Source organism: Lactuca serriola, chromosome 9, assembly GCF_051521515.1.
Source record: "Lactuca serriola cultivar US96UC23 chromosome 9, Lser_US96UC23_V15, whole genome shotgun sequence".
Taxonomy (NCBI): domain Eukaryota; kingdom Viridiplantae; phylum Streptophyta; class Magnoliopsida; order Asterales; family Asteraceae; genus Lactuca; species Lactuca serriola.
Window position 1 is genome coordinate 71,693,325 of NC_136416.1, and position 72,089 is coordinate 71,765,413.

General features: G+C 34.1%; 6 protein-coding genes across 6 annotated transcripts; 4 read left to right on the top strand and 2 right to left on the bottom strand.

Annotated features, from left to right (window-relative positions):
• Positions 1–3,780: 3,780 nt before the first annotated feature.
• Positions 3,781–5,036, top strand: LOC145075207 (ATP-dependent Clp protease ATP-binding subunit). Its single transcript, XM_079021508.1, has 2 exons — positions 3,781–4,339; positions 4,649–5,036. Exons 1-2 carry the CDS (start codon positions 3,908–3,910, stop codon positions 4,919–4,921), a joined length of 705 nt encoding a protein of 234 aa, XP_078877634.1. The 5' UTR covers positions 3,781–3,907; the 3' UTR covers positions 4,922–5,036.
• A 787-nt stretch (positions 5,037–5,823) lies between these two features.
• Positions 5,824–12,111, bottom strand: ABCB28 (non-intrinsic ABC protein 8). The gene is made up of 16 exons (XM_079021507.1): positions 11,652–12,111; positions 11,225–11,412; positions 11,125–11,148; positions 10,924–11,025; positions 10,528–10,618; positions 10,219–10,319; positions 10,028–10,078; positions 9,798–9,926; positions 9,642–9,704; positions 9,262–9,544; positions 8,024–8,172; positions 7,134–7,223; positions 6,897–7,031; positions 6,377–6,433; positions 6,250–6,306; positions 5,824–6,169 (listed from the first exon to the last, which is right to left on the bottom strand). Exons 1-16 carry the CDS (start codon positions 12,037–12,039, stop codon positions 5,933–5,935), a joined length of 2,145 nt encoding a protein of 714 aa, XP_078877633.1. The 5' UTR covers positions 12,040–12,111; the 3' UTR covers positions 5,824–5,932.
• Positions 12,112–31,606: 19,495 nt separating this feature from the next.
• LOC145075819 (uncharacterized) lies at positions 31,607–32,086 on the top strand. The gene is made up of 2 exons (XM_079021920.1): positions 31,607–31,892; positions 31,956–32,086. Exons 1-2 carry the CDS (start codon positions 31,607–31,609, stop codon positions 32,084–32,086), a joined length of 417 nt encoding a protein of 138 aa, XP_078878046.1.
• Positions 32,087–41,895: 9,809 nt separating this feature from the next.
• On the top strand, positions 41,896–44,504 carry LOC145072384 (uncharacterized). Its single transcript, XM_079018798.1, has 5 exons — positions 41,896–42,349; positions 42,927–43,188; positions 43,279–43,475; positions 43,614–43,801; positions 43,905–44,504. The coding sequence occupies exons 1-5, from the start codon at positions 42,252–42,254 to the stop codon at positions 44,189–44,191; spliced, it is 1,032 nt and encodes a 343-aa protein (XP_078874924.1). The 5' UTR covers positions 41,896–42,251; the 3' UTR covers positions 44,192–44,504.
• A 2,686-nt stretch (positions 44,505–47,190) lies between these two features.
• LOC145072385 (dehydration-responsive element-binding protein 1E-like) lies at positions 47,191–48,183 on the bottom strand. Its single transcript, XM_079018799.1, has one exon. It carries the CDS (start codon positions 48,114–48,116, stop codon positions 47,421–47,423), a length of 696 nt encoding a protein of 231 aa, XP_078874925.1. The 5' UTR covers positions 48,117–48,183; the 3' UTR covers positions 47,191–47,420.
• Positions 48,184–59,133: 10,950 nt separating this feature from the next.
• LOC145076687 (uncharacterized) lies at positions 59,134–66,021 on the top strand. Its single transcript, XM_079022498.1, has 4 exons — positions 59,134–64,899; positions 64,970–65,105; positions 65,175–65,422; positions 65,490–66,021. Exons 1-3 carry the CDS (start codon positions 64,209–64,211, stop codon positions 65,215–65,217), a joined length of 870 nt encoding a protein of 289 aa, XP_078878624.1. The 5' UTR covers positions 59,134–64,208; the 3' UTR covers positions 65,218–65,422; positions 65,490–66,021.
• Positions 66,022–72,089: the final 6,068 nt, after the last annotated feature.

Here is a 72,089-nt window from a genome sequence, read left to right on the forward strand (position 1 = left end):
CTCATTATTTAAAGATCACTTAAGCCCCAAAAACGTGGTGAATTGGTTCTCTAGGGTTTCGACATGTTTTGGGCAGCCTCCTTCTCTTCTCCTCTTCATCCTCTTGCTCTTGGTGTTTGTGAACCATTAGAGGAGTGACATTTGTGACTCTAAGCTTTCTAAAGTCAATACAAGAAGGATTTGAGATTGTTATTACTACATAACAATCAAGGTATGATCTAAAACCTAATTCATATGTTATATTGATTATCATATACTAGATCTAGGGTTTATAGTCTTGGATGAATTGCATGTACAATAGAGAAACCTAGATCCAAGCATTAGGGTTTGTATGAGCACATAGGATGTTCTTATAGCTAAAACCCATCAGTTGTAAACACCCTAATTTCTTGTAGTAGAATCAAAGTCTTCAAATGTTGTAACACTTTTCTTTCCATGGTTGATTTAATGTTTCCATGATTTCAAAATGGTCATTGGTGGATTAAAAAGAGTTTTAAGTTTATTCTACTTTTAAAGTTTTTATTGTCATTTTTAATGTTTTTGAAAAAAATGATTTTGAATAAAACCCAATACCTCCTACTCAAATTATGAGATGTGTTAAAGTATTTTTTTTATATGTTCTATATGGTAAATAGTCTAGGTCCCTATTGTAACTACATGTATTATATATATGGTGAGTGATATGCAATACAATCCTAACAAGGATATTTCTACAGTTATGGTTCCTACTTCGTAGCAGAGATCGATATTTTGTGAATAAAGGGGTGAGCTTGGAGTCGATTATATGTATGCAATACCCACGTGGAAACAATCAAACAACTAGTCATTTATTCATTAAATGTTATCTCGCTTCTACAACGTAGTTCCCTATTGGTCGTTGGTGGGATCTTTATGTTCCTTCCATTGGTTGAATTAGAGAATGACTTTCCAAGTAGATTCTATTAGATTGACTTCGCACAACGTTCTTGTCTGGAAGCAGTGTCTTTGATGGCTTTATAGGTCCTTTGGAGCTTTTAGAATTCACTTATGTTTGGTATCATAAAACAAATGATATTATTTTTGATAGAATAGTTTTGCATACTTTCTTTTGGCTTGTTCATGATAATTCAAAGCTTAACTCAAGTGGGTTTATTGGTTACAAAACCTCATGTAAGCTATTATCTCCTTGTATTGATCGTTCAATAAAAATAACTGCCACCAGCCCATTAGATAAGAATACGTTAAGGCCAACGTTATAAATTGAACAAATTGTTTGGAAAATATCTTGTCTTAAACAGAAAAGTATAATATTCTTTTTATGATGATTACAAATGGAAAAATATAATTCCACAACATTGGAAAGGAGTCTCCCGATCCGTTCATCAGGTATATATGGTCCAAAGCCTGAGTCGTCCTGATTCGGTTTGAATTTTTATGACTTTTTTTTTTGTGATTTCTTGTTCAAATAAGTTCAACTGTTATATGGTCATTTATGTCATTTTTTATTGTTTGTAACCATTTTGCTTCTATATCTTGTGTATAAATAAGATGAGTTATTTTGGTTTCAGCACATCTCTAACAAATGCTTTAATCTCTTATTGAAAAGTTTATGTCATAAAATTAGTATAATTACGGTAACCCCATGGCCTAACTAGATAGATTCTTTTTAACATTGTAACATGGTTTACTCAAGGGCGAAGCCAAAAAAAATTTAGGGTGGTCCTCATATATATATATATATATATATATATATATATATATATATATATATATATATATATATATATATATATATATATATATATATATATATAAAAGATAAAAACTAATTAATGAAAAATGAAAGAAGAATATAAGTAACAGAGGAAAAAATAGCATGTATCCATAAATATTATATCTTATCTTGAAAAGCAAAAAAAAATGAAAATGTTGAGGGTGGGCCTAGGTCTACCCTGGTCCTAGGGTGGCCTCGCCCTTGGGTTTACTGATATGCAAGAAGAGCAAATTCAAAAAACTTTACAACTTAACGGATTTTTGGTTAATATAACAGTCTTCGTCAACAACAACAACAACAACAATTATTCCACTAATATACATGAAAGCAACAAATGCAGGTATATTCCACCAATATAATATACATGAAGCACTAAATGTAAGTAAAGAACAATTTCAAGATGTGAACATAAATTACAATTCATTGTCAAATATGAGAATCTCCAATGTAAACCATTTTTGTATTTGCAAAAAGTAATGTTGTAAAAAACGTTTTACCTTAGCTAGTCGGTGGACTGAGGTTAAACGGTTAATAGGGGGAATAATTAGTGCGGACCAGAAATTACTAATTCATTGAAATTTTAAAAAATTAAATATGTACATACCACTAATATCATAACAAAAAGGTTTAATATAATTAATACAACACTAATTATTTCTCAGATAGTATCTATTAAGATAAAACATTTTCAAAGTGTTAAAATTTCTTTGTTTGCTATTGTTTCGCTCATTTTGTAGGCAAAGATTAATTGATAGACACATTTTAGTCGATCGGGTAGCATCTAGAGACTAATTGGAGATTAATCGGACCTAATCAGAATTTTTACAACACTAACAAAAAGAAAAAAAAATACAATACTTGCTTTTTAAGTACTTTAAAGATTACAATTTAAAGATGAGAACACTATCTGCAATTTCACATGATCACATGAAGAATTTGTGTAGGTAAACAAAATTTTAAGTTGTTAATTATATTGAAATTTAGGTATTACATAAATCTTTATAAAAACAACTAAAAATAAACAAAAGGATTATTATATAATTACATATATAAAATAAATGAATATCCTTTCTTAATTAGGAGTCTTGGTTTATAAACCAAGAGTTAGGGTGGTTGTTGTGTAGTCTATGCATTTATCGCAGTCAAAATTTCAATTGCGGTCACATGCCGTTATTTGAGATCGCGGTTATCGCTGTGGCATAACGGTGATATAGCGGTTTTTTAATATTACGTATAATTTATAATTTTATATTATATTTATATGGGATTTATATATTTGAGTATTATAGTAAATCGGAAACTAGGTAGTGTCAAAGTGTTGAATAGAGTTTAATCTCATTCCACGGGTTCAATATCGTACTAGTATGTCGTGGTTGATTTGATGAGTTAAGTCTCATTTCGTACCTTCATAGGTGTGGATCGATTTACAAAAAACATTAATGGAGTCTGACCATGGCAATTCAAGTTGTCGTGAGTATAGAAAGAGAGTTGTCGGTAAACATAGTTGCTTTGAATACTTTTAATTAGGTTAGTTGTTCAGGCTTTTTAAAATGAAAGTGTACTGAGATCATTAAAACTAGTTTTTCATTGACAAAGTAACCAAATGGCCCAAAATGTGAACGAAAATATAGTAGCGCATGTAGCAACGCTATAAGGGATATGAAAATAGCAGTAAATAGCGGTAAATAGTGCCGCAAATAGCGGTACCGCAAAACGAAAATGCTAAACTGAAAATAGCAGTTCTTGACATCCACAAAACACTATAGCCATAGCGCGCAATTGAAAGCTTAGTGTGTAATTTATGGAAACTTGAGGGTTGTATTAAAGTTTATGTCAAGGTGAGGGAACATTTTACCATTTTTGTAAAGTTCAAGGGAACATTTCACCATTTTTGGAAAAAACTTATTATCTCACGTATCAACTATAGCTATATGGACATTATATTTGAATCTATCTAGGGGAGGTAAGTGCAATTTTCCAAAAGTATATTGAAGATGCTTGTGATAAGGTTCTTTTGGCAATAGACAGAAAAAGATAAGGGCACTTCACAACCACAAAATTTCCCACATGAACTTCCGAAAATGAGTTAAACACTTAAACTAGTTTTCTCTTGGCTTTCTACACAATTTCAAGTTCGAAAACCACCCTCTAATAATGGCTTTCCAAATTCACTCTTCACACCCTCAAATCCTATTCAAAATCCCATCATTTTCCCAAATCCCAACAAAGCTTCTACCTATAACTATGTCATCCATCTCCATATCAACTCTAATCCCAGAACAAACCCCAAAACCAGATGTATACAATGTCAAATTCAAGAGTTTAGAAGCTTGCAAACTTGGTATATCAAGATACCCGGATTTTGAATATAATGCTCAAGGAGGAAAGGGTAGTGGGGTGGGAAAAAAGATGGTGGGAGTTGACTTTAATGGCGAAACATCGGTTGACTTTGATGTAAAAAGTCTTTACATTCCGCCATTAACAAGTTTAACTACCAAGTTTCTTGGCTTGCCTTTGCCACCTTTCTTGAAAATTGAAATCGTTCCTGAGATCTTTAGAGGGATCATCAACATAGAATCTGGCAAGGTGATTTAAGTTTTACTAGATTTTTTGTTGTTTTGTTTTGGCTTTTTTTTAAATAAAAAAAAAAAGACATTAATTTTACCTTGAAAGTGATTTTTAAGTTTTTAGTAAATACGTAACATTTTTGGTCCATAAGTATATACATGTCTTGAATATCATTTTTTTGCATGAAAACCAACCACTATTTCAAAAAAATTAAGCCAATTACATCATTTAGTTTTGATCCCTTTTCAGGAAAATTAAAACATTATAAAGCGCCATTTTCAATTATTTATGTTGTTACGAAAACTAAAATGATGTTTATTTATATAGGTTGATCTTAAGTTCAAGGCAAAATTCTGGTTTTCAATTGGAAGTATTTATAAAGCTCCACCATTGTTGGTGGAGACATTATTAACCTCTGAAGAATCAAAAGGAAGTTTAAGGAGTGGAAATGGAGATCGACTTGATGAACAAGGGAAATGCAAGCTAGTTGGAGTTGCAACTGTTGAACAGATTGATGATTTTTTAATGAATTCTTTTCTTGATCTTCCTACCGAATGTCTTGCTATCTTAAATGCAACTATCATCTTCTCTGAGGATTAAGAACTCAAACAACACCATAAGGAATATAGGAAATTATTATAGGTTTTTTTTATAGGTTCACAACATGAATAGTAAATCACAATCTTGGTTGATTATATAAAGTTTTCTTTTTATACATTTATGCATCTAAATGGGTAAAGATCGTATCACCTACTTTGCCTTATTTTCAACTTGTGATTCTACAAATTTTGTGAATGAAATCGATGCCAGAGCTAAAAGATCTTCCAAAAAGGCACAAGAAACCTATAATAATTAGAAGCTAAAGACAATAAACAAGAATTTGTGGTGATTACAACAAATTCTTTGTATGAGGTTCCACTTCATATCATTATTTTTTGTACCATTAAACATAATGTCATCAAATTTGATGTAATATTATGAAAAGTACATAAAAGTCATAGGTTTAATCACTAATAATTTATTTATTTCATTAGAGCTATCTTATTTGGAAAATAAAAATCATTCCGTCCATTATGACCCTCTATTTGTCTGTTCAACCGGTTGCCATTTTTTTCATTAAACTCACCAAATTGTAACACGTTTTCAAATTTAACTAATGTATAACATTTTTTGTAGTTTTTTCATTTCGTTTGTTAAAGACACTTTCTTTTGTTAGAAAACAAGTGTTAAAGTAAGTGTTTTCTTGCATTTTTTTAGTTTTTTGTTTTTCTAAGAATAGTTGATTTGTTCTGATAGTAACAATTTTTTGTAATGTGGCTGCTTCAACCTTTAATACCATGTCGCATTGAGTTTTGGTGTAATTAACCACAAACATTTGGAAAAATATATTAAAGTGGTATTATTTAATTGACTAGTTATATTTTAAATATAATACTAATTAGTAATTGCAAAATGTAATTCATAAAGTTATTATAATAAATATATTTTTCGTGTAAAAAAAATGGTAAAATGTTTGGCGATAAAACACCACTATAACTTTTTCATAGTCCAATATAATAATCCGAATTTTTTCAAATAAAAAAAAAATTCACTTACATGTATTATTTTTTTTCACTCAAATGCAAGCCTTTGTGAGCAAACAAGAGAAGCATAATCGCCCTTTTTAGCCAATAACTCGGAATGAGTCCCCAACTCTGCAATTTTGCCTTGAGAACAAAGGGCAATTTGGTCCGCATTTTGTACTGTGCTTAATCTATGAGCAATCACTAATGTTGTTCTTCCTTTCATTAATTGGTTGAGGGCATCTTGGACTAATCGCTCACTCACTGTATCCAAAGCACTTGTTGCCTAAAATGAAATAAATAAATAAACATAATATAGCAATGTAAATTTTTTTAAAAAAATACGAAATATTTAAGTAGCAATACCTCATCGAGTATCAATATAGGAGCGTTTTTCAGGAGTGCCCTTGCAATAGCAACTCTCTGTAAGTAATTGTAAAGGTTCAGCAAAAAGGGTAAATTTGTCATTTTTCATTTAAACGTATTTTTTTACCTGTCTTTGACCCCCGCTTAGCAATCCTCCTCTTTCACCAACCAGGGTATCATATCCCTTTGATTAAATAAAATTATTTAAAAAAAATAAATAAATAAAAGATAAATAGGACTAAGGGGTTGTTTCTTGTTTACTTAATCCAGACAGAATGACTCACTGGGTTAAGGGTAAAATGGTCTTTTGGAATGTAAGGGTAAAATGGTCGGTTAAATTTAGTATTTTTTGCAACGTAAGGGTAAAATAGTCATTTAGTTAAAATTGATGAATATAGTTAAAATGATCTTTTGGAATGTAAGGGTAAAATGGTCATTTAGTTAAAATTGATGAATATGGTTAAATTTATTTTTTGCAACGTAAGAGTAAAATAGTCATTTAGTTAAAATTGATGAATAATAGTCAGATTTATTTTTTGGAACGTAAGGGTAAAACAGTCATTTAGATAAAACTGATGAATATAGTTAAAATTGTTTTTAGGAATGTAAGGGTAAAATGGTAATTATTAGTGAGGAGAAAGAGAAACCTCTGGGAGTGAGATAATGAAATCATGAGCATTGGCGGCTTTGGCGGCTGCGATGACATCATCTCTTGACACGTTTTCATCCGGAAGGCCATACGCGATGTTTTCTCCAACAGAAACCGAGAAAAGAACAGGTTCCTGTAACCAATTGTGTTTTTTATTAAAACTAAAAATAAAAGATTGAAGAAATAAATTTGGTTAGATAAATGATTGTGAATTATTACAAATTGAAGAGCATACTTGATTGACTATCGAGACTACACGGGCCCATTCACTTTTATCAAATGTTCTTAAATCTTCTCCTCCAACTGATATCCTGCCTTGAGTTGGCTGCAAAAATAACAGATTTTTTCATTAATTTATAATAATACGTATTAAAATCATAGAGCCATTGTTTTTTTAAACTTGACTTTTTTTGTAGTGATTTTTTTTAATGTTTTGAAAAAACTGTTTTTCTCGGTTACCTGGTTTCGAAATTAGGACTAATATAATAAACCAATAAAAAGCAACTGGTTTATGAATAATATAGTTTTGGGTTTTAGAGTTTGGCCACAATACTTTCATATGTTGGCGGGTTTGGTCCTTGTGTAGAAAATATTACAAAAGTTGTCCTTATAACTTATATAAACAGTCCCTGTGGAGTTTTTTTACAAAAATGGTCCATGTGGTTGAATAGAAAACAAATTACAAAACTTTCGTATGTTGTCACGTTTGGTCCCTTTACAGAAAACAAATTACAAAACTGTCCCTGTAATTTACAGAAAGGTACCTCTGCAGAATTCCTTTTTACAGCAAACAATCCATGTGTTTTAAAAATTTAGAAAAATAGTCCCTGCCTAATTAAAATATTTAACCTGCCTTTACAGTTTCCACTTAATTTTGTTTTAAATGAAAGTTTAGGTCATCTTGTATTATTTTTTTTTTTGGTAAATTACTTGTTTTTGTTAAATTTTATTAGTAAGTTCATAAAAGAAAACACAACATACGTTAAAAAAACAAAAAAAAAAACATAGTTCTTTTTTCAAAATAGGGAAAATGGTTTTTTTTTATCGAACAGAAATTACTTAAGTGATTAAACCAATAAAATAATAAAAATACATTGTGTTTTTCTGTAAATATAATAAACTTACCTCATAAAACCTTGCCAATAGCTGTACAATAGTACTCTTTCCAGCACCACTGGACCCCACTAAAGCAGTAACACTTCCACATTTTAAAGTCAAATCAAGGCCATTAAGTACTTCCACATCAGGCCTCAATGGATAAGAAAAATGCACATCTGAACATTACAACAAAAAAGAAAAAACTAATTATAGAAAGAATAAAAAAAATTTACAAGAAATAGCAATATTCTTTACTACTTTTACCAATATAGTCAATGTACTTTATTTTCTACCACAACGTAATTACACTTTTTTACCATTATTTACATTTTGTACCCATAATAGCAACATAATTACACTTTTTACTCGTATTTACATTTGGTAAGTAAGTTGCTATTATGGGTTACATATTGCTTGTGTTGGTTAAAAATGTAGACAAAATTACAGAAATGGTCCCTGTGGTTTGCATTTTTTAAGGAAACAAGTCCGAACCTTGAAAAAATTGGATAGATGGTCCTTTTGAGCATCTTTTGTTGTGGTTTTGGTCCCTCTAAAAACTGAAATGACTATTATACCCTTTTATACTTGTTTTTATATTTTAATAATTAAAAAGTAAGAAAGGGCAAGTTAGTCATTTCCGTTTTGGGAGGGACTAAAATGACAATGAAAGATGCTCAAAAGGACCATCTATTCAATTTTTTCAAGGTTTGGACTTGTTTCCTGAAAAAATGCAAACCACGGGGACTATTTTTGCAGTTTTGTCTAAAAAGTATAAGCATGTTGACATTAAAGATATAAAATATGCTGCCTATATTGGTAAAAAGGTAAAATATGTTGCTATTGTAAATAATTTTATTTACAGAAAGGGTTAATCTCAAAAAAAAAAATTATATTTTGTGCTTTTTCCAGATTAAACCTCAAACTTATTTTTTGCCTGAAAAAAACCTTGCATTTTTTCATTTTTCCCGATTTGGCCCTTTTAGTCATTTTTTGCCAAAAAGAATTGTAAAATGTGAGGGTTTTTCGAGAAAAACTAAAAAAGTTTAGGGTTTATTTGGAAGCATTTAGAAGTTTGAAGGTTTTTTTTTTGGAAAAAAATACAAAGTTAAGAGCTTTTTCCGAAAAAATAGAAAAAACAAGTTCTTTTTCTGGCAAAAAATAAATATGAGGTTTAATCCGGAAAAAACACAAAATATAAGTTTTTTTTTTTTTGAGATTTTAACCCTTACAGAAAAAACTGGCTTAAATTATGTGTTTTTTCATACCTTCAAGACAAATATCACCAGATTGTGCAAGAACACGAACACTGTTTCCTGATGTTAAGGATGACATGTACCTTGTGTTTTGAGATCCCCTTTTATCATTTTGGTCATTTAACAAAAACATATTTAAATTATTATTTATTCCCTCTTTTTCTTGTATGATGTCTTTTTGTAAACCATAAGCTAAGGCTTGATCGATTTCTGAGCTAGATAAGATAGAGTTGATTCTTTCTGTAGCTGCAAAAGCTCCCCTTAAATCCCCAATTGTGTTCACAAGTCCTTGAACCTAATAATAGCAACCTACTTTTAACTACCAGTGGGGCCCACAACCACAATTAAATAGGAAGGAAAGAAAGTATGAGTCTTGTTATAGTTATACTCACAGCAAATGTTAATGTGAAAGTGTATCCAATGAAAGAAGCCACAGTTCCCACTGACATCTCACCCTTGAAAAAGAAAGAATTTGGTATTTAAATTTAAAAAAAATAAATAAATAATAATAAATGAAGTTGTTTATTTGATATATAATAGCAACATACCGCTTTCACTTTGTTTCCTCCAAGAATATACAAAGCCATTAAAGATACATACACTGCAACTCTAGTTATTGATTCATTGATAGATTTAAACACTCCAAGCTTGATGCCACTGCTTTGATAAGAAAGAACCTACAATATAATAAAGATCAAGAGAAGGGTATTTACGTCTTTTGCACCAACAAGAGAACAAGATCAAGACATTAAATGGGGCCCACGTATCTAATTCTAACCTGGTTGCCAAACATTGACATTTGACGTTTTTCTCCTCCGAATGACCTTACCTACATGCACCAAAAAATAATGTTAATTTGAGATTGAGATTGAAGTTTACCTTTTTGGGTCTTAATGATATATGACAATTAGTAAACTTTATGTCATAGAGGGGTAAAATTGTAAAAAGGAATATGAGTTGAGAACTCACAGTACGGATGGCAGAAAAGGTTTCAGTGATACAATCGGCTATTGAAGCTTGAGTCAACCCATAGGCTTTAAATACTTTCACAGTTGATCGTTTGTATACAGCTGGATACATATACATACACATGTATATATTAGTCAACAAGTAAAGATATGAAGAAAGGTTAAAACCTTAACAAGTTCTAGAAATTAAGGGTGGATTAGGGTTCTTACAACTTAATATGAAATCTTCATCACAATTCCATCATGAGCAAAAAAAAACATAAAATTCTTATTGAAAGTTTAGGTAAAGAAGAGTCTAAAAATAACTTACCAACTAAAGTAGATACTGCAAGCATAAGTACACCCAAAATTGGTGCAAGTTGAGGGGCAAGAACAAACAGTAAGCACATTGTCCCAACAACCTGAGAAGATGATGATAGTTATACAAAGTAATGAGAACATATTATCAAGATTCTTTTATAAAGTATAGCATACATGACACAACATTCTCAATTGATGTGCATAATCAATGTGAAATCTTTTACCTTTTTCTAAAACGTGTGCGATTTCCACCAGGTGTAATGGATTTATTAATTGTTACTCATAAATAAAAGCTTGTTTTGTACTTTTGTTTTCCTTTTTTCTATAAGAAGTCTCACTTTTCTCATTGAGAAAGAAGGATAGAAATAAGCATAAGCTCACTTTTGTTTAGTGTAGAGTAGCTTGCCTCAGTTAGTGCCCTGAAACCTCGATCTCTTGAAATGTTCTCACTCACAATGTTCTTAAAAGAACCCAAATCAGATGTCAATAAAGCAGTGAGTTCGCCAACCTATCAAGAACAAAGGACAGATATTGTGACAAACAAATTCATCAAATTGTATTTCATAATGATAGTAGTCACTGTGTAAAAAATGAGTTTCATTCATACCTTGTATCTGTCAAAGAATTCCACCTACAGAAATGAGATGAAAGTATTAAACCTTGGAAAGTATAACAATCACAGTAAAGATATAAGCAAATGATATTACCTTGTGAATCAAAACGCTGCCAAATATTTGAGCTCTTAAGCTAGACATAACCTTCTCCCAAATCGTGTTCATATTCACAACAAATATAACTGTGAAAATCGGTTCCAATGTATATAGAACTCCAACCTTGCTAAGAAGCTGCCATAAAGGCTCCGATCTTGCCCCTATTAGTACCTCAAAAAACCTCCCTACAAGTAGAGCCCAATTAATGATCATTCACAGTAACTAATGTTACTATTTCAAATCACACAAATCACTTATTTCGTTAATTAAACAAAGCTAGCTTCAATCGTGCTGTAAATTAAAGCTTCGTTGATTCTAAAAAATGAATTGTATTTCTGGAACAGAACGAATATTACAGTGCCAGTGCATTTGATTTATGATTGATGGACTAATATTAAGAAATTAAGTTGCAGTAGTTACTTGCCGGATAAAATCGGCATTGAAAGAGTGCAAGTGGTACAGCATACGAGGCTAACGATCGAAGCTGCAACTCTAAGCTTATGGCGGGACAGAAGCCTCAACAACAAGCCCAAACTTATGGCATTAAACCGTTGTACCGGTTCGGGACTGGAATCGGATTCCTCTACCTTCGGATCCTCGGCGGCGACGATTGCATCCGAGGCCGGACCTGTTATGTAACCTGCGGCGGTGATAAGGCTGGATTTATTGCGAGTGGAAGTTAGACGAAGTTGTTGCTGACGGAGTGGCGGCAACGAAGAGGTAGGTCGGCGTTGTCCACGGAGGAAAAGGAGTTGCCGACGGTGGTTGTGAAGTGGGGGGTGGAGAGGGAGGAGGAGGGAGAGAGATGTCATTGTTGTGTGGTGCGTAGAAAGGAAGAACTCTATTGCTTCAATTCTTTTCCATTTACATGTGTTTTTGTAATATCACATTATCGCATGAGTCATGACAATAACCATTTATGATACGACAATAGTCATGCCATCTTTTCAATGTTGAGGGTTTGAGACGACTATAATTTATTATTTTGACCCAAAAAATGAAAAATAATGAAATAGGAGTTGTGAGTTGTGACTCAACAAAAAAATAGTTAGCAAAAAAAACAATAAGAAAATATATTATGTTTCTTTTGGATATTTCTATCTAATATTTGTTATATTTTTGGTCTTTAGAATATCAATATTCATTTGGATAAATTTTAGGATTTTGATTGAAATCATTTTTCAAAATCTATGATTTCGACCCTTATGTATGGTACTGATAATATTGGAAAAGAAAAAAAAGAATAATTTCTTTCTTCTTTCTGTACGGGGTATCATGAAATTTGATTTAAGATAATCTAAGAAAGTCAATTTAGAAGTCAGGTCACTTCTAAATTCAAAACACAGAATAATACCTTGTTGTTTTGTGTTCTTTATGAGATACTAAGAATCAGAAGTATGATTTTCGAGTGTATAAGTGATTAATCTGATTTTGGAACACTTATTATCTTTATATAGATGTAAGAAATTAGTTATAAGATGGTTAATGGAGGTTACATGCATTTTGGCACCAAAAAGGGTTAGTCATAAAACACAACTACCTTATGACATCATCATGATGTCACACCTTATTTCAGTTGTAAATACATTGTTCAAATCCTTCCTGATATATAAATCTGTTTAGGTACAGCTAGGGGCTCTGTCCCTTAGAACCCCGTATCCAGGGGATTTGCTCAAAGACCCCCGTATTTCTGATTTCACATTTATCACCCTAAGTGTGCACCTGCACCTCTATACTCGGTGAGTAAATAGAGTTCATCATATCTCAATATTATTAATAACTACACTAAAATATGTTGATAACAATAAAATCACCAACAATATTTATATCTAACTAGGTGTTTGTTCGTCGCATGTTGCATGCAATGGCAACAATATATTTTATGAATGATGAGTTGTATGTGTAAAACATATATGGTGTACATGTAGCAAATATACAAAATGTTACATAGAACAAATTTATAAAAAAAAAAATAAAAAAAATAAAAGTTACATAGAACATACATACATACAACAGAGACACTTACCTTACTTATTTACATGAATCATGTCTTTCGTTTACATCTAAATTTTTTGTAAAAACTAACTTCTTCTTGAACCTCACATATGGTTCCCATAAGTGGTCATTTCATTTCTTGTTTGTTTGTCTCATATGTATGGGGAAAGAATTGTAACTGTTTATTGTATGTGCTATTCGTAATATCGACTGTTTAATAGACCAACATACCATACGTTAATATGCACGAAAAAAAAAAAAAGAATAGGACCTAAAGTTACTTTTATCTGCATTTTATTATTGTCTATTATCAAAATTTATATAACATTATCTAAATACTTAAATTTAATAAAGTCATTATTTATGATTTTAATCAAAGGTAATATGATAAATAATTTATATAAATGAATGACATTATCCATCGTTTTCAAAATCTTTTGATATAAAATTAAAGTAAAATGGTAAAGAAAATGTTATAATATTTAAATGTGAAAAGGGCAGTTGGGCAAGTAAAAAAAGTTGGTCCATAGTGAAACATATCCAACCAAAAAGAGGAATATAGACCCACAAATTGACTTCATCAATTAAGATTATTAAAAAGCGTATATAGACCCACAAATTAACATCATCAATTAAGATTACTAATATTATTAAAAATCGTATATCAAAATGAATTCGAAGAGGCTAGAACTCCCGGCAGCCCTGATGATAGGACAAAAGAAGTCGGAGGCGAAAACGGGTGGGATAGCCTCTAATTTGTCTCATAAACGGTACTTATCGAGTATGAAGAAGAAAACGAATTTAAAAAAAAAAAAAAAAAAACAAAATCAAAACGGCAAATAACATTAAAACACTACATTTAGCAAGGAGCTAGATGTGAAAAAATGTTGCAAGGTTTATAATTACATTTTACATCAAGAAAAAAAAAAAGAGAACAATTTTAGTGTCCCAAAAATAGACAAAATTGCAAGAATGGTCCCTGTGGTATATCCAAAATTGCCACTTTGGGCCAAATAGGTTTTGACTAGCGTTCTTGGTCCAAAGGTTTTCATTTTGTTGCAAGTTTGATCCAATTTGTTTAAAAAGTATTTAAAATGACAGATTTGCCCTTTGGTACTTTCTTTTTCTATTTTTTATTTATTTAAATGTTTTTCTGATTAAAAAAGAAAAATACAAAAGACTCTCTCTCTCTCTCTCTCTCTCTCTCTCTCTCTCTCTCTCTCTCTCTCTCTCTCTCTCTCTCTCTCTCAGACTAATTTTCACATAGAAAAAAAATACCACCACAACCACCACCGGCCAGAGTTATAAACGTCACCATGACCACCGATCAGTACCACCACCGCCTTTAGTCACACCGTCGATCTAGGTTACATCTCGCGACCACCGCCAAAGAATCAGAAATGCGTCGTCATCTTCCTCAACAAACACATTTCACGTCACCTTCTCAGGCGACCATCTTCTTCAGCAAACCCATCTTCCTCAATAAACCCCTCGATTCCCACGACGATCTGATGGTGTTGCAGATCTATAAAGAGGGAGGCCATGAGGCGACGACAATTTCAAGATGAATAGAGCATAAGGACGACGATACTGAGGAAGATGGCCACACCATTGTTCGACAAAAGTGAGCTTACCGGATCTGAAGTTCGACGAATAGATGAAACGTCGGGGATGGGGAGAAACGAAGGTGGCGGCCATCCCCATCAATTTCCAGTCGCAAAACGCCCCATATGAAAACCCTAGCCGCCGCCATCACAAACCCTAAGCTGTTATAAAGTCGTTTGGGAGGGAGGACGACAGATCGTTAGCATTGCCGGAGAAGGACCAAGATGAAGTGGTGGCGCTAGGGTTTGCTATAACAGGCAGCTCCGACGATTGATTTTCTGCTCCAACGAAGGTCTCTGACAGTGGGTTTTCATCACCAACGAAGGTTTCGTCTTTTCTGGTGGTGTTGGTGGCATTCATCTTTTCTGGTGGTGACGGTGTCGTTCATCGTTTCCGGCGATGGTGTTCATGCTTTCCGGTGAGGGTGAGGGTTGGGGGAAGGAGTGAGGGTGGTGGCGTTCTCTTAACTAGAGAGAGAGAGAGAGAGATTCATTTATTTATGTTTTTTTAGTTAGAAAATATTTAAATAACAAAAAGAAAAGCAAAAAACAAATAGAAAGGGGCAAATCTGTCATTTTAAGATTTTTAAAGCTGTTTTGGACCAAAACCGCAACAAAATGAAAACTTTTGGACCATTGGTGCTAGTCCAAACCCGTTTGGCCCAAAGTGGCAATTTTGGACATACCACAGGGACCATTCTTGCAATTTTGTCCCAAAAATATCATATAAAATTTTTATTTTTAAAACTAGTAAAAACATCATTCATTCATTCTAAATCCATTAAAATGTGATAATGTATAAAATAATCATCAAAATACAAATCATCTCATAAAATGTGGAATATTTGTGGATGTGGTGCGATCATGTCGGACCCTTCCCTTTCGAACTGGAAGTACCTGAAAAAAAATAAACATAAAACTGTAACCACAAAACTAAGTGATTTTCTCAAAAAAAAAACCTCATACGAAACATACACATTAGCCATAAACTAAAATGGTAATATTTCACCCCCAAGTCTATTTCAACTCCTTCGGTATTTTTCAACCGGTACTAGGTCTATTTCACCCCTGAGTCTATTTCAACTTATTTGGTATCTTTCAACCGATATTATGTCTATTTCAACTCCTTCGGTATCTTTCAATTGGTATTGGGTCTATTTCACCCATACAGCTAAGCATACAATAACACAACAAGAGTCACAAAGACAACAACCACATACAAGTATATCAGGATGTGTCACGAAGACAAATATCATTCTACAAACATAATCTAGTGGGTCGGCATTGGTGCCCTCGACCCACGAGTATAGTGAAGAGACTCACCTCAATTGGTCAATGAACAAATTTCACTCTCTCTTGGGCTGCTGGAATTGAAGTATCTCCTACTAAATATATCCAAACCAACCCTAATTAGAAATCAAGAAAATCTCCTACCAAGCAAGTCCAAATACCAAAGTAAGCTCTTATTTAGGAAAAATACCATTTTCCCCTTCCGAGTCCTCGACCCTTCACAGATGACCAAAAGTCAAGTGGTTAAAGAAAAGTCAATAGTCAAACACAGAGGACTTACACGATGCGTACCCCTCTCTACGTTGGGCGTAGAGTTCACTCAAGAAGGACGAGCCAACAATGACCTACGTTGGGTATAGCTCATATTACGCCCTACGTAATGGGTTGATAAGTGCTTCCCATATTAAGCTATTAATCCGTAAAGGCAAGTCATCAAGTGCCCAGATCTAGTCCCTATGAATGTTTTGAATGATAAAGTTGATGACTTTATGCCCTTACTGATGGGTTTTGGTCATAAGACATCCTATGTGCTCATACAAACCCTAAAGCTCGGATCTAGGTTTCTCTATTGTACATACTTTGAATCCAAGACTTTGAACCCTAATACTAGCATATGGAAATCAGAATTCACATGTAAATAGGTTTAAGAACATACCTTGATTGTTATATAGCAATAACAATCCAATTCCTCCTTGAATTGACCTTGGAAAGCAAAGAGTCACAAGTGTCACTCCTCTAATGGCTCACAAACACCATAAGCAAGTGGAGAAGGTATATAGAGAGAGGAGGGAGGTTAGAATTCGTATTTTGGACCTCTTGGGAAGGGATACCCGAATTCATAACCCTAGGGGTGTTTATATAGGTGTAGAGATAGGGTTTCAGTCATTATCCTTATCTAGTTGATTATCCATTAAGCAACCAATAAGATAATCCTTGAATCCTTATCATACTCGAATTCTAAGGCTTTCCAACCTTAAATTCGTTCACCATACTTATAAGATAATTCTTACCTTATTTTGTAACTATCACATAATTACAATTCAGCCCCTCTAGTTTAATTAATTACACTTGATCACAAAATTAATTCTCAATTAATTATTGACCAATATTAATTAAACAAATATGATTTCTCCTTTAATATATTATCCTTATAACATATTAATAAATCATATTATCCTCTCTTTCTATTTATTTCTCCAATCAAGTTGCTTTGGTGAAGGCAACCCAAAAGGACCATGCACCATCGGGTCAAGTACATACCAAAATAGTTATGGACTTAGACACTAATCCAACAGTCTCCCACTTGGATAAGTCTAACAACTATTCTGCGTATGACTTCGGTTCCCGATCTGCAATTGTAGCTTTCCAAAGCCGCTGTCAACTCTAATCATATCAAATACGCGTGTCCTTAGATAAGGGATCATATATTCCTCCATTCTAGATATCATATGAGATATGATTTCAAATCATTCTCTTTGTACTATGTCTCGATTTTCGATTTATGACGACTGACTAATTGAACAAATCAAATTAGCCCTAGCCCGGCCGAGCATTTACGTTTGTCATCACTAAACCATCGAGGGGCCCAAAGATATCGCTTTTATCCTACTTTGGATAAAAGGAATGGATAAACTTTGATACAATGCTTGCTTGCACTCACGCACCGAATTACACACAACAATATGTTTTATAACACCAAGTTACTGGTGCGTTTACATATTATCAATGTGCAACCGATTCGCAAGATACAACTCACACATCTCGGTTTCAAGAATATAAGATGTTATCGTCTCACCAATCACTCGTGATACAATCCATGGAGTGATCCAAGTGAGCGTGGGTCTAATCCAATGCTCAAATCTCATTCATAAGCACTCATGAACGTTGCAGCAAACATTTGCTTATGTCTAATACTTTTCTAGACAATCCACACACCAATTCACGACAGTCTTCATTCATATCTACTTCCAACATATGAACGACTGTGGCCCGTTTGAATAATTCGATTATTCTTAATAAACTCAATTATTCTGGAAGTCAAAACATGCAAATGTGAAACACAAGAATAATACTAATCCCATATGGCCTCAAACCTTTGAGTATAAATAAAACTCCTTTTATTTATCACCATATCGATTACTCATTATTTGTCGTTTCGGGTAATCAACTTCTTACTTGAATTACAACACTTGTCCCATGCTCCTAGCATGCACACAATGTTTACCTATGGTTCTTACTTTGTGAAATAGATCATATTGAACACATTTCCAATCCTTCTCATTTCACAACTCCAAATCCGTTTTTCATAAGTTAAAGAATATCAAATTCTTGCTACTTATATAATATGCTAGATTCTAACATTTTATGCAATGATCTCTTTTGTAATGTCACTGCACCAAAGTCACAAAGACTTTTGCCAATGATATTACAAAGTCCTCTATCGGAGATTGTTACAAGACAATTCCATAGACGTGATGTCTCTCACTCAAAGTACATTCTTTGAACATCCTTTTGCATAGAAGTTTCTAATCTAGTCATAGATTTCTCAATATTCAATTCCCAATATGGACACACTTCCATATGTTCCATATGACAACTCATTCTTAATAGAGTCTTATCTATTTGTAATGATGCCGATATGGTCCATCCAATATGGAAACATTTCCATATTTTCCAATACTATACTTCCAACTACTCACAAGCGACCAATCCTCGTCAAACTTGGATTGTCCTTTGATAGTTGTTTAATTATTTTAGTCTAAACCGATTCTAGTCCTTTTTCCCTCTAAATGTGCTCGACATTTGGAAAATTTTAGAATGGTCAAACATTAAAGCATTTGCAATCGATCCTATACCCGAAGCGTATGGGACACGACGCATAATGTTTTATTTGCTATGTTCTCAAAATTCGAATTGTGAAGAGGGATGCCGTAATCATAATCGAAATTTTAAGAACATACTATGTACCTTTAACTAAATTTATTAATATTTCTCAACCTAATCCTTTAGATTTGAAATGAAGCATAATATTCTCTCCCTTAATTATAGCAAAACAACTCTTCAACTATTGCGACTTTGCAAAGTATGACTCTTGTTTTCTATAATTAATATTGCTAACCTTGCAATACTTTCCTTAATAATCATACAATCATAACTTTTATGCTCCCACTATCTTGATGATTATTATAAAACATAACACTTATGCTCCCACTAGCTTCGACATGTATTCATAAACATCTTAACTTTCAGAAAAACAATGCTTAATGAATTTCTTAAGTTCATGTTTCTAATACTTAGTGCTTTGATAATCTTTTATCAAGGTTTCTTGAATCTTATACACATTTGCCTTCGATAGTTCATATGTGTGTCTAAACAATTAAGACTAATTGCCAAACCTCACAATTCAAATTATGGAAAGGGATGCCGTAACCATAATTGAATTCGAGAATGCAATTTTACAGTCACTATCTTCTTAAAATCTGTCTTAGTGAAAGCATTTCCTCACAATCATTTTCATGAAGGAGGAAATCTTATGACACTTAGATTTAAACAGTGTATTTGTTCCTATCCATGTGAATTTGTCAAAACCAACGTTTACGACAAATTCAAACTCATATGGAGCGAACTTTCTTAATCTTGATTTCTTGCCTCATGGTAGCACAGCTGCCCACCACGTCTTCCAAGTAGTTAAGCATCTCACCCTTTCTTATCAATGTACCTTTCATTGATTAAGGTGCCTTGCCTTTTATGCATTCAAGATGAGAACTCATAGAACTCATATGCATAATTAACTCAATTGGAACAGCACATAATCAAAATAATGTCAATACGATAGGTTGTCAACCTCAACTCGTGTGCTAGTGATGATTGGTAAGGTTTATTTGATTTGTTCTTGAAACCTTTCAAGACCATTAAGACTCCCACTGACTCCTTGACATATACGATTCTCTTGTCAAAACATTTCTTGACAAACAAATATTCAAGAGTTAGTGTAGCTTTTATCAAAACACTTCATAAATTGGTCCAAGTTGGTCTTTGTCTTATTCAAGACATCACAATCTTACCATATTTAATGAAAGTTACAAACCTTCTTAATACTTATCACTCATTGTCACAATCTTAACTTTAAGATTTATCATTGGAACGAAGTATGATTGACTTCTTGATTTAACCATTTCTTCAATTCTTGATTCCTTTTCTTAGACATACAATTGTACTAAGACTCACTTAGAGGATCAATTGAGATATGGTTCTTAATCACTAAGACATATCATAAAGCATAAAAGCTACTCTCCCTTCTTCTTAGAATGGAGAAACTTTTATCTTTCTGCCTACTTGATTCTTCTTATTCGTTCTGCTATTGATCTAAACCCTTTAATCAATTCAGAATTACACTTAATCTTGTAAGTATAATCATATTTACTAAACCTTTAGTAAATCATGACGAATGTCTTTGTTACTCTTATGGTGGTCTTGATCAACACGCAACATTGTGTGCTCGATTTGTCTAATTTCCAAATATGAAATTTCTCATTCATCGTGCAACCAAGTTGCGTGATTCCAAATTTCTGTCCAATTGAAACTTTGGGCGATGAGAAACTCTCCCTATTTGGTAAATTCTCGATTTTTTTTTCATAAACACCATAAATAAGAATCATATCCATTTGTTGAAGAAATATTCAAACACCAATTTTCATAACAATTTCATTGCAAGGAAATAAACAAATAAATAAATAAGTCAAACGAAAATTTATTTTATTTATAAAAACAGCGGAAAACATTTGTCCTTACAATGCAAAATCCATTGAAAACTATGTATTTCAAAAGAAAATTTCTAACAACTCTATCATAACTATCTAAGCTCAAAATCTAATCTTCAAGTCCATGCGATCAAGATCCATTCCTTGTGATTAGATTCATCTTGTTCTTTCACCAAGCTTCCTTTCTTTTCACCGATCCTGTAAAACATTCAAATGCAATCTTATTACATTATGTATTAAGAATTAATGAATAGGAACTTAATGGAGTTAGATAGTGGATTTTACCTGAAGCGCAGCCATACTCTTTGACTCTCCCATCTTCTGGACTCTTCAGGCTCTTTGGGCAGACTTGTATCCAATGCCCTCTCTTTTGGCAGCAAACACAGGTCGGTTCTCCTAGAACGTCCTCGGAAGCATGGTCGGTTGACTTTCCCAACAAATACGCTCCATTGCTTCGCCAAATCATTTCTGATTCAGCAGCAACGAGCATGTAAGTTAGGTCAATGAGGTTGTCGTCATGATTCATCATATAATACTTTCTTTTGAACTCATTATATGATTCAGGAAGTGACTGCAAAACCCAATTCACAGCCAACTCATCTGGGAATGACACACATAACATTATCAACCTATCAATGTGTGATTTCATTCCTAGAACGTGGGCACACACGGGTTTACCATCTTCATGTTTCATTTCCAATAGGGCTTTAGTGATATTGAACCTTTCAATTCTTCGATCTTGTGGGTTGGGGAGAACAATAGGAGGAGGAGGAGGAAGTGAAGCATGATTTCTCGTTCCTCGATTAAATCGTGGAATACCATCTTCATGTGGAATACTAGTTCCACGGGATTTGGGAAGACCATAGTTGTCGAACTTTGACATCTACAAAACGGGAGAAAACAAAAACAAATTCAAGTTAGTTGATTGAATGAGTCCTTGGTAAATCACCCAAATGAAATTCCAAGGCTAGGACCCAACACAATATTCTACAACTCGGGAGAGGGATGCCGTAACCCTAATTGCAGAATATTTGAAGGTAAGTGAATGACGATTCACTAATTTCCACCATGAAAAACGAAAAAGAATTTTAAGTTTTAAATCTATGAAAACTCCTAGATCCTATGAGATACATTGAACTTTCAATGGCATGTTTAAATCTCGATATGCCCCTCTTGTTTGTGACTGGGATGCCGAGGATCACAAAGCGGGTGTGAATAACCATGCAAACTACATGGTGCCCTCACATGTTACGGTCACCTATTCGATGTGCCGGTAAACCACACACGCTCCACCGAACTATGACAAACATTGAGTCACCCTTTGCTACCTTTGCTTAGACCCATTTAGTGTGCCGGTTAACCACACACGCTCCACTAACGTCTTCGCAAGGGCACAAAGTGTAATTTCATGGAATTGCATCAATTCACTTTTGCCTAAGTAACTAAGATTGGGAATTTTGAAAAACATTTAGTTACTTTTATAATTCATTATACTTATAATGGAAGGTTTCGTCCTATCCTACCCGTTCGGCTAACGACCCTCCACTAGTCAAGAGTGCGGTGGGTAAGAGTGGATACCCATTCAATCGCCATTTTATAGGCAATTTCCTTAAACACCCCTTATAGACCAGCTTCGTGAATGAGGCCTACTAACGGTAAGACTGACATTTACTCATACATATATATAATGTTAGACTTTTAATGTTATATATATAGTATAGGGTGTATTTTACACTTTTAAAATATTAGGTGGTTCAATTTAACAATTATACCTTTAATTCACTTAAATTGTAAACCTAAACTTTTATGGATTTATTAAACTTCTTTTAATTATACACCTTAATTAATTAATAAAACCATAAGGGTGTGATTCGAACTTTTTCAAAACTATGCTAGGGTTTTAGAATTTAACATTCCTAATTAAACTTTTAATCAACTTTTAAATTCCAAAACTTGAGGGAAAGTTTTGAAACATTTCAACACATTAGGGTTTAGAATTTAAATATGCATCAAAATTAAACTATTTAATCAAAATTTAAATTCCAAAACTTGAGGGCAAGTTTTGAAACCTTTTTTCAAAACATTAGGGTTTCAACTATTTAAATTTCAAAACAACAAAACTTTTTACAACAACAAGGATCAAATAACAAATAATTCAAATTAACATTTAATCACATAATTATCCATATTTGATGATTTCTTGCAAAATAATTTATCAATTTACTTAAAATAATTAATCAATTATCTTATAAAGAAACAATTATCCTATTAATTGATAAATATCTTCAATTAGATTAAAATAATAGTCAAATATATCATATAATCGGATTAATATTAATCTAACATGATAAGGTAATTATCCCAATGCAAAAACAGCAAGAAATCCCGAGATAAGCACTGTCTGACGCACCGACTCGCCGAGTCACCCTTTGGAACTCGCCGAGTAGGGCTGACTCGCCGAGTCCAAGAGTGACTCGCCGAGTCAGGTCGAACAGTGAGGCCAAAACACGATTTTCAGTTACATCAAGCATCAATACAATAGAAACCAATCATGGCTCTGATACCACTGATGGGTTTTGGTCATAAGACATCCTATGTGCTCATACAAACCCTAAAGCTCGGATCTAGGTTTCTCTATTGTACATACTTTGAATCCAAGACTTTGAACCCTAATACTAGCATATGGAAATCAGAATTCACATGTAAATAGGTTTAAGAACATACCTTGATTGTTATATAGCAATAACAATCCAATTCCTCCTTGAATTGACCTTGGAAAGCAAAGAGTCACAAGTGTCACTCCTCTAATGGCTCACAAACACCATAAGCAAGTGGAGAAGGTATATAGAGAGAGGAGGGAGGTTAGAATTCGTATTTTGGACCTCTTGGGAAGGGATACCCGAATTCATAACCCTAGGGGTGTTTATATAGGTGTAGAGATAGGGTTTCAGTCATTATCCTTATCTAGTTGATTATCCATTAAGCAACCAATAAGATAATCCTTGAATCCTTATCATACTCGAATTCTAAGGCTTTCCAACCTTAAATTCGTTCACCATACTTATAAGATAATTCTTACCTTATTTTGTAACTATCACATAATTACAATTCAGCCCCTCTAGTTTAATTAATTACACTTGATCACAAAATTAATTCTCAATTAATTATTGACCAATATTAATTAAACAAATATGATTTCTCCTTTAATATATTATCCTTATAACATATTAATAAATCATATTATCCTCTCTTTCTATTTATTTCTCCAATCAAGTTGCTTTGGTGAAGGCAACCCAAAAGGACCATGCACCATCGGGTCAAGTACATACCAAAATAGTTATGGACTTAGACACTAATCCAACACTTACATAGCTATAGGAAGCTCCAACTCAAACCCTAACTTTCTAACCTCACTTAGTGACCAAAATTCTTTGCATGGAAGAAAAGTAATAACCAAGAATCCATTTTTATGTCTAAATGATAGGTGCATTTTATGCACCTATTTTACATGTCTATTTTCGTCCTTTCATAGCATTCTACTTCACAATTCTTGCATTTATTTAATTATTAGGCCAATTTCATATTTCATTAAGAATGTCTGGTACTTCAATATTTTTGATTTATTTTGTAGGCATTATGGAGCATGGAACGTGGAGCTTGGATGCATGGAGCTTGGATGCTTGGAGCTTTAGAGCATGAAGAGAAGATGAACCGGTCATTCCATTGCAAAAAACATGAAGACATAACCCGAGTCATGGTTGCATTGTCATCATAGCAAAGGACTACGTTTGAAATGCGGTTCTTGTCACACTAACACGGGTCGTGTTTGTCCTTTATCATCTCATATTTGAGCAACATGACTCATGGTGAAGCTAGATTGAAGATGGAGCCAACACTGAAGACTTATTTGTTTTTTAACAAAAAAGCATGGGCCATGCCAAAAACACATGGTCAATACAAATGGCCATGCCAAAACACATGGGCAAAAGGCATGGTCATGCTAAAAACGCATGGCATTATGACATGCACGTGAACATTAATTAAAAGAGGAGAAGACGTCATTTTGGAGGCAGAGACGGTTTCTGGAGCAACTAAGGGTGATCTTGGGAGATTCTAGAAGATTTTTGGAGCTTTTGAGAAGACCTAATCATTGCAAACACCTTTGATTTCATTTTTGTAAGCATTAAACATTTCAATTCCATCTTTATTCTTGTTTGATTTCTTCTTAGCCATGTGTGGCTAAGAAACCCTAGCTTATAGTTCTTGTTCAAAACATGTTGATTGCTTGACTTGAAGCATATGATTTGATGTTTGATTTGTGATTCTATTCTAGTGATTATGTTCTTGTTTAAACTAGAATCCTTAAATTTGATTTGTGTTTGATTGGCCACTTTCATGAATTGAATTTTTGTGTAGTTAATTAACTTTTAGGGCACCTAATCATTCTATAAAGTTAATGATTGATAACAAACAATAGGTTTTCTTATTATAGAACATTTATCACATGTTTTCACATTTTTGAGCGTATGAGAAGAAATGAACATTGTTGGGAAGCTTGTACAAAACTTAATGCAATTTTTCAATACAATCTAAGAGTGTGTTTAGGTTGAATTAGTAAAGTTATGTCTAGTTAAAGAGCGTGTTTTGGTTATATAATTTGTCAAGCGAGAGGTATTAGAGAGTGTTAATACCTTTCAGTACCAACTTAGAATAGTAATCACAAATTACATCAAGTCACAATCAGGTTAAATGACAACATTGAGAACTAGAACTGGAAGCACTTTTACAACTTGTTTACAAATCTATTTCATTTCCTGCATGTTCCAACATTGATTGTTATTTTCATTATTTGACTTTTGCAAACAAAATCCCCCTTTGTGACCAAAGTACCTTGCGGAAAAAGGTATAGAATTTTGTCTCGTGTCTCTATGGTTCGACCCTGCTTGCCTTGTACTACTTTTTAGTGCATTAAAACAGTGTATTTGGAGTCTATTGTACCCCTTTATTTGTTGGGTTTGACACGTCTAACAAATTGACGCCGTTGCCGGGGGACACGGTGTTACTAATTGTTTATGCCTATATCTCTTCATACAGGTACACCATTGTCAATTGACTCGGAGATAGAGAAGACTGCAAAGAGGTTAAGGAAGCAAGCCAAGTTTCGTAAGAAGCAACCGGTTTCCAGTACTTCTTCATCATCTACCCCTCCAGTCATTAACATCTGGGAGGATATACCCCTCTCAAGTGTGTCTGCGTCCGAAATAGAAAGTTCATCACCTTCACCTCAACCATCTTCATCCAAAAATACCACTCCATCCTTTTCACCTACTCATAACATCCCAAACAGTACACCCACAGAAACTTCAATCACTACTCATACCATGGCATGAAACCATATAATGTCAAAGAGGACCAAATCAAGCTTAGGGAATTCCCCTTTGCAATGCAAGACTCAACAAAAGATTGCCTTTATGACCTTCCATCGGGAACGGTTAACACATGGGTAGATCTTGCACGCCTCTTCTTAGACAAATACTTCCCAGAAATGAAAGCCTCAGCCCTAAGAAGATAGATAATTGGGATCAAACAACACAAGAGATAAGCCTTTCATACATATTGGGAGAGGTTCAAAAAGCTTTGTGCCCGTTGCTCAAAGCATGGTATTAGTGAGTACCAAATCCTCCAATACTTCATTGAAGGCATGGCTCCTTAGGAAAGAAGACTTCTTAATGCTTCAAGAGGAGGATCTTTTACTGACAAGACACCAACTGAGATTCGGGATCTTATAAAAAACATGGCGGAGGATTCAAAGCATACTAGTCAAGATGAAGATTGGTACATGGATGCACCCCGAGGTGTAAAAGAGGTGCACACTCATCAAATTGAAGCTCAACTATCCGAGTTGACAAAGGTGGTAATGATGCTTGCTAAGGACAAAGGTGTTCAATCCACACCTCGTCCTTGTGGCATTTGCACTCAAGTGGGACACCCGACTGATATGTGTCCTAAATTGCAAGAATAAGAATATGAAGAAGCAAATGTTATGGGAGGCTATTCACGGCACAATCAAAGAACTTATGATCAGCCCCGAGGCAATCAAGGGTGGAACAACAACCAAAACATGGGCTATCAACAAAGACCACCACCCCATTACCAAGCAAGGCCTCCATTCCCACAACAAAATTACCAACCGAGGTAACCACAACCTCCTCCTCAATAAGTCGGGTCCTCAAGCATGTCCTTAGAAGACATAGTCAAAAGCCTTGCCACTAGCACTCAAAGTTTTCAACAAGAAACCAAGGCATGCATTAAGAATCTTGAGCACCAAATGTCACATCTTGCTCAGTCGGTGAGCAAAATGGAGAATCAAGGAAAGCTACCTCCTCAAACTGAAAAGAACCCAAAGCACAATGCTTGTGCAATTAACTTGAGGAGTGGAAAGAAATATGATGGCCCGAAGATACACGAAGAAGAAGAAGAGGAGTTGGTGATAGAAGAACCACCAAACAAGGATGAAAAGAAAGAAAAAATGGTGGAGGAAAAGAAGCCGGAAGAGAAAGAAGCAAAGATCACACCACCACCTTTTCCATCAAGATTGAGCAACAACAAAAAAGAGAGAGAAGATAGTGAAGTCATGAAAGTGTTCCAGAAAGTTGAAGTCAACATCCCTCTTTTGGACGCCATCAAACAGGTACCTAGATACGCTAAGTTCCTTAAGGAACTTTGCACATCTAAAAAGAAGTTGTGAGGTAATGAGACATTGAAAGTAAGTGAAAATATTTCTGCAGTTTTGTAGAAAAATGATGCCCCCAAAGTGCAAGGATCTGGGTGTTTTCACCGTTCCTTGCAAATTGGGAAACCTTTATGTCCCCCGTGCTATGCTAGATTTATGAGCTTCAATCAATGTTTTACCATATTTTTGATGGGTTTTATGCATAAGAACAATCCTATGTGCTCATACAAACCCTAATGCTTGGATCTAGGTTTCTCTATTGTACATGCTTTGAATCCAAGACTAATAGACTTAGATCTAACATATTATAAACTGAATTAGGGTTTAGGAAATTACCTTTGATTGTTATATAGCAATAACAATCAATTCCTTGCTTGTATTGGCTTCAAAAGCTTAGTGCCTCAAGTGCTGCACCTCTAATGGAGTCACAAACACCTTATGCAACTTGGATGAAGAGGAGAAGAAGAGAGGCTGCCCAAAAACGACTAGAAACCCTAGAGAATCAGTTGTCCACGTTTTTGGAGCCTAAGGGGTCCTTTATATACTTGTGTGGGCTGCTAGGGTTTCAGTCAAAACCCTAATGGACAGCTTAAACTCTAAGCAGCCCATGGAACCTTCTGGATAAGGCCATGGACGAAAATATGATGGGCTTCCATCATAATTTCGTTCACCCCTTGTTCCTTTAGCATTCCTTAGCCCAATAACTCAATTATCCAATAATTGCAATCCAGTCCCCTAAATTTAATTAATCTCTTTTAGCCACAAAATTAATTATCAATTAATTCTTGACTAATATTAATTAAACAATATGATTTCTCCTTTAATATATTATTCTCATAATATATTAATAAATCATATTTAAACCTTTCTCTCCTTAAATCATCCAACATATTGCTACGGTGAAGGCAACCCAAAAGGACCATGCTCATAATCGGGTCAAGTACATACCAAAATAGTTATGGACTTAGACACTAATCCAACAATTTTGTTTATAAATCTATTGGCATAGGCACTTTAACAAAAACCGAGGTGATCATCCAACTTGCAGATCATTCTATAGTACACCCAAAAGGTGTATTAGAGGATGTTTTAGTGCAAGTTAATGAGCTTGTCTTTCCTACAAATTTTTATGTGCTTGATATGGGAGATGATGACCACCCATCCCCGAGTTCCATACTTTTAGGTAAACCATTCTTAAAAACAGCAAGAACAAAAATTTATGTCTACAATGGTACACTGTCCATGGAATTCCATGGGGGAGGTCATCAACTTTAATATATATGAAGCAATGCGGTACCCAAGTGATGTTCATTGCATAAATTTTGTTGATATAATCTATCCTTTGACTGAAAAGTGTTTTGAGTTGACTAACCATGATTTGTTGGAGTTAGTTTTGAGCAGAAATTTTGATAACAATTCAGTCAAAGAGATTGCATAAAATTTCAAGTTAGATGAAAAGTTGCTGGAAAATCATGGAGTTCATGGAAGAAAGGAAGAAAATGAGGTATGATAATAGCAATGTGAAATTGCCCATTTCTAACACAAAACTTCTTCCTTCCATTATGCAGGCACCTAAACTAGAATTGAAGGCTTTGTCACATCATTTGAAGTATGCAGACCTTGGAGAAGAGAAAACTTTGTCTGTCATTATCTCCAACAAGTTGTCCATTGCAAAAGAAGATGAGTTGGTGACTTTGCTGAAAAAGTATAGGAAGTCTATTGGGTGGACAATTGCTGACATAAAAGGGTTGAGCCCTTCCTTGTGCATGCATAAGATTCTCATAAAGGAAGACTTCAAACCAACCCAAGAAGCACAAAGAAGATTGAATCCACCCATGATGGAGGTGGTAAAGAAAGAAATCATGAAGCTTTTTTAAAGCAGGTATGATCTACCCTATCTCAGATAATAAATGGGTGAGCCCTGTTCAGGTAGTCCCGAAAAAAGCGGGGGTCACAATTGTCAAGAATTTCGAAGGAGATTTGGTGCCAACCCGTGTGCAAAAGGGGTGGAGGGTTTGTATTGACTATAGAAAGTTGAATGCCTCAACGAGAAAAGAACATTTTCCCTTGTCATTTATTGACCAAATGTTAGAGAGATTGGACGGTAAATCTCATTACTGTTGCTTGGATGGTTTCTCGGGTTTGCATCAAATTCCGGTAGCCCTGGAAGACCAAGAGAAAACCACCTTCACTTGTCCCTTTGGCACATTTGCTTATAGGCGTATGCCTTTTGGTCTATGCAATGCACCCGCGACATTTCAGAGATGCATGGTGAGCATTTTTTCTGAATTTGTTGAAAACATCATTGAAGTCTTCATGGATAATTTCAGAGTCTATGGAAACTCCTTTGATGAATGTTTGAGTAATCTAACAAAAATTCTGCAAAGGTGTATTGACACAGATCTTGTGCTTAACTATGAAAAATGTCATTTTATGGTGGACAAAGGATTGATCTTAGGTTATATTGTGTCCCAAAAAGGCTTGGAAATTGACAAAGCCAAGATAGATGTTATCAAAAGTCTTCCTTACTCGAAAAATGTTCGGGAAGTTCGTTCATTTCTTGGTCATGCAGGTTTCTATCGGCGGTTCATCAAAGATTTTTCAAAGATCACGGTGTCGATGTGTCAATTACTCCAAAAAGATGTTGAATTTGAGTTCACCCAACCATGCAAGGAAGATTTTGATCGTTTGAAGGATTTACTCACCTCCGCTCCTATCATCCGACCACCTAATTGGGATCTCCTGTTTGAGATCATGTGTGACGCGAGCAACACGACTGTTGGGGCGACATTGGGTCAAAAGATGGTTCGAGCACATCATGTCATCTACTATGCATCAAAGACCCTTGATAGTGCACAGAGTAATTATACCACAACATAAAAAGAGTTGCTTGCTATTGTGTTTGCACTAGAGAAGTTCCGACAATACCTCCTTGGAACTAAAGTGATCATATATTTCGGACCATGCAACCATAAAGCACTTACTTACCAAGAAAGATTCGAAACTGGGATTAATACGGTGGATGTTGCTTTTGCAAGAGTTTGATATTGAGATCAAAGATAAAAGCGGGAAGGAGAACCTAGTCGCCGATCATTTTAGCAGAATAGTTCAACCCGAAGATGCGACTCCCATCCATGGCATGTTCCCAGACGAGCACTTGTTTGCTATCCAAACACCACCTTGGTGTGCGGATATATGCAACTTCATGGTCACGAGAAAGTTCCCACCCAATCTCACGAGGTCATAGAGAGATAAGATCAAGAAAGATGAGAGAAGGTAAATTTGGGATGAGCCATACCTTTGGAAACATTGTGCAGATCAGGTAATAAGAAGATGTGTTGAAAAACATGAGGTACAATCTATCCTCAACTTTTGTCATAGTTATGCTTGAGAGGGCATTTTGGTCCTCAAAGAATTGCCAGAAAAATTTTAGACTGTGGATTTTATCGGCCTTGATATTTTCATGACTCTTACACTTTTTGTAAAAGTTGTGAGAGATGTCAAATGACTGGCTCTTTGAGTTCCCAAAATAAAATGCCTTTGACCCCCATCTTGGTTTGTGAAATATTTGATATATGGGGTATTGATTTTATGGATCCTTTTCTTTCATCCTTTGGGAACTTATACATTCTTTTGCCTGTTGATTATGTTTCCAAAATGGGTAGAGGCAAAGGCAACAAGAACTGATGATGCTAAAGCTATTGTAGATTTTGTCAAGACTAACATCTTATGTAGGTTTGGAACTCCAAAAGCTTTGATCAGTGACAGAGGCACATACTTCTACAACAAAACTTTTGGATCAATTCTCAAGAAGTATGGAGTCCAACATCAGGTGTCCACAACTTATCACTCACAAACAAATGGACAAGCTGAAGTGTCAAATAGAGAAATCAAGTCCATACTTGAGAAAATAGTGAGCATAAACCGCAAAGATTGGAGTTAGAGACTAGAAGATGCTCTTTGGGCATACCGAACTGCATATAAAACTCCAATTAGGATGTCACCTTATAGACTTGTGTTTGGTAAAGCCTGTCATCTCCCTGTTGAACTAGAGCACAAAGCTTTCTGGGCTGTCAAAAAGCTAAACATGAAGATGGATGAAGCGGGTGTTCACCGAAAGTTAGAGATTCAAGAGTTGGAGGAAATAAGAAATGAAGCATTCGAGAGTTCACGCATCTACAAAGACAAGACCAAAGCATTCCATGATAAGTACCCCTCCCGTAAGACCTTTAAGATTGGTCAAAAGGTATTACTCTATGACTCTCGACTTAAATGGTTTTCCAGTAAGTTACGGTCCCGGGGGGTGGGACCGTTCATTGTTACTAATGTATTTGATCATGGTGCAGTTGAGATTAGGAGTAACAAAACTGGAAAAGTGTTCAAAGTTAATGGTCATGGGTTAAAGGTCTTTTATGAAGGTTTCCAAGAGAAAGACATGGAGGTTGACAACTTGGAACGCCCAGACTACATTGAGTGAATCTAAATGGCAAGGTCGAGCCAAAGTTTTACAAAAAAATTATATAACTATAAAAATTTAATTAATTTTATAACCATGATTCTTGATTCCTATAATTATAAACTAGTGATACCATACATCATACATACTTATAAAGCTAGCATTTTTTCTTGAATCTCATGCATTTGAAACCCCCTTCTTTAACTTCCTTTCACCACATTCATTTGAAACTCCCATGACTTTCCAATTTCTGTACAATAATATTATAAATAAGTTAAATAATGCTATATAAACAAGAAAGGGTGTTTTATTACAATGTCTTCATCCCACATCGATGGTGAGAGTAAACAAGAGAATGTTTCATTTTCTATAAATATGAAAGGTTGTGAAATGTTTCAAAGGGACCAAACCATGAGAACTTCCTCATGCCTACCTTTGTATGATTTTGAAGGTATTATTTGGTGAGATTGTCTATATTGGCAAGTGTCCAGTTAACTTTTAGAATTCCAAAAATGGTTTTGAACCGAATTTTTTCAGGTTTAAAACGTGTTTCAGTTAGAAAAAATATTATGTAGTTGGGTATATTGAGTTGAACCGGAGCTGGATCAATTTGGGCCGATAAAGGAAACATTTTCCTTTCATAACAAACATTTGAAACTCCCATGATTTTTCAAATTATTTCTAATAATATTATAAATAAGTTACATAAGTTTATATAAATATAAAAAAGCATCTACCTAAACCTAAAATTATGATTGTTTGAGAAATCACTTTGAATCAAAAGCACGAAATATATACAAACCGGGTTTCACTAGAAAAAATATGTAGTTTGGTATATTTAGTTGAATCGGTCCGAGTTTAATCTATTTGGACCATAAAAGAAGCATTTTCCTTTCACTACATACATTTGAAACTCCCATGATTTTTCAAATTGTTTCCAATGATATTTTAAAAAAGTTACATAATGTTATATAAATATAAAAAAAACATTTACCTAAAAATAAAATTATAATTGTTTGAAAATTCGATTTGATCAAAAGCACGAAATATATACGCAGATTATATTTTATAAATGAATTCTTTTTATAATGAACTTTTGAATCTTGAAAATACATACAAACAAGCTTTCTATATTAAGTACCTAATTGAATTTATAATTTTAGAATTCAACAAAAAGTTATTCAATAAGAACTTACTTTTTTGGATAGCAACTTACGAGATTATAGAAAAATGAAACTATTGAACAATAAAAAAAGGTAAACAAGAGAAATGATGTTTTACTAAATAAGTTGAATAATGTTTTATTAACAAAAAAGCGTGTTTTATTACAATGTCTTCATCCCACATCGATGGTGAGAGTAAACAAGAGAACGTTTCCTCTTCTATAAATAGGAAAGGTTGTGAAATGTTTCAAAGGGACCAAACCATGAGAACTTCCTTTATGCTTACCTTTTTAGGATGTTGAGGGTATTCTTTGGTGAAATTGTCTTTATTGGCAACTGTCCATTTAAGCTTTAGAATCCCGAAAATGGTTTTGAACAAGATTTTTTTAGGTTCAAACAGAGTTTCAGTTGAAAAACCGTTATGTAGTTTGGTATATTGAGTTAAATCGGTTTGAGTTTGATCAATTTGGACCGATAAAGGAAGCATTTTCTTTTCATCACATACATTTGAAACTCTCATGATTTTTCAAATTGTTTCTAATAATATTATAAATAAGTTACCTAAACATAAAATTATAATTGTTTGAAAAATAAATTTGATTCAAAAACACAAAATATATACAAACCGGGTTTCAATAGAAAAAACGTTAGGTAGTTTAGTATATTAAGTTGAATCGGTCTGAGTTTGATCAATTTGGACCGATAAATGAAGCATTTTCCCTTCACCACATACATTGAAACTCTCATGATTATTCAAATTGTTTATAATAATATTATAAGTTACATAATGTTATATAAATATAAAATAATCTGCCTAAACATAAAATTATAATTGTTTGAAAAAACGCTTTGATTCAAAAGTACGAAATATATACTCGATTATATTTTATAAATGAAATCATTTTATAATGACATTTTGAATCATGAAAATACATATGAACAAACTTTCTATATTAAATACCTAACTGAATTTATGATTTTAGGATTTAACAAAAAGTTATTCAATCAAAACTTATTTTTTATAGCAACTTACGAGATTACTGAAAAATGAAACTATTAAACAATAAATTTTTTGGATAACGTTTTATTTTTAGTATTTAATATTTTATTTAACAAAATGAAATTATTGACAAATAAAGAAATTAGTTTAATTAAAATGTCTTCATCCCACATTGACCGTGAGAGTAAACAAGAGAATGTATTCTCCTCGATAAATAGGAAAGATTGTGAAATATTTTAAAGGGACTAACCCATGATATCTTCCTTGCATCTAACTTTGTAGGACGTTGAGTGTATTCTTTGGTGAGATTGTCTTTGTCGACAAGTGACCGAATAAATTTCAGAATTTCGAAATTGATTTTGGACCGTATCTTTTAGATTTGGATCGAGTTTAATAAGGATCTGTGTGTCTTCTGACTGAGTTAGGCAAACTCGCTTCCATTGGAGGCCGAGTTTAAGTAACATGCCGAGTATTTGGTTGTGTTAGCCAAGTTTTACAACCGTAATACAATTTAAAATTTTAACCTTATAAAAGACATCACTATTATCATATGTTCTACACAATCATGGTAATATTTAGGATACAAAATATTTTTTTTACTATTTAAGATAAAAAGTTGTCTCTATTATCATATGTTGTACACAATGATAAAATTTAAGATAGATAAAAATATGTCTCTATTATCGTATTTTGACATAATGATAATATTTAATATAAATATTTTAATTTAATATGAAATTATTATTTAATAGATAACAATAACGATTTATTTATTTTTAAAAATTACTTTTTTTCTATTTTAATCATATAACTTTGTATATGTAAAATAACTTCAAATTCCAATCTTATCTCTTATAATATAGTTCAATATAATAACAATACTAAAAATCATTTTTTATATTTTTATGAAATTATTATTTAATTGTTAATAACAATGATTTAGTTATTTTTAATATAAAATATTTTTTTGTATCTCACGCAACGCGCGGACATTCGCCTAGTACTAGTATATAATATCACTAGGTGTAAAACCCGTGTATTACACGGGTTAATTATAAATATATATATATATATATATATATATATATATATATATATATATTAAAATGTAAATAATAAGTATTTTTAAAAATAAAATTTTGATATAAAGAATGAAATTTTGAAATAAGAAACATATTAATTGTAATTTAGTATAATATTTATTACATTTGATAAATTTTAAAAATGAAAAAAAAAACTCATAAATTGGCACATGGATATTATTTATTTAAAAAGTATCACAAAATACAAGTGTCAAAACTAATTAAAGATTGACACATGACACAATTATTTTCATTTATTATTATAGTAGACTGTATACATAATATTAGTTACTTGACAAAACTTATGTCCCTTTATAATCACTGCCATGGGCCTTAGCCCATCTCGCTCAAGCATTGTGCTTGGGCCGGGCCTAGATACCAAGTAATACTGATCAACTCTGGAGCAATGGGAGTTTCACTATATATATGGAGATGTAAAATCGATTTAGTGAACATCGAACTTAGTTTTATTTATATATAACTGTATTAGTACTAAATAATAAAAGTGTGGTAGTTTTTTTAGAAAACATGTCAACTTGATATATATTAAACTTAGATATGAAAATATACCCAGAAACCATTCGAACGAAGCTCGTACCAATTTTAACTCCTGCACGTGATTCATTAATGTGAATAACAATGAATTACAAATCGAAGAATTAAATTTCGCACTTAATTTAAGATCAAACAATTATAAGATTGTTATAATTGACAAAATTACCAATTGTGATTCCCTACAAAGCAGGTTATTCCCTATTTTGCCCCATTTCTTTTTAAACCTTTTGGTCCTAATTTATATAAATTTATAGTTATTAATTTTTTCTGTACGTGTTTAAGTTGTTCCCTATAAGTGAATAATATTATAAAATATATAAGTATATTATCTAATAAATAAAACATATATATAAATTATTGTTTAAGTCACGCTTTGAAAAATATCATAACCTTAAATGATAATAGAATGCTTGATTACTCAAATGGAAATTACATATATGAATATAAAGAATAGTTAAACCCTAATCCTACACACTATTATCCCCACGGTTTGATCAGGAGGTCAAGATTAAACTAAAAAACGAAAACATAAAACATAAAATATAGATAAATACAAAAAAACAAAAACTGAAGCATAACTTATACATCATTATTTGGCCAACTTATGTCTAACTTTTTGGCCGAACATAAATACATAAATATATATTTAGCCAAATTGTTTACTTAACAAAGATTACTTTGATAACATTATTATACCAATCAACCAATCAAACAAAAAAAATCCATAAACAAAGTGTTGCTTAACAAAGATTATTATGATAACATTATTACACCAATCAAGTAATCAAACAAAAAAATCCATAAGCGAAAAAAAACAAATCAAATACATTGAATAGTATTAACCAAATATCACTCCTTCAAATAAATACCTTTGGATTTTTATGCACCTTATTTACAACTAACAATCTCTCTCTCTCTCTCTCTCTCTCTCTCTCTCTCTCTCTCTCTCTCTCTCTCTCTCTCTCTCTCTCTCAACGACAAATTTAATATACTTTTAAAAGTACTCATAATTCCACCTATATTCCTTACGAGACTTGAACTCTCAACCTCAGAGGGGGAGGACAACACCTAGTACAGCCGGACTAGAAACCCTTTGGTTTCCAACTAACAATCTCAAAATAATAATAATAATAATAATAATAATAATAATAATAAAATCCTTAAATAATGGTCTTGCATACTCAGTTATTGTTAGCATTTGCAAAATAATGGTCATACATACTCATTTACATACCAATTAAATGAGAACATACAAAGAACATTCAATACACTTAACCACATATTGATATTGCTATTAAAATTCAATAAAACAATCACTAAACTGATGAAGTCTCTAATTCTATTAACTTTTCGATATATATATATATATATATATATATATATATATATATATATATATATATATATATATATATATATATATATATATTTTAATGACTACAAAGAAAGATGGTGAGGTGCGGTGCGGTGGATTTTCATTTGCAGGGTTCTCACAATTTTCTCCACACCAAACCGCATGACATTAACACTAGGCCTGGCAATGGAGCGGGTTTTGACCCTTATCCGATCCAAACCCTTAACTATTATATGGGTTTGGAGCATAGTTTTTGATCCGTTTACCCGTTAACGACCCGTACCCGCTAACCCTTTTATTAAAAGGGTCGAGTATGGATCATCACTGATCCGCTACGTTTATAACCCGCCCCATATAATTTTTGGAAGTATAAATTTATATTTTATATTACCTAAAGTTTACATTAAATTTCAATCAGAAGTCCAAAGAGAAAAGACAAAAGACTAAATTGTTTTTACATAAGACTCGTGGACTCAACTTCTAGACTTTCAGTCTTCTCCCAAGAGTCATGATTTCATTTCATTTATATTTCATCATGTAATCACCAATTTCATTTATACATCAATAAGGTAATTTATCAACCAGAAGAAAGTTTGTAATTACTATTCTCTATCAATGCAATCGACGATCAAAAACCAATTGGAAGTAACTAAAATAATGATTTTAATTCCAATAGAAAGTCTTCGAGTACATAATGTGTTTTCTAAATCAAAACTTAGTTTTATTTAATAAATGTGATTTTATGATTTAAGTAAAATGTGTTTGATTATTCAAAAAACTTACGGGTTACGGGGCGGGTTTGGATATCTGCTGATTCGGTGGATAAGAGTATGAGTTTGATTATTTAAAACCATGCGGGTTATGGAGCGGGTTTGGATCGGATTTTGAAATTTGTTAAAAGGGTTTGGATCAAGGTCGATTCGCTCCAAACCCGCCCCATTGCCAGGTCTAATTAACACACCATTGCAGTGACACCTGACGGGTACTATATAGTGCAATACTAGTTGTGAGACCCGTATATTATACGGGTTGATTAAAACAAAATGTTAACGATTAAATAGAAATTTTATTTGAATTTGAAATTGAAATAAATGAAAATTATGAGAAAAAAAAAACATGCAAAAAATAAATAAATTAAAATTATGTGTTTAGTGTGTACTAAACGGGTTAATTATAACAAAATGATAAACACAAAGCTTTGAACTGTAAATTTATTTGAAATTGAAAATTTAAAATTTGAAATTAATAGTCATTATGGTAGGTTTAATTTATGGAAAATAAATTAATGATATATTTAAAATGAAAATTAAAGTAATGACAAGTAGAAAATAAATATATCTTAAATTATGACAAAATGACATGTAGCTAATTTTATGAGAGAAGGACATTTGACAAAATCATTTTCATTTATTATGGTAGATAGTCATATTGGTTGGTCTTATCTATGCTATTATTAATACGCTAGCTAAAATAAAACAACTAAAATACTTTACTTTTTAATACAATCAATATAAATATTAACACCAAATAGCCTATAGTACAATAGTATATTGTGTTGATATAGTATTTTCATCTAATTGGTTTGATGATTTATGTCCGTCTAAAATAATAATATAATTTAGAAATAGATTAAAAATTGTATGTATTGTGGTTTAAAAAACACATATACTAAACTACAAAGAAAAACGAACTACTATTAATTAAGAAAACTAGAATGGACGGTTGAAAACAGAAACAACCAGAAATGAAACAAATAATCAAGTCAATTTAAAAAGAAAGAAAAAAAAAAAAACTAAACTAAAAAGGACAGTTGAAAACAGAAACAGCTATAAATAAAACAAATAATGAAGTCAAATATAAAATGATAAAAATAAATAAATTATCATATGGCTACCCTGGAATCATGGAAGAAAATCTTTATTTTCCAATGATTCACCACCATACCACATGTCTAAGTGACGTTTGACGACCATTTGTGATGTCTATCACACCTATTTGATATTTAAAAAAAAAAGTTTGACTAAGTTATAACCCGCTATTTTTTTATTTTTATTTTTTTAAGAGTAGACTTATAAATCAAATTATTATTATTATTATTTCTAGTTTTTGTTGGATTCAATTTAACAATTATTGTCATGAATATGCTACTCTCTATAGCGTTTCGTTTCAATATTTTCTAACTGAATTTTTATAATTATTGTAAAATATGATCATAAGATGGTACATGAATGCTTTTGTTCTTAATGAATATTATAAATTAAAGTTGCTACCATCAACAATCATGACATGAAACTTTTTTCCCTAATACATATGTCTTGAATAATTTAGAAATACCTTTTTTATATAAAATAATTAAATATTTTAAAATATTATCTTTGCTGGCCAAGGCCTTATCTTGGTTAAAGAATCGATTTATATAAACTAAAACAATTGACCTTAACAAATTGTCAAAGCACTCAAATTTTTCATTCGCTATGAAAACCTAATGGTTGAGATGCCTAAAGTATCACTAGTGTTTTTGAGATTTATCTTCCACGATGATCCTAAAATGGATTGTCCTGAACTGATCAGATGATCCAATTTATCATTTTTTTATTTGATTCAATATTTTTTTATATAAATAAAATGCTTGTCTTTAACGTTTACTAAGTTGTTACTACATAAAGTGATGACTTTTTGAAATTTTTGATGTATATTTTCACTTTTTTTTAAATATTTATTTTTCTTAATGTTTCTTGAGTATTTAATCACACATTTGTCTTATTAAATATTAATATGATATAGAATAATATTTTTATTTAATTATGTGAACATTTAATCATGGTTGACTCGATATATAACAAGTTAAAACGCTAACTTTTCTATGTTTAATCCATGTTTTTAAGGAATAAAGGAAACGGATTAAATCTTAAAATAAAATAATGAAAAAGATACTTCAGCAACATGCAATCAGCTTAATTATAATTTTAATAAAGCAGAAAATTGTTATCGTTATTAGGAATCTGTTATTGGTTTATGAGAATGAAAACCTTAATCTTTATAATATAATATGCTTAGGGACAACCATATTTTGTTTTTCAATTTGTAAACTACAAAATTGATCCCTAAACTATTGCTTAAACTATAGGTTTAGCTCAAAGTTTAACTCCTTATAATTTTAGTCAAAAACTTTTTATTCGTAACGATTTAGTCCTTATTTTAAACATTGTCAAATTTGTATGTTAAATCTCATCATGTACCATGTACATAACTTTAACTACATTTTAATATTTTTTCTTCGTTATTCTTCAACCATTTGTATCTTGTCTTCAGCTTAGTTTCATTTCCATAAACTTTTTCATAAAAAACAACTAAATCCAAACTCAAATTAAGATTACACCTTTAAAGACTAAACAGTGTGGGAGAGTTCTACCATCGTCAAAAGCCTATGTGCACTTTTGTCTTTTTGCCGATGGTGAACACCAAACCCTAACAATTCTTTTTGCTGATGGTAAATCTCAATGGTGAACTTCCACCGATGGCAAATCTCAATAGTAAACTCTTTTTTATTTCCTGATTGGTTATTGTAATTTTGTTTTTTTTTTTTTTCTTTTTAACATAAATTTCACTACCTTTGATAAAAAAAAAAAAACATCACACCCTATTCATAGGCAAAGTATGACAAAAATTATAAAAGCTTATGTTACACCATTTTACCATTGGCAAAAAACCATCCCAACCTTTAGTCTAACCCCATATGATTAAGATATGTAATGATCCCAAAAAAATATTCTTCTTTGTATTCCTTCCACCACCCACAAGAACCCGTGGTAGAAGAAGGTATAGTTTATGAAAAGCGAAACAAAAAAAAAATGAAAAAATAAAAAAAAAATCCATTGTTTTCAACTTAAAGAGACATTAAAAAAATAAATTAGAACCTACATGGAGAGAACATGAAAAGAAAATGAACTCTTTTTAGCTAGAGATTTATTTAGTTGATAAAAACCATGTTTATAGTAGCGAGATATATTCAAATGTATAACATAAGGGTGAACATGGGTCGGTTTTGACTTAAAACCGAACCCAAATCGACAAGCTTTAGTTTCAAAAAGTTAAACCCAAACCCAAAGCAATGGGTTCGGTTTCCCAGTTTTCGGTTTTTCTCAATTCGGTTTCGGATTTTTATTAATACCTGGATCCGCAATGCAATATGAGGTTGTAACGCAGCTTTGATTTTGGCTCCGACGTCACTGAAACAAATCGGTTAGCCATATTCTCGGGTCGGAATTCGAGAATACACTCCGATGATAAAGTTAGTATCGTAGGAATGAATAATTGAGAACCAGAGAAGAAGAGTTTAGGTGTTTCGAGTGTGTAAAATCTGACCTATTTGATATCCTTTCTTATGTATTTATAGGTGATGAACATCTTTTAGATTAAGATAACGGTTCGTTGGAAAATTTATATTCGATAAGGATTCCCTAAAATTATGGATAGACCCCGTCTCACCACCGTCACTTCCGCCACCAACACCACTGCAACCATCGTTTTCGCCACCGCCTTAGCCTCCGCCACTACCCCACCTCTGCAGATTATACCAATCACAGGGACCAAAACTGTAATATTGTCTATAAAAAGATCGAAAAATCTCCAAGAATTGATAAAATATTGAACCTGGGACACAGGAAATTGAGGCCGAACGAATTGATCACGCGCTGACAGATAAGAGAGCTCCACGTGTCCACCCTCTGGAACGCTCTTCACGAGATTCTCTTTTCCTCCCCCACTCCCTTCTCTATCTTCGTCCTTGCCACGTCCTTCAATTTTTATCAATCATCACTGTGTGTATGTGTATCACAACCAACTACTCATACACATACGCAAACCAATCAAATCCCCAAATCAATCAAAATCATCTTCGTTTTTCGTTCCTCCATGATCCCTGATACGCATATTTCACTTCAACATCCATACTAATTGGTATTTCGTATTTCGTATTTCGTACCTTTCTGTATCTCCATCTATCTTCTTCTCTCTGTGCGTGTCTTCTCCGATGGCAATACGTCGTCGTCTACCGGTGCTTCTCGTTGCATTTTTGTGCTTTGTTGCCGGTATTACCGCGAGTGACGGCGACGCTGATCCGATTTACATGTAAGATTTGAGTTTCTTTCACATCTGATTTTCGTTTTTGAAAAGTTAATTCGTGAGAACGTGGTTGCAGCTCATAGTGATCTGTGCAGCTTTTTGTTCTGGAATCCGAGTTGAATTTCATTTGCAATTCGTAAACTTTTTAGTTGAATTGTATTGTAAGTTAAGATTTTTCTACGTTTCAAACCCTAGAAATATGAACTTCCGCCGATCTCAGTTTATCGCAGGTTTTAAGTTTATTGAGGTAATAAACATCCACTTTCAGGTGAAACCGGTGGAGTTAATTGGTTGTAATTGTTAGGTATTGTGGTCGCTGGTAGCAATTAGCAAAGACATGAATACATGATATGGCCACATGGAGATAATAAACCCTAGACCAAAGAGGCATGCCAGAAGCAGGACAATATCCTCACATGGCATGCTTGACTCTCGATTGCATGTGCTATTTGTCTGATTCACTTACCATAGAAATTGACTCTCTGTTAGGTTTTCGATTTTGAATCATGAGAAGATTAGAATCAAATGAATCGGTTAAAAGTTAAAACACTAATTTCATTTCTTACACTTTCTGTTTGAATAGCGATTGTGTTGAGCAATGTGAGAAGACAGGATGTGTGGGAGATGTATGCTTCCAACACTGCAATTTGACATCCAATGGAAAATCTGTGAGTGATCCATGGTATCTACAAGAGCCACTATACATAAAATGGAAAAAATGGGATTGTCTTAGTGGCTGCAGATACCAATGTATGCTTGTTAGGGAAGAAGAAAGAGAGACAGCTGGCAATACACCTGTCAAATATCATGGAAAATGGCCACTCAGACGTGCCTTTGGGATTGAGGTGCCTCATATTCTTCTACTTTATAGTTTATAATTTTATATCAACTCATTGATTATCATTCATTCTTGATTCTTGAATCTTGTTTTTTAGGAACCTGTTTCTGTAGCACTTTCTGCTCTTAATCTTGCTGTTCAGTTTCATGGATGGGTATCCTTCTTCATTCTTGTGAATTACAAGCTCCCTTTAAGGCCAAACAGACAAACTTTCTATGAATACACTGGATTATGGCATATCTATGGGACGTTATCAATGAACTTCTTATTTTGGAGTGCTGTTTATCACAGTAGGTAAGTAAATATCCCTTTCAAACATTAATTCTCCTCCTCCTCAATCTCATCCCTATCTGAATCTGAGTAAATGACCATTTTACCCTTCTATTTACAAACACTCCTTTTGAAATGACAAATGACGATTTTACCCTTCAGGGATGTGGAAATGACAGAGAAGCTAGATTACTCATCTGCAGCAGCAGTTATTGGGTTTTCTCTTATAGTATCAATACTAAGAGCTTTCAGTATAAAAACTGAAGCTACACGTGTCATGGTTGCAGCTCCATTAATCGCCTTTGTAACCACCCACATCCTTTATTTAAACTGCTACCAATTTGACTATGGTAAGAGTTCAATTCATTCCCCTCGTAATACAAAAAAAGAAAAAAGGAAAAGACGTTTTTTACCTTTTTAACTTTTGAAACCTTTTTTTTTATATATATACAGATTTAAATATGAAGGTTTGTGCTATAATGGGAGTAGCACAGGTAGTGATTTGGGGGGTATGGGGTGGAATTTCGAATCATCCATCTAAATGGAAGATTTGGGTTGTGACATTTGGTGAAGGATTAATTATTTTATTTCAAATTTATGATTTTCCACCCTACAAGGGTTTTTTGGATGCTCATGCTATTTCACACGCCATTGCCATTCCTGTTTCGTATATCTGGTGGAGCTTTGTTCATGATGACAGTGAATATAGAACCACAACACTCATGAAAAAAGCCAAGTAAGATATCCAGAAGGGTAAATTCGTAAATTTACACTCCGCTTGTAACCTCGTGTCGGTTTTTTTTTTCTTGTTCATTATGGTAGTCAAGGTTATTCGGTTTTTGCTTGCGTGTTCGCAAGTTTTTTTTTTCTTTTTGTATTAAAAGTTGTGTCGTCTTTTTTTTTTTTTTTTTTTTTTTTTTTTATAAATATTTTTGAAAGCTCCAGGCCGTTGGTTTTTACGGATTTAGATGTTGGTGTCTGTACCGCTTAAATGCGGAGCTTCCTTTTGGCTTGTGTTATGGAGCTTTTGGCTTGTGTTATTTCAGTTTTTTTTTTTTTTTTTAAAAAAAAAATAAATAAGAATCTGTTTCATGTGTCTAATTGGTTGTAATTATAATTATTGTTTTATAGTGTTTAAGTGTATTAAATATTAATAACATATAGTTGTGAAAAAAATGGGTACAAGATAGTGAGATACAGAGATTGATTGATGTGGTTCAGAAGTAACTGAAGGGGAGACAGGTGGTAAGTCACGTTTACCTTTTTTTTTTTTTTTAATTTTTTTTTATTTTAAAGTTTTTTATATTAATTCATTTTTTTTTTCTTTGGGATTGTATTTTTGGGTCGATTATTAAAAAATGGGATTGGAACAGTTTAAATTTATAACCTTTTGATATTGGTCAAGTAGCCGGGTTTATTAGAGCATCCATTTTCTAAGGAAAAGCTATCGGAAAATGTATTGTGGAAACTTTTTTAATTCAAAGCCTTTTTAGTAAGCTTGTGTGGGACCCATAGATTTTTAACTAATTTATCCTATACATGTAAAACAATTAATAAAAAGCAAAATGGAATAGCTTTTCTATTATGAGAGATACACTAGCTTTTTGTATATTGAGCTTTCAAAGGAAAAAAGCTCCTTTATTGTGGATGTTCTAACATCCATAGTATGAGTTTTTTAAAAGCTTATTCAGTTTGAAAAAAATGGTTAATCTAAAAAAAATATTTTATTTTATTTTATTTATTTATTTTTTGGATTTAACTTCAAATTTATTTTTTGTTTGAAAAAGGCTTTGTATTTTTTCATTTTTTCCAAAAAAACCTTCAGTTTTGTATAGACCCTTAACCTGCTAAATGCTTTCAATAAACCTTCAACTTTTTTAGTTTTTTTTTTTTTTTTTTTTTTTTAAAACCCTCAAGTTTTATATATTTTTTTTGGCAAAAAATGACTTAAAGGGCCAAATTGAAAAAAATGGAAAAAAATAAAAGGTATTTTTCAGACAAAAAATAAATTTGAGGTTTAATCCGAAAAAAACACAAAAGATAAGATAAGGCATTTTTTGAGATTAACCCTTGAAAATAAAACACAATCTTATTGTGAGACTTTTTCAATGAGAGTTTTTTCAAGTAATTTTTCCATAGAGCTTTTTCAATTAAAATGGTGGGTCGCATATAATTCAACTAATTATAAGTGATTAACTTATTTAAAAAAACATTAGAATAATATAAATATATTTGATGAGTCGTACAATAAAGCTCTCATATTGTTGTAATTAGTTAGTTTTTTGGATCGATGATGTGACGATAACATGATATGAAAAGACCGAAAAATGTTCTTCGAATACTTTATTTTAGATTTATTGGTTACCACATATGAATGGAAATTTTTGATGTGTTGAACACATTTTTATTGTGTTATTATTCTTATTAGACTAAATTGCCAAATTTGGTCGTTTAATTTAGGATTTTTTTGGATTCGATTCCAAAAAGGAAAATGGTTACCTTTATTTGTTATATATTTTTTCAAAAAAAATTCACTGTTTATTTAAGGGGTTGATGTCATAAATAGGTTACTAACTATTTTTTTCCCACAAAACACCATTGTTTTTAAAAAACTACCATAAAAGAAGGTAAGTAACTTGAACTTTTTGTTCACAAATACTCTTATTTTTCTGGTTTTAAAGATTATTTTTTAATTAACAAAACTGATGGAATTTTAAAAAAAGCAATGCTGTTTGTTAAAAAAAAGTGAAAACAAATAGTTTGTAGATGCTGTTGAAGCTCGACTGTCCCCTCTTATCTGCATTGATTCAATGTTTAAATTCCGAATTGTATGTTTTCTCTTCTTTTATTTTTGCTAAAGTCATATTTCTTTTTAATGTCACATTACATATTGTTTTTCTCCATGCCAAAGGCACATATAGAATTAAATAATATAGAAATGTATAAACTTAAAATTTGGAAGACCAAAATTGTCAAATAAACGTTCATTAACATTTTGATATGAAGAAATAATAGAACATTTTATATTTTTCATTTACTTCAAATTTGATGTTATATTATTTTTTATATAAAACTGGTGTAAAAACAGGGTTAGATTAAAACAAAATGGTATGAGAAATAATGCATAAAGTAAGATCTTTCTGATTATATAAGTTGAGTATTGGTCATCATTATAAAATATCATTTGATTAGATTGAGTGTTTTGTAAGTGTTTCTTTTTGATTTTGACTTAAAGGGTATTTTAGGTTTTGTGTTTTCTACTTTAATGTTTTTGGATAAATGATATTTACAAAATGATTGAGAAAATAAAAAAAAAAATTCGCACACGTTGGTAAAAGTTACTACGGATCGTTTTCTGTCTTCTTTTAAAGTAAGTTTTTCTCTTCTTTTGTATAAAAGAAAATCTTTCTGTTTTTAGAAGACTAGGAGTCTAGGACTTTCCTTTTTCCTTTTTGCTATTTTGTGAAATTGTAACATTCAACAAATTAGATTTTCTAACAAACTTTCAAAAATTTGTATTTGGAAATTATATAATTAAGGTGGAAGATACTTTTCTTAAAATATTATTGAACAACTTATGCTTTATCTGTATATTACTAATCATACTGTCTGCCAAAATACCAAAAAGCTTATAGCCTAACCATATTAGACCTCGATATTTCAAATCTCGCCTGAAAAAAAATTAAATTGGTGTTCAAAAAAAAGTAATCATACCAACTATAAGTTTTTTAATTAACAATAAACACTCAAAACTGAAACATATGATTTCCAATATGACATTTTTTTAAGGAACCATACATTGAAATATATTTATAATCATCACACTATTTCACTCTTTGTATATGTTTCTAATATCCGTACATATTTCTAAAAAAAACACAATATAAGCACGGAATATTTCTAAATCCATCCTTTTTTCATACTTGAAGCTCCCCAACACACACACACACACAAAAAGGGGAATTTAAGTCAGTAACTCCACAACGACATGTCACCGCCATACTCCGCTTCCTCACCACCGGCGTACGACGGCGGAGGCGGCAGCATCATTCCCTCCGCCATATTCACAATCAACCCCGGCATTCCAAACTCCTCCTCTTCATCTATATATCCGACATTTCCTCCATAACCCATCTCCACCCCCACTCCCTCCGCCGATTGATCACCATTCCCATCCTCACTCTGCCGGAATCTCTCCGCCGCCTCCACCGCCGCCTTCCTAATATCATTTGGATCCAATGACGCCGGAGTCGGAAGCCTCCAAGCAGAATCCGCAAAGTTCAAACAAGCCGACCTCCCTCTCAACGCCAACGCCGCCACATCATGAGCTCTGGCAGCCATCTCCGCCGTCGGAAAAGTCCCCAACCATATCCTCGACTGCTTATACGGCTCTCTCACTTCACAAACCCACTTCCCGGAGCTCCGCTGCCTCACTCCCCTGTACACCGGGTGCCTCGTCTCCTGAACCTTCTTCCTTCCGGCACGCTTCTTGGGATGACTAGACGCCAGCATCACCTCCTCCGACGTCCCCGACGACTCCCCTCCTCCTTCCATCTCCGGTGGACTCGACCCATATCCATATCCACATCCATATCCATATCCATTTCCATACCCATATCCATCATAATTATACCCGTTAACGTTGTTATAACTGTTCATCTCCATGGAATCTTTGAATCTTTAAAGTAGAAATTAAACTGAAACTGTTTCTGTGAGTGAATCTTGATTCGAAGTGTCATCTGTTTATATAAATTTGTGTTGGATCATGGGATACGAATCGAACACGGAGAAGGTGTTGTAAGATTGGGGAGTAGGACACTGAAAAAGGAAAGAGGTGAGGAAGTGAAACAAAAGTGGATTATGTCTTTTGGTACAGCTGTTAATGAAGTGGGTCCCACATTGTCTTCTGGGTAGAACACGTGTGAGACTTGTGTTGTACTGAAGACTGCTTTTTAAGTGTCTTTTTCAGGAAAGGGGCAAACTATAGTCGGACCATTGGATCTAAAATTTTTTAATACATTTATGGAAATAAAGTAACTACATTATTCTTTTTTCTAGAACTTAGTTTTTTATTGGATAATTAGCAGTTTTGCTGAGGTATGTGCATAAAGAATCATTCAAATACAAAAACATCACTTTTGGGGATGTTCAGGGCCGGTCCAAACGTATATGGGGCCCGGGGCGAAAAGAAAAAAAGGACTCCTTATAGAAAAATATAATAAAGATTAAAAAAAATCATTTATTCTTCACTATAATCACGTTCAGTTAGCAATAACAAGCAAGTCAAATTGTTTATCTTTTGAGCTAGTTTGAGTTTGAACCAAATTTAGGCCCTAAAAATCATTTTGGTAATAATTGGTTTATATATATATATATATATATATATATATATATATATATATATATATATATATATATATATATATATAATCCAGAAATTTTGGGCCCCGTTGAGTCGTGGGTCCTGGGCGGTCGCCCGGGTTGCCCACCGTCTGGACCGGCTCTGGGGATGTTACTTATATTAGGTTATATGGAAGTTATGAAAGAGAGGTTACGTTTCATTTAAAATGTTTTAAGTTAAAATAAAATAAATATTATATATGTTATGATATACATAATATCAAATTGTGATCATAGGAGGGAATGTTAAGGGCAAACAAGTAATTTCCTTTGTGCTATTGAAGCCAAAGTTTTTGTCCAATTCTTTGGGTAATTATAAGAATGTTGGGACTAGTATGTGGTTTGGCCGCACTCAATGCTACATAGGTAGGGGCACACCGCCCCCTCCTATGTGCTCTTGGGTGCGGTTTGGCCACACCTCTCCCAATTTGTGCCGCATCTCTCTCTTCTCTTTCATTTTCCCTTCTCTATTCAGTTGTTCTCTCTCTCTCTCTCTCTCTCTCTCTCACACACACACACACACACACCCCTCTTTCTTTACCAGGGTTTCCATACCCTTAAGTGTGGTAAAGAACCACACAAAGTGTGGTATAAAAGTATGATATAATTGACATGACGCCTACGTGGCAGAGGAGAGAGTGAGTTTCTTATGACACCACTCCCTCCAGCCTAATGACATTACCCAATTCCATGAGTACACTAGTACTACCATTCCACTTCCCGCAATCCTTTGGTTTACAGTTCGCCACTTTATTGCTTATTTTTCAACATTCAAAACACTGATTGTTCTTTCGACATTCCTTGATTGGAAGTTGCCACAAATACTTCATCTTTTTTACATACCGTTTTCTCCTCGTTTGAAGAATGGTAGTTCTTCTTATTATATATGGTGGATTGCTCATATTTACTTTTGTATCCTTGCTCTTGGCTCTCTTTTGAATGTTTCTTGATCATATATATATTTTTCATATTCGTGTTATGATGAGTGTAGTGACACATTTGACTTCAACTGAATTCTTGGTGGGAGCTCGCTTTAGTAACGAATAATCATTGCTCATTTAATGGTCAATGTATCTTCTAAGAAGGGAATCATATTCATGAACCTTTTTGGTAGATTTGTCTAGAAATATTTTCCTTGCGAACCGAAAAGAAATTATCCATAATATTCTCAAAATCAAGATTAACACAAAAATTCACATTTAATCTTCCACAAATTCATCCAATTCCGATGAGATATTATAACCTTTCCGAAGGTGTTATACACAGTGTTCCATCATACAAGTGTTTTTCCCTTTAGTAGTCATATTTTGCTCTTCTTTATACTCCCTGTCCTGAAGCACTTGATCCTTTTTAGTTATTTGATGCATGGTGATATTAGGATCAAAATTCCCTTCATACTCTTTTATACTTGATGTCAAGAATGATTTAAAAACACACCCCATATTGGATATTGGGGTTGAAGGATATTCTATAGATAGATTTCATGGTTGTTTGATACTTTTGGTAGATTTGCTCGTTGTAGGACCTTCTCATAGACTTTGAGAGGTATAACCTAATCGTTCATCCAAAATATGATGCATTTCTTCTTTGTTTCTCTCTTGCAATTCATCTAGAAGCTTTTCATTGCTTTTATGGTTAACACTTGCTAATTCACATCAACATTGAAATTTCATTCATTGCTAGTTAGAGGAGACATACTCCTAATTGTAAGTGATAAGCTTGAATTTACCCACCAATAAGTAGAACATGCACCATTTTATAAAATTCTCAACTTTATAAATTCTATGATCTCAGTTTATAATATGGAAATCTTATACTCAATGCAATGTAACATATCTTAGCATGACAATTTCTATACATGAATTCCTAAATCATTTCATAAAACACATAAGACATAAGACATAATTGTCACTAATAATGGTCATAAAGTTGTCATTCATTTCTTATTTCCTCATTACATAATTCGCTTAAACTATGGCCTGATAACACCTACAAATTTACCATGAAGATTTAGCAAAATTAAGAACACATTATTTTTAATAAGGAAAATATCAGAAAATGACAACCAGTAACACCATTTTTCAGTTTAAGTCACTAAACTTTTAATTGTATCAAACTGGCCTACAAACTATTATTTGGTTTTATTATGCAAATGATTACATTTTTAACTAGGAGTAACTGGTTTGTGTTACAATTTAGGAAATTTGAATAACAATAAACACTTAGATATGCTGGAGATTATTAGTGTCGAGTACACATTACATATGTATCGGAAAAGAGATCAAAACATGATATACCTAAGTGCACATGCAACCTAGAATCTATGTTTTACTATTATACCATCCTACTTTGAAAGATTTCATAGAAAGAATTACTAACATCTTGTTAATTTCCTTAGGATCTCGTACATGCCAAATTAGTTGTAGGATGAAGGATACATATAAGAATCCCTATAATGGAATCAGACCTACACACCAAATAGCAAAATAAAGAGCTCAAGGAAATGAACAAGAGGTTAGTAATTCTCAATTGCAATGCCTAAAAATACCTTGGTCAATCAACCAATGCTCATGAGAGTCTTTAATACCAACATTTACTCCTGAGAATGCGATCGATGTGGAGTTTTGAACATAATTAAATCATCTGGAAGTTGGTTAAAAAACATGCAAAAGTGAAACACAATATTTTGAACTAAAAAGATTTTGAGAGCAAACTAAAACTCTTTATTAAGAACCTTTGAAATAAAAATAAAAAATCGTTACAATTCATACTCTAAAACATTTCATGATAATTCTAACTAAAAACTAACGTACTACATCAAATGACTATCTAGTCTCATGCCAATGGTCCTAGCATGACCATCATGTTTCTCTCTTGATAGTGGCTTTGTGAATGGATAAGCATGATTCTACTAAGATGATACTCGACTCATAACAATGTCACTATCTTCTACACGATGTTGAACATATTGATACTTTCTTTGAATGTGTCATGAATTAGCATGGTTTGTAGGTTCTTTAGTCAAGGTGGCTGGAGCCTCGTTATCACAAAAGATTTCTAGTGGTTCTTTGATGCTTGGTACTACTCCAAGATCACCAATGAAGTTCTTAACCATATACCCACCTTTTCAACTTCACTTGCCGCTATGTACTCAAACTCACATGTCAAATATGATATTGTATTCTGTTTGGAACTTTTCCATGTAACAACTCCTTCATTAAGCAAGAACACCCATCCTGATTGTGAGCATGAGTTGATGAGAATTGTTATCGAGAATTAAGATGCGAAACAATAGATTTGAATGATGAAAGATAAAGAACACACGAAGTAAATATTAATCAGATCTCGTTTTATTAAGACTGATTACAGAGTAAGCTGAAGAGAGTTTTTGTGTTTCGATATTGTCTCTCTACTTCAAGCCTAAGTCCCTATTTATAGGGAACTTACAAAAAGTATACTAAGTCTTATACTATGAAACTTCTCATTCTACACTTCGCATATAAAATAGACTTAGTAAAATAACATACAAAATGCGAATCATTACAAGACACACTATTCGACTTTTACAACTAACATCTACATTCTCCCCCTTTGTAAACAGTCGATACAATTCAACTTAAAAGCTTTTGAATTGCAGAGTGAATCGTTCTTCGCACTTCTCCATACCAGGAGATCACCTTCTTCAAGCCCTTCTTGTCACCTTCGTTATTTTTCTTGCAATTATTCATACGTACAATGAAGTGCGTATATTGCGAAGAATTGTATCTTTCAATCTCTGAAGCTTTGAACAAGAACTTCTTCGGTTTGCCCTTAGTGTCTCTTCCCGAAAACACCATGCCGAATGGTTTAAGACATATCTCACCCACAACATACTTCGACAAAGCTGATTGTGTCAAAGTATCTTCCCATGGAACTTTCACTTCTCTTCCAAGCACATTTACTAACTCCTCATCAGTAAGTGCAAGACAATCGAAGTAGTTGTCGATATAAGTCTTCATATGTGCGAATCCGACTTTAAAAACATCTGTCTCTGAGCCTTTGAGTTTGTTCTCTTCCATGTGCTTCAGAATAAGAGCAAATTGAATGAGATCGTTGCAATTCATCAATGGAAAGACAACAATAGTGAAGTCATATTGTTTGTTGTTTGCCCTGATGACAAAATATCGAAAGTTTTGAAGCATGTCTTCAAATAAAACATCCTTCTTTATCGTGAGCACCTTCTTGATCTTCATCAGGGACCAGACTTCATCAGGATTCTTCCCAAGAACAGCATGAAATCTGATTTTCATGTGAGTGTAGTCATCCGGATTATCGAATTTCTCACTGATCTTGTATTGAGCCGTAATGAACAATATTTCATTAATAGGGAAGTCCAGCTGACAGTGATCTGAGTTCGCAATGTCGTAACTTCTTTTGGGCTTCTTCTCGAACTCATACATCTCCCTTCCTACAACTTTAGACTCTATCGTTTCATAAGAGTAAAGTTTCGCAGGATCACCTTTATTTATTGAGGGAGGATCACTTGCTCGTTGTCTCATTATGCTCTGGACTTGTCTCATTCTTTCAAGTTTAGCCTCAGCATCAACTTTTATCTCCTCCTTCGACTTTTCATACAGGATGCCCTTTCCTTTTCCTGTTACATCTTTCTGAGGTTGAGAACTCGAACCTCCTTCATTTCCTCCAATAACAATTCCCTTTGAAATTGTTTTTGTAGTTATTGTTGTTGAAGAAATCGGTTTAGTAGGAATTGAAAGAGTTGCAACCAGCTGAGTCGAGATGACTTTTCCCACTGTTTTGGCATCACCTTCTTTGCTTCGATTTTTCTCTCCCCCTTGCGCCCCTGTGAAAATAGGTGGAGCACCCTTCGGAAGTAAAGAAGTAAAGTTAGAAAGCAGGGCAAGAGCCTTTTGAATAGCTTGTTCTAAAGTGTTAATCTTTAGAGACAAGAATTCAGGAGTAATGATTTGCGAAGTTGTGGATTGCGAAATTGCTGATTTGAGCTCCGTAACCAATTTGATCAAATGATCAAACTTCTCCAAGGTAGCAGCTTTGTGATCATCAGCAACAGGAATGTTGTTGAGTTTGTGAAGTTGAGATGAAATTTCTACAACCTGCTTGAGAAGATCTTCTTGTCTGGTATTCACTGCTTGAAGATCCTTCGCAAGGTCAGACTTCAACTCCTGAATTTTGAAGTTGACGTCCTCACAAACTTTCTTGACATCTTGGATAAAAAGAAGATGTCTTTCTTTTGTAGCAGCTTTAAGATCTTTAACTGCAGTCGTGAAATTATTCCCTTGTGCTTGCACTTGGAGTTCATTATTTTTGTCGGACTGATCGACTTTCTCCATTATCCTTTTCTCAGCACCTTTGATCATCACATCTACCTCCATTGCTGAGATTGAAGACATTCTCCCAGAATCGGCTTGTGATTGGATAATAGCCTTCAATTTTTGATTCAGTATCTTGAACTGCTTTCCTGTCATCAGCATATGATCAGGAATGTCTTCTTCATCAGAATCAAAGGTAATGTCATCCAGAACTCCTCCAAAAGCACCTCCTTCGATTTTTGGATCCGACATTTGTTGCGAAGGTGGAGGATTCTCAGGTGATTGAGATGGAAAAGGGTGGTGAATGGGTTCTGAAGGGCATGATCGAATATGGATGAAGTGGTGATAGGGAAGGATATTGGTAGTGTGGATGCGACACTCGAGATAGGTGCCCCCGTATCAGATACGTTGACAACCATATCCGAAATAGGTACCTCCTCAGTAACTGACTTGGTAAGAACTATTTCGAGTGGTTGGGTTTGAGAAATAGTGGTGGAAATATGCGAAGGTTGAGAGATAGGTAAAGAAACTGTTACCATGGTTGTGACTGGTGGTGTTTCTGGGACAATTTCTTCGTCGGATGATTCATTGCGAATCACTATCTTCCTCTTCTTGCCCAGTGTTCATTGCATGTTTTTCGCAACATCTTCTGCCCTTTGTCGTTTCTTTCCAGGAGATACTGGTGCAGGAATGCTGCGAATAGTAACTCCCTTACTACTCACCTCTGCCTTGCGAATCTGTTTTAACACTCCAGACTTGGAAGGTAAAACATCTTTCTTCACTACTTCATCTTGCACGGTTGGTGAAGATGAACCCTTCGCAGGTTTCTTGCTCCCCTTCTTCTTCTTCGACGGAGTAGCAACTTCAGGTAATACACCTGACTGATCAGCTGTATCAATGTTTCGCAAATATCTCACCAACACTTTGTGAGTGGGAGATACTTTGCGAAGCATCGCATCCGGAATGCGAGCTACCCGGGTAAATATGGCTTCGTCATCTTCTACCACTTTGGGAAATTGGTAAAGCGAAAACTCAGCAACTTCGACATCTGATACGATCGGAATTGCTTCTTTCTCGTATACTTTCTCCAGGATCAGACTCCAGTACCTGGCACAAGATATCCCCTTCTCCGAATTCGTGTTTTCTAGACTTTTAACGAATTCATTCCAAAGCTGAGTCGCGTAGTCGACATTGATGTCATAGTAGATACCCATTACCATGGCATACACTTCGACTCTTCCTTTGTCTAAGCTGACTGATCTTCCTGTAAGACACCTGAGGAAAATTCCAAATAAAAAATTCCAGATACATGGTAATCCCGACTTCCGGAAATCACTAATCTTTTCCAACTCCGGTTGATGTCCCATCTCATTGAACATGTGGATGATTTGGGAGTTTACAGGTTTAACAAAGGGTGGGTTGTTGGGAATCTGCAAGAACTCCACGAACAAGTTCTTGGACAATTTGACCCTCTTGTTGTTGACGAGGTTGAAGGTAATCACATCCGCCGTGTGATTGTAGGAAGCCGTGGATGCAGCACGTGATAACCAGATCATCGGAACTGGGAATGACCGGAACATGGCTGTTGATAACGGTGATCGTTTCAAAGCCACGATGAGCATCTTCAATTCTTCTGGATAAGCGGAGACATTGGGATCAACTTGATAGTTTGTGCTTTGAATCTTCATGAGGGATTGAGAAAGGACCTCATCAGTGTTTGAGTTTGTGGCTGCCATTGTTAGGGTTTGAAAGAAACTGGAACTTTTGATCAAGATGAAAGCTTTGAAGGTTGTGAGAATTCTTGTGTGCGTAACCGTTCACAGTGTCCTTCATCCCCCTTTTATAGGTTACTCAAAATTTGATTTGAAATTAAAGCGGGATGCATTTAATGTTATCCGATGTGGCACCTTGAATCTCGGATCATTGCTGTAAAGGATTACTATGCAGCAAAAAGTAACTGTCACATCTCCTCGAAAACCGGATAGAATACCAACCATTTTTAGTAGACAGCCTGTCAAGTAAACGTTATAGAATCCGAACCGGTAAAACTCTTCGCATGGAAGCAAGGCTCTTTCACTTTTGGGATTTAAAGCGAAGTCATATGCCAGACTTGCGAAATCATCAGTCTGAGTTGGTTTTACTCAGAACCTCAAGGATTTCGTGTGTGCATTGTGCCAATGAAATAAGATAAGAATCAAGAAATTTTTGTAATGTGGTGATGTCAAAAAGTTAATTTGACATGAATGCAGTAAAACCCCAGGCAAAGGTTGCTTCGTTAATTATCAAGAGAGATAATCAACAACTTGTGTAGTTTCCCGTGAATTACAATCGAATACTTGTAAAGAAGTTTCGAAGGGCTTCTTTTAAAAATCATTTTGGGTTGGTTTGAAATTTCATTACATATCAGCCTTAACATAAGGTGAGAAATTGTAAATGAAATTACTTGTTTGACCAGTGTAGTCAGTGACAAGTTGGCTTGTGAAATTATTTATCATGACAAGAATTTGCGAATGAAACTTACACTGAAATCATATTCAAGAGAAATTTTGTTTTGGATCTTGTTGGGTAACAAGTATTCTTGGTTGTAAATATTTGATCAAGACCACGCATGCGAATTGAATATGATTTGAAGTTTCGAAAATTTTGATACTGAAACAAAGGTTTCGTAAAAATCTGGAACAAAGTTCCCCGTCAATTCCTTAAAAGTATATGATTTTTGGGTTTCACTTTCATCACGGACTCATGATGTTAGATCTTAAACACTGAGTTGTGATTTGTCTAGGTTTTGATTGGTTTTATCAAAGACCTCAAGGACAAATCTTTTCAAAAAAATTTGGATTTGAAGAACATTTTGGTTTAAAAAGATTGGTTAAGAATCGAATTGTACCTCTGTTATGATGTGGACAAAACAGAAAACTCTTAACTTATTTGAGAAGAGTAAGGTAGCTCTTGTTGATTTATGCGAATACAAGCCTTGCTGGTTAGAAATGTTCATGAGATAATTTCATCAAGACTTTCATTTTTCACACATAGAATCATTCGAGGCTTGAGGTCTACATACATTAGCATGCTTCTAAGGACATCCTAACTAGTTTGAAAAAAAATTTAATACCTTCCCATAGAAACATAAATGTTTGACCTCTTCGCATTGTATCCCTGTATTAAATGCTCAACACACAGTTTTAAAAAACTAAGAAAAACAAAAATATTTTTGTGATTTTGGAATTTTTCAAAAACGAAAGAACAAAACAAATAAAATCTTTTTGTATTTTTGATTTTTCAAATTTAAAGAACAAAAAAATAAAAGCTTTTTGGATTTTTAATTTTTCAGAAAAATAAAATCTTTTTGGATTTTCGATTTTTCATAACTAAAACAGTATATGTAAACCTTACCATAGTGATTAGGAGCCAGATGCGAAAAACTGTGGTTGCAAAGCCATGCGAAGCCTTCTGAATGAACAGTAACCTCTGAATGATTTCGACTCTTAGTTGCTGAACAAAGCTTTTACTCTTGTGTTGACAAAATTGAATTCGCATTAATCATCCCCAAACCTGCTAAAATTCGAACAAATGATTTTTCATCAAGAGGTTTTGTAAAAATATCTGCAAGTTGTAAAAGTGAATTTGCCAACATTTTGAAACTTTTGATTATTTGCAAATTTTTGCGAGTTCTCAAATTTTCGATTGTTGTCATATTTGCGAACATATGTAACCTTGTCAACAGAGTTTATTTGTTTATGAAAACTTGATGATGTTTTTGAAATTTGTTCTTTTTCATCTCTTGATTTGTCCTTAGACACTACTTGCCAGAATATTGCTTTTCTTGCTTTTCTTTTTGAAACATTATTTTCTGTTGAAAAATTTCCAACCATCAATTTGAATTCATGAGAGTTTAGTTTCACTTCAACCTTTGATTTTTCATCTTTTTCAAAAACTTTGTTTGATTTTTCACCTTTAACTACCCATTTTTGTGTTGATTTTTTTTTTGAAACACATAAGGATTTTTGGTTAAATTGTTTTCTTCTGTGCTTTGATTTGCGAAAAAACCTTCAGTTGTGGACTTTTGATTATCTTTTTCAATCATTGTATTAAAATCAGGATGAACTTTCTCAGCATTTCCTGTAGTAACAAAAACTTGATTTGGAAAAATAGTTTTATCAGTACATACAAAATTTGGATATACCACAGTGTTGGTTTCCAAATAATGTGCGCCTTTATCATTTAAAATTTTATCAAATTCTTTTGTATCTTCAAACACTTGATCAACTACAACCCTTTGAGGTGTTTCAGTTGAAACTTTCTTTTCTTCTTGTTTTATTTCTGTGTCATCAGATTTCCAGCTTTCAACTTCCACATTATCAAACATACAATGTTGCGAAGTTGAAGATTTATTAATTTCATCCTCTACTATTGAATCAACTATTATTTCTTTACCTTTGATCTTAGATGTGATATTAATGATTGACAATTGAGAACAATCAACCTCTTCTTCCTCTTCTATTTCACTAATTTCACTTACATTATCAGAATTTTCATCAATATGAGCATAATTCATCTGTGAGGCAAGAGTTGAATTTTCAGATTTCTTTATGATTTTCACTTGTTCACTCTTTGTCAAACTTTCATTGACAATGTTAACCAATTCATCAGCATTCAGAAATTCATCAATTTTGACAATACCATATGCATATCTATCATCAGGTATTTTGTCAAATTGAGCAATTGTGCTTTCGCAATCATAAGAAACAACATCAACTTTTTCACGTTCATACTCAAGAAAAGGTAAAAGTTTTCTATGTTGTTCTTTGCTAATATCAGAAGAGTGATGTAAAGCTGTTAATTTTGCATACAAACGTTTTGCAGAATTACAATATATGTTTCTCTGTGCTAGTAATAACCTAACATCATTAGTAAGATTATTCCTATCACAGTCTATATTTTTGACTTGCAATTCCAATTTTTCAACTCTACTCTTCTTTATTTCTAAATCTCTTCGTGTCTCACTAAGTTGCACATTTAATTTCTTAGCTTCATTACTAGCAGACACTATAACAGAATCAAAATAAGCCACAGTATCATCAAATGAAACAATTTCAGCATCATAAGCAGATAAAGGAATATTAAAAGATTCAAGAATTGTACGTACCTTGGTTGTCATGGGTGATTTGTCAGTGGATTTGGACACAAAACATCTCCCTGAAATGTTCTCTTCGCAATCCTCAAAACTTGCGAACATTGCTCCATGTGTGGGATGCCTCATTTCTTCATCATCAGATCCTGAAGACCAGATCTGATAAGTTCCACTCTCTTCTTCAGCAGTTTCTCCCTTCGCAACCAATGACACTCCTTTGGTCTTAGCACGTAACTCTTCAATCTTCTCTGAGTAGTATGCTTCATCTTTGACTTTTTCTTTCTTCTCTTCTCTCTTTCGCAACATGCAGTCAGCTGCGAAATGATTCGCACCATTGCAATAATGACAATAGATTCCTGAATCACCTTTCAACTTTTTCTCTTCATTCGCATTTTTCGGTTTTTCCTCAATTTTCTCCATCTTCTTTCTCTCATCCCCTCCAGTCCTTGTTGTAACATTCTTCGCATCATTCATCTTTCCTTTTGGATTAAAAGACTTTTTGAAAAACTTTTTAACTCTGTTGTTTGAATAGAATGCTACAGCTTCATCATCGGAATTCATCAAAAATCCTTCATCATCTGATTCATCTTTTTCATCATTTTCTGATACCTTTGAAACTAAAGCCAAAGGACCACCAATAACTAGTTTTGATTCTTCATACATTTCTGAGACCTCAGATTCATGTGTTTTCAGTTGATTGTAGAGATCATTCAATTTGGTTGTATCAAAACTTTGTTGATTCTTAATCATCATGCTCACACTTTGCCACTCCTTGCGAAGTCCCATAATGAAAGTTAAATTGAATTCCATGATAGATCTAGTGATACCATACCTATTGCAATGAAACACAAGCTCATTCAGACGATCATAGTAACTTTCGAGAGTTTCTACATCCTTTTGTCTGAATTCCTTCAGTTCAATCAGACATTGCTTCACAGAATTGATCTTCGTCTTTTCGCTACCTTGATACTTCTCTTTTAGAGTATTCCAGATGTCTTTTGCTGTTTTACAACTACGGATGTAATTGTAAACCACAGGAGGAAGAGCACCTCTTAGTTCCCTCATGCACCTCTTTTCATTATCCTTCAGTCGTTTTTGTTGATCTTCAACATCAGGAGATCCAGTGGATGAACCAATTTGTTGAACATTTGCAGGAGCTTGAATTGTTCCATCGATACAATTCCAAAGTTCTTCATCAATTCCATTTAAGTAATCTTCCATTCTATCAGCCCACTGATCATAGTATTCTGGAATCAACATCGGAATTTTGGTTGAAGAACCAAGCAAATGAGAGAAAGAAGTCATTGTGTTCATGTTGAAGTTCGCCATTGATGAACAAAAAAAAATTTCTGAAAACTTGAGAACTTGATGAATTTCAGAAATCGATCAAACGAATTGATCAAAAATCGCTAATTGAATACTCGACTTAACAATTCAAATGCAGAATCAATTCAAATCTGAAGATAAAAAGTGATTTTCAAAACCAAAATTGCGCGGAAAATTTTGAGTAAATTTTGTAACTCGAAAAGCAAATGATTCTTATACGAAAATCAGATCTAAGCAGTTTGAATCCCGCTCTGATACCAATTGATGAGAATTGTTATTGAGAATTAAGATGCGAAACAATAGATTTGAATGATGAAAGATAAAGAACACACGGAGTAAATATTAATCAGATCTCGTTTTATTAAGACTAATTAAAGAGTAAGCTGAAAAGAGTTTTTGTGTTTCGATATTGTCTCTCTACTTCAAGCCTAAGTCCCTATTTATAGGGAACTTACAAAAAGTATACTAAGTCTTATACTATGAAACTTCGCATGCTACACTTCGCATATAAAATAGACTTAGTAAAATAACATACAAAATGCGAATCATTACAAGACACACTATTCGACTTTTACAACTAACATCTACATGAGTTGTCTCTACCATTCTGTAAACTTGCGTTAGTGTAACCCGTAACTATCAATTCTTCTTTTCCACCATATACAAATAATATATCCTTAGTTATTTTCATATACCTGAAAATATTCTGTATGGTCGGCCAATGACTATCACCAAGATTCTCTTGATATCAAATCACCATGCTAAGCACATATGAGATATCAAGTCTTGTACATGTCATGTCATACATGATCGATCGTATAAACGAAACATATGAGAGTCAACTCATTTCTAGTTTTTGTCAAGGTTTAGGTGATTGATCTTTACTTAATCTTATGCCATGTTGCACATGTAGATACGCTTTCTTAGAATCTTGCATTTTGAACCTTTTTAAAATCTTATCTAAGTATGTACTTTTGCCTAGTTCGATTAAACGTTTAGATCTATCTCTATAGATCCTAATGCCTAATATGTAAGCTGCCTCTCCTAGATCCTACATTGCAAAACATTTTCCAAGCTAAGTTTTGACACTCTACAAGGGTGGAATATTGTTTCCTATAAGGAGTATGTCATCAACATACAACACTAGGATAACAACATTACTCCTATTGGCCTTTTCATATACGCAAGACTCATCCTCACTTCTATAAAATCCAAACTCTTTGACCTTTTCATGAAAGCAAAGATTCCAACTACGTGATGCTTGTTTGAGTCCATAAATGGGCCTCTTAAGATTGCACACTTTATTAGGATATTTTAAATCAATGAATCCCTCATGTTGTGCCATATAGACATCCTTTGCCAATTTCCTGTTATGAAAACAATCTTCACATCCATTTTCCATATTTCATAATCATAGAAAGCAACTATGAGAAGCAATATTCTAATAGATTTAATCTTGGATACCGACAAGAAGGTTTCCTCATAATCAATTCCTTGAGTTTAAGCATAATCATTCACAACATGCCCATATTTATAAGTATGCATATTCCCATCCATGTCAGTCTTCTTCTTTAAGATCCACTTAATTCCAATAGTTTTGATGCTAGGTGTATGATCAACTAAATTCTAGACTTGTTTATCAAAGATTGAATTTCACTTTCCATGCTCTCCTTCCGTTTAGCAGCTCCAGTACCTGCCATCGCTTCCTTATAGCTACATGGTTCATCCATACCTACTAGTGTGCGATCACCGATCATTACTTCTCCTTTAGTTTCAATATGGAAACCATAAAACTCAGGAGGAGTCAAACCCTATCAGATAGATCTATGAAGTGGAGGAGTTGGAATTATGCCATTTTGCTCAACTGGTTGATCAACCTCCAGTTGTGTGCAAATTTCAACTATTGGTCCTTCTTTATTTGAATCTTGAATTTCTTCAAGATCAATTGGGCTCTCACTAGCTTTGTTGGACATGAGATCCCTCTTGAGGAAGAATCACCTTCGAGTAACAAACACTTTTTCTCAGTTGTATTGTAGAAAAGATATTGAAAAGACTTTTGAGGATACTCAATGAAATAAAAAATTTCTGATCTTGGTTCTTGTTATAGTTTGGTTCATGAAGCACATAAACTTCACAACCATATATTTTTAAATGTGCAAGTCTGGGAGGTTTTCCATTCCATATTTCGAATGGTATCATAATGACTTTCTTAGTTAGCAGGAGATTTAAGATATTAATAGTTATCTCAAGAGGATAGCCCCAAAAGTTATTGGAAGCGTAACTCGAGTCATCATATATCGAACTATATCAAGTAGCGTTCAATTTCTTCTCTCAGAAACACCATTCATTTGTGATGTTCTAGGATGAGAAAATTTTGAAACAATTCCACAAGCCTTTAGATGATTGATAAATTCAAGACTCAAGTATTCTCCACCCCTATCAGATCGAAGCATCTTGATATTTTTGCCCAGTTAGTTTTCAAATTCCTTTTGGAACTCTTTGATCACTTCAAAAGTTTTTGACTTATGTTTCATTAAGTAGATATAGTCATATCTACTCAAATCATCAATAAAAGTCATAAAGTAACGTTCACCATGTTTTAGTGGCAGATCTGAATGGTCTACATACATCAGTGTGGATACGTTCCAGTAGATCCTGTACTCTTTCATAGTTTCCTATAAAAGACGATTTCTTCAACTTTCCAAGTAGGGAAGACTCGCATACATCATTCAAATCTAAGTAAAATGATTTCCAGATCCTATCCTTTTGGAGCTTGGCGGTGCATTTCATGTTGATGTGCCTGTTTTGGTCAAAAATTACACAAGTACTAATCAATCAAATTGTATGAAAGGTTGTAATGTTTGAATTGTGCAATAAATAATGATAAAATAGAGTGACACAATGGATTACAAGGAAAGCCCTTGATCCTTGCTAGGATCTTCGACACAAAACCTTGGGAGGTGACAATGGTCACCTGCCTTGATGATTTTATTAATGTCAAATGACGATTACAGAGAATATTTCAGTAAGAACATGTGAATAATTTCGTAGAGTAAGTTTCGAGTAAGAAACAATGTGTTGTGTGTGAGATATAAGTGTCAATTTATAGTCCAACCTAGCCGACAAGATGTCCGATATTTCCGGGATCCTTTATGACCAGCTTCACGAACATTATTTGACCAAGTACTCCGGGTCTTTAGCATAGCTGAGATGATTCTTCATTGAGAATCAGTCTTCCCTTGACTACTTCTGCACATGTATTAGTTATGAACAAAATATACCCATTATGAATGTTAATCAAAATAATAACGGTGATAGCTGGGATCCTAAGGTAGCTGAGGATCCTGAGTATTTTGTGGATCCTGGCCCTAACAATTTCCCCCAAGTTATTTCTGAAAATATAAGAGTTAATTTCGTAAGTATTAAAGGAATAACTTAAACTAAAGAGATAAGAGGAGAGAGAAAGGTAATTTCCAGAATTAACCCTCAACGACTAGGTAACTTTGAATTTCTATGGGCAGATAACTAGCCGTTAATAGTCAAATCAGCCTTAATTCCTTAGTATAAATAGATATGATCAGTTTCTTCATTCCTTACTCATCACCTTCTTCTCTTATTTACCTATACTACTTTTTGAGTATCAATGATATAGAAGGTAGTTATTTTTACGTTTCAATTTCTTTCAGTATGGTTAGAAAAATGGTTGTTTCCCGTAAAAGTATCTTACCCCTCCCTGATGATGATTTTATCAATCAAGGGATCCTCTCTTACGAGGAGACGTGTTCTTTTGGAGACGATGATATTGAGTCTCGAAGACTCAATGGAGCCTTTCCTTTCGAAGCTATTTGCAGGCCCTTCGATCCTCTCATTTTTCCCGACTTTGTCTCTCCCACTTGGGTATGCTTTCTTGAGTACCCTTTCTCTTTGGGTTTGCGATATCGTTTTCCCGGGATTGTTTCTAAATTATTTAGGGTGACTGGGATTTCGTATATCCAAGCCATGCCAATTGTCCAGAGGATCCTATATTGGTTCGACCGGGTGAATCAATCAAAAGGCCTTGACATAGGCCTTTCTGAATTAGCCTATGTATATGATCTCACAACCTTTGGGAATTCCCGTTTCCTCCTCAAGGTCAAAACCCACAGATCTCCTCTAGTCATGAAAACCAAGCATAATGATGGAGCTTGGAAAGGAAGATACCTCTTTGTGAGACATGACTCTGTTCCCAATGGGGACCTCCTGTCGGATGCCTTGGTAAAAAAGGGTAGGACTCTTTAATATTAATAGAAGGATCCTGGAATTCACATCTTCTTATTTTGTTCGCTTCTTTGTAGCTTTCAAATTCGAAGAACTTGTTCCTGTTGCTGAGGATTCTGAAGAGAGGATTGAGAAGTTCTTGGCTTTATCAGAAGTCGAGAGATCCTTCCGATTCGATCAAACCATCCTGCGCCACCGACCTCATATCGACAGGTAAGGATCCTTAGTCATGTTTGTTTGTGGTGAAATTTTTTACTGATCCTGTGTGATGTATTTGTATAGGATCCAAAGCCACTCGCTCCAGTGCTCGCTTCATTCTTGCTGATTTTGATACAACCATGTCGAAGGACCAGTTGGTGGTAAAGAAGGAGAAGAGTTCATCTTCTCTTCCTCCCAAAATATCAACTATTGACTTGACAGTAAAGACCCCGGGATCCCGGAAAAGGAAAACTGCTGAGTCCACCGGTTTATCTTTGGAGAGCCTTGGAGCTGAGGAAGCGCTCCAGAAGTTGGTTTCTTTCTTCTAAGATGTAAGTGTTGATTCTATTCTCATTTTATTTTTTATGTTTTTGCTAACTCATTACATCTTTGTCATAGCTCTTTGATCATGTTTTCGCTGATATGAGGATTCGGACGGAGAGGGCTGAACAAGACCTTCAGGGACAGGATAGGATGTGGAAGGCGACCACCAAGGATCTTCCGAGGAGGGTGGAGCTGCTCAACAAGGAGAAGGCTGAGAGAGAGGAGGAGCACACACACGAGATGGAGGAAGTGATCTATGACGCGAAGGTCAGTGCTGCGGTGGTTGTTTGGGAAGCCAATATCCGTCTTGCGGAAGATCTTGAGAACGCAGGTTCCTGGGACGTGGACGGATGGTGTGAGGCATTGGCCAAAATGACTGGCAAGCTTGCTACTGCCAAACAGGATCCTGTACTACAACTGATTGAGGGGGAGGAGAAGAAGGGCACGACCGATGATGACCAGGCTAAGGTCTAGGCCTGTCAAAATATTAGTAGTTTTTATTTTTGTCAGTGATGTAAGACAGTTAACATTTTGTCTGGGTTGATATGCAACCCTTTTTTGAATGACATGGTAGCATTTTCCTTTTATATCTTTCTTCTAATCTTTCTTCGTGACTGTTATGACATTAGGATCCTTAAATAATTAGGATCCTGAGAAACTTGGTTCCTGCGAATAAACCTGAAATAGAATTTTCCTAGTGAATCATTTCTAGCATATATGAATCTTGGTAATCAGATGATTTTAGTTTATGACCCTGGAAAATTCAGGATCCTTAAGCTTTATATAGAGTTCTTTGAAAATAAGGATAGATGAAACCTGATTATCTCCAAGTTTTTCCTTAAACTTCGCAAGTCCTTCAACCTTGAAATTTACTGAGGATAAATCTCACCTTAGGAGAGAACTTCGGTTCACGGTTGATAATGAGGTTCTTCACCAATGTAGGTTGATGAGGATCCTTAACTAGGCATAAGCAAACACACTGAACCGGCTGGAACCGGCCCGACCCGGACCCGACCCAGGAACCGAATTCGGTCAAAATCAAGAACCGAACCGGCCCGGCGGTTCTACCGGTTCCGGTTCCGGGTCTGCTTTTTGCCGGATTTTCGATTTTGGAACCGGTTTGATTTCACACGCTTTCTTGCGGGGCTTGTAACTCATTCAATTTTTAACCAAATTAAGCGTTTTATAGTATAAACTTAACTAAAAAATCCTAATCTACATGTAGGAAAAAGATTCAGGTCCAAAAAAGTTAAACTGAGTGAATTATGCACATTTGAACAACAAAGACATATTACATTTAATTGCTGAAAGATAAAAAAAATTCTGATTTGACACGCTTCCTTGCGGGGCTTGTATATCATTCAATTTTTAACCAAATCAAACGTTTTTATAGTCTAAACTTAACTACAAATCCTAATCTACATGCAGTAAAAAGATTCAGGTCAAAACAAGTTAAATCGAGTGAGTTATGCACATTTGAACAACAAAGTCGGATTACATTTAATTGCTAAAACATAAAAGAAATTCTGATTTGACACCCTTCCTTGCGGGGCTTGTAACTCATTCAATTTTGAACAAAATCAAGTGTTTTAATAGTATAAAATTAACTACAAATCATAGTATACATCTAGGAAAAAGATTCAGGTAAAAGAAAAGTTAAATTGAGTGAATTATGCACATTTAAACAACAAAGTCAGATTACATTTAATTGCTGAAACATAAAAAAATTCTGATTTGACACGCCTCCTTGCGGGGCTTGTAAATCCTTCAATTTTTAACCAAATCAAGCATTTTTATAGTCTAAACTTAACTACAAATCCTAATCTAAATGCAGGAAAAAGATTCAGGTCAAAACAAGTTAAATTGAGTGAGTTATGCACATTTGAACAACAAAGTCAGATTTCATTTAATTGCTAAAACATAAAAGAAATTCTGATTTGACATCCTTCCTTGCAGGGCTTGTAACTCATTCAATTTTTAACAAAATCAAGCATTTTAATAGTATAAACTTAACTACAAATCATAATATACATGTAGGAAAAAGATTCAGGTCAAAAAAAGTTAAATTGAGTGAGTTATGCAACTTTCAAAATTTGAGTGAGTTATCCGGTCCGGTTCCAACGACCGGTTCTTATCGGGTCCCGGTTCCGGGACCGGTTCCGGCCGGTTCCCCGGTCCATATGCTCATCCCTATCCTTAACGATGAGGATCCTTATTAACGAAGATCCTTAAAGATGAGGATCTTAGATCATTCATGGGGAATTCCTCCTTAGGATAACCTGTCATAGGTTATAGGCTTTGACAAAATTCTTGTGTTACACCATAGATTCAATAGATAGCACGTTAATGTTATGTTCTAGGGAGGATCCCAACTTGTTATATAATTTATGAGAAAGATCCTTACGATAACATGAAAATGTTACGGTTCGAGTGTATTCTCTGGGGAAAATTCCCAACGTGTGATAACATGAAGATGTTATAGACCTTAAGTAATCACTGGGGTAGGATCCTAATTTTTTGAATAACATGAGAATGTTATAAACCTTAAGTAATCATTGGGGTAGGATCCCAATTTTTGGATAACACGAGAATGTTATAAATCTTAAGGAATCACTGGGGTAGGATCCCAATTTTTGGAAAACAAGAGAATGTTATAAACCTTAAGGATCTTGTCACACCCCCAAACCAGAACGACGGAAGCGTTCGGGGATGGATGACATCATGTACAGTATCACAACAATTGAATAATAGTAATCAAAGCAACACAACCATCATATTGAAAATATATAATTTACATTGTGTTCAAAACATTGTTTGTTTGACATCAAAACTATAGCAAAAGCTAAGAAGTGACAGTACTATGCTACATCTTCGTGAAACCTTGTGAGTACCTGTCTACTAATTTCCTGAGAATACAAGTGGTTTGAAAAAGTGTCAACATTTAAGTTGGTGAGTTCATAAGCATTTCGTAGATAAAAATATGTTCTTTGTTCCTTAAAAACGTAAGTGTGATCATCCAGAAAATTCAATATTTTCTATAAAATGAGTTTTAGTCTTAATACGTTAAGACCAAAATGTATAAGTTTATTATGCTTATAATCTGTAAATTGAAGTTCTAATTTATGTAAGTGGTGTGACCCATACTCTTTCCTCCTATGATCACTTGGAGTATACAAGTTATATATAATCAAGATCGAACGGACAGTCGAATGAGTAACTCTACCCTAAATCCACAACCAAACAAGGAACAAGATTTAAGGCGGAAACACGCATTCTAATGCCTATAGGATCTATACGCTAAGTAATCATGGAGTAAACAATAATAGTCCTTTCATAAATGTAAGTCACACTGTACTAGGAAAATAGTATACTGTAGTTGTATTAGTATGTAATACCTTTAAATGTATGTTTCTAGAAATGTAATCCGTGTTGTACTGAGAAGTCGTGTAATGTAGTTTTATTATTATGTAAAACTATTTGAAGGATAATGCCACCAAATCTTGAGAACAAAAACCATCGCTCCCAACTCCAAATCATGTGTCGGATACCGAACCTCATGCGGCTTTAGCTACCAAAAAGAATATGTAATACCCCTCCCTCGTTGCATAATAACTGCCCTAAGACCGGTGACGGAAGCATCACAATAAACAATAAAATCATCAACACCCTCGAGAAGGGTCAAAACTGAGGCCTCACATAACTTCTGCCTTAGCATCTCAAATGCAATTTGCTGCTCAGGCCCCCAACGAAAATCCACGCCCTTCCTCGTCAGACGAGGGAAGGGTACAACAACCTTGGAAAAAGCCTGAATGAATCTCTGATAATACCCGCCTAAACCTAGAAAACTCCTAATCTCCGATGGAGACTTTGAAACCTCCCACTACATCATGACCTCAATCTAGGCTGGGTCAACCAAAATCTCATTCTGGTTAACAAGGTGTTCTAAGAAATGGACCTCCCATAACCAAAACTCACAGTTTGAGAACTTGGCATACAACCGTTCCTGCCTCAAAACTCACAAAATCTCTCCAAGGTGCTCCTCATCCCGTTCCTTGGTCTTGGAATAGACTAAGATATCATCGATAAAAACAATGGATGATCAATTAAGCATCAACCTGCATACCCTATTCATTAAGTCCATAAATGCCATAGGCGCATTGGTGAGCCCAAACGGCATCACCAGGAACTCGTAATGACCATAACGATTATGAAACGCGGTCTTCTCCACGTCATCCTCTCCATCCCTTATCTGATGATACCCCGACCTCAAATAGATCTTAGAGAACCAAGATGCACTCTGCAACTTATTGAAGAGGTCATCAATCTGCAGAAGTGGGTAACGGTTCTTCAATGTTAAATTGTTCAACTCCCGGTAATCAATGCACATCCGGTGTGAACCATCCTTCTTCTTGACAAACAAGATCAGAGCTCCCCACAAAGAATTGCTCGGTCTAATAAACTGCTTGCCCAAAATCTCTTGAAGCTGAGATGACAACTCCTATATCTCAGGTGGTGCCAATTAGTATGACGCCTTAACAATCAGAGCGTACCTGGAACCAAATCAATCCTGAACTCGACCTCCTTCTCAGGAGGTATACCAAGTAACTCCTCAGGGTACACATCATTGAACTCCCTAACTACATGCACATCCGAAACTGAAACCTCCTTTCCATCTCGAGTATTAACAACATACGCAAGATAACCCATACAACCATGCTGAACAAACTATCGAGCCCTGGTAGCAGAACAAAAGGCTGATCCATCCCTGATACCCTCTCCATAAATGACCAGTGCTTCCCTACTTGGGGTTCGAACTACCAATCGCTGACCCTGTTAGTCAATCATCGCACCAAACCTACTCAACCAATCCATCCCTACTATCACGCATACATCCCCATGGGGATACGGATGAAATCAATTGGATAAGGCACCCCAAAATTCTCCAAGACACAAACTTAATAAACGTTTGATGCAGAAGATTCGTGTTCGTTGGCGATAGAAACCCACAATGGTCACTCCAACTCCCCAAGAGCTATATCAAAACTCCTACTTAAATGGCTGAGACATGAAAGACCGAATCGCACATGAGTCAAAAACCACAAGAGCAGGCAAGGATTTCACTAAGAAGGTACCTAGAAGAATCATAAGTATAAGCATACCATAAAGTAATTAAAAAAACAATAAATGAAAACCTACTAATAATGACGTTCAACGCTGCCCTGGCCTCCTCTGCAATGAGCTGGAAAGCACGACCTCAAGCCCTCAGGGGCTCTTCCCTACCTTGGCGTCCATCTGTGATCCTCAAAGTGGCTGGTTCTAGAGCATGTTTCGGCTTTGCAGCGAGCAAGGGATAGTTGACCTTCACATGACCAACTTGATCATAGTGGTAACAAATCCTGGTGCTTGATACTGGGGCATTCTGGAGACAATCCCTTGCGAAGTGCCCCTCCTTGCCACATTTGTGGCATCTAGAAGAAGAAGACCAACAAACACCATCATGACCCTTACCGCACTTCCCAGAAGTACGACCCCTCTATCTTCAAGAACACGAATCAGCGGGCTTGAACCACTTGGCTGTCGGTTGTGACTGAATGGGAGCCTGCCGCTGCTCCCCCGTCTGAATCTACATCTCGATCTCTCGCCTCCTTGCGGTATCCTGAAGCTCAGAGAGGGTACTATAACGCTAGGTGGACATGAGCTGCCAAATATCCGTCTTTAGCATGCTCAAGTACCGAGTCATTTGAGCATGCTCCGAAGCAGCAAACTCAGGTTGGAAAAGAGCCCTCTCCGTGAACATCTTGGTGATCTCCGTCATTGTCTCTGTCGTCTGTCTCAGATTCACATACTCCTGTGCCAAATACAACAACTACGATATGTATACATCCTAACGTCACCCACTCGAGAGTGACTAATCATCCCTCAACTGGCCTGCTACCCCATACTCACTCATGAAACTTCCACCAACCCTGTATCTGCTCGTGCATGCTAATCATACATAACGCTGGATCCTATAGACAATTGAATATTTGATTCCACCCTAAGCCCACAACCAAACAAGGAACTGGAAATAAGGCTAAACCAAACATTCTCAAGCTATAAAATCTTATTTATGTACAACTATGATGCATACATTAAGCAACTACAACAAATATGTCAATTTCATACATCATACAAGAAGTTCTCCTAGGCTATCATGAAGCATACATCATGCAATTCTGTCATGAAATTCCTGAAGATCCCTAGCCTACTACTAGCATGCAGTTCTACCATAAACATCATATATAATAACAGTGTGGGTAGCTTGGGGTATACTTTCTTGCTCCAACTGATTGTACACATCACATCCTTCCTTGGTTACTTTTAAAAACAATTTTGAAAACTTTTATAGATCCTTATTTTGATTCTGGATTCACATGAATGTTCATCCAATTCTATGAAACCAGGGCTCTGATACCAACTTGTAACATCCCAGAAATCAGATTAAAATTTTGATTTTTCATAACCATTCCAAAGACCATAATTGTTTACAAAACAATTTTACAAAAGTAATAATCATAAGTTAGAGTATCCCAAAATACAATAACATAAAAATCAGAAGGATATGCATGATCACTCCTTTTCTTTCCTATGATCATCTGAAGTACCTGAAACAATAAACGGAAACCGTAAACCAAA

Excerpts from the sequence above, each read along its gene's own strand:
- ABCB28 (XM_079021507.1), bottom strand. The coding sequence starts at position 12,039 with ATGACATCTCTCTCCCTCCTCCTCCCTCTCCACCCCCCACTTCACAAC. Across the intron at positions 10,079-10,218 it reads CCTTTTCTGCCATCCGTACT|GTAAGGTCATTCGGAGGAGA; the intron begins GTGAGTTCTCAA and ends TGGTGCATGTAG. Across the intron at positions 9,545-9,641 it reads CTTTCACATTAACATTTGCT|GTTCAAGGACTTGTGAACAC; the intron begins GTGAGTATAACT and ends TGCTATTATTAG.
- LOC145075207 (XM_079021508.1), top strand. The coding sequence starts at position 3,908 with ATGGCTTTCCAAATTCACTCTTCACACCCTCAAATCCTATTCAAAATC. Across the intron at positions 4,340-4,648 it reads TCAACATAGAATCTGGCAAG|GTTGATCTTAAGTTCAAGGC; the intron begins GTGATTTAAGTT and ends TTATTTATATAG.
- LOC145072384 (XM_079018798.1), top strand. The coding sequence starts at position 42,252 with ATGGCAATACGTCGTCGTCTACCGGTGCTTCTCGTTGCATTTTTGTGC. Across the intron at positions 42,350-42,926 it reads GACGCTGATCCGATTTACAT|CGATTGTGTTGAGCAATGTG; the intron begins GTAAGATTTGAG and ends CTGTTTGAATAG. Across the intron at positions 43,476-43,613 it reads AGTGCTGTTTATCACAGTAG|GGATGTGGAAATGACAGAGA; the intron begins GTAAGTAAATAT and ends TTTACCCTTCAG.
- LOC145072385 (XM_079018799.1), bottom strand. The coding sequence starts at position 48,116 with ATGGAGATGAACAGTTATAACAACGTTAACGGGTATAATTATGATGGA.
- LOC145076687 (XM_079022498.1), top strand. The coding sequence starts at position 64,209 with ATGATCAGTTTCTTCATTCCTTACTCATCACCTTCTTCTCTTATTTAC. Across the intron at positions 64,900-64,969 it reads GGATGCCTTGGTAAAAAAGG|CTTTCAAATTCGAAGAACTT; the intron begins GTAGGACTCTTT and ends GCTTCTTTGTAG. Across the intron at positions 65,106-65,174 it reads CACCGACCTCATATCGACAG|GATCCAAAGCCACTCGCTCC; the intron begins GTAAGGATCCTT and ends GTATTTGTATAG.
- LOC145075819 (XM_079021920.1), top strand. The coding sequence starts at position 31,607 with ATGTCACCTTATAGACTTGTGTTTGGTAAAGCCTGTCATCTCCCTGTT. Across the intron at positions 31,893-31,955 it reads TCGACTTAAATGGTTTTCCA|TTGAGATTAGGAGTAACAAA; the intron begins GTAAGTTACGGT and ends ATCATGGTGCAG.